This window comes from Momordica charantia (assembly GCF_013281855.1).
Source record: "Momordica charantia cultivar OHB3-1 chromosome 5 unlocalized genomic scaffold, Mcharantia_2.0 BLBB01000005.1, whole genome shotgun sequence".
Classification (NCBI taxonomy): Eukaryota; Viridiplantae; Streptophyta; class Magnoliopsida; order Cucurbitales; family Cucurbitaceae; genus Momordica; species Momordica charantia.
Window position 1 is genome coordinate 4,803,577 of NW_028275163.1, and position 52,447 is coordinate 4,856,023.

General features: G+C 34.3%; 8 protein-coding genes and 1 pseudogene across 10 annotated transcripts; 2 read left to right on the plus strand and 7 right to left on the minus strand.

Annotated features, from left to right (window-relative positions):
• Positions 1 to 4,435: 4,435 nt before the first annotated feature.
• On the minus strand, positions 4,436 to 6,175 carry LOC111009242 (ARM repeat superfamily protein). The gene is made up of 5 exons (XM_022282264.2): positions 5,824 to 6,175; positions 5,635 to 5,741; positions 5,402 to 5,549; positions 5,007 to 5,201; positions 4,436 to 4,897 (listed from the first exon to the last, which is right to left on the minus strand). The coding sequence occupies exons 1-5, from the start codon at positions 6,031 to 6,033 to the stop codon at positions 4,661 to 4,663; spliced, it is 897 nt and encodes a 298-aa protein (XP_022137956.1). The 5' UTR covers positions 6,034 to 6,175; the 3' UTR covers positions 4,436 to 4,660.
• A 1,383-nt stretch (positions 6,176 to 7,558) lies between these two features.
• Positions 7,559 to 12,352, minus strand: LOC148211182 (uncharacterized; annotated as a pseudogene). The gene is made up of 2 exons (XR_015790730.1): positions 12,026 to 12,352; positions 7,559 to 11,703 (listed from the first exon to the last, which is right to left on the minus strand). The product of XR_015790730.1 is annotated as an uncharacterized LOC148211182 (transcript).
• Positions 12,353 to 13,535: 1,183 nt separating this feature from the next.
• On the plus strand, positions 13,536 to 19,972 carry LOC111009280 (BTB/POZ domain-containing protein). Its single transcript, XM_022282322.2, has 12 exons — positions 13,536 to 13,927; positions 14,544 to 14,727; positions 14,854 to 14,922; positions 15,009 to 15,107; positions 15,591 to 15,670; positions 15,760 to 16,579; positions 16,978 to 17,669; positions 18,279 to 18,363; positions 18,467 to 18,518; positions 18,610 to 18,659; positions 18,840 to 18,887; positions 19,016 to 19,972. Exons 1-12 carry the CDS (start codon positions 13,671 to 13,673, stop codon positions 19,190 to 19,192), a joined length of 2,613 nt encoding a protein of 870 aa, XP_022138014.1. The 5' UTR covers positions 13,536 to 13,670; the 3' UTR covers positions 19,193 to 19,972.
• Positions 19,973 to 21,543: 1,571 nt separating this feature from the next.
• On the plus strand, positions 21,544 to 24,190 carry LOC111009340 (universal stress protein PHOS34). Its single transcript, XM_022282391.2, has 4 exons — positions 21,544 to 22,041; positions 22,411 to 22,505; positions 23,142 to 23,263; positions 23,719 to 24,190. Exons 1-4 carry the CDS (start codon positions 21,873 to 21,875, stop codon positions 23,837 to 23,839), a joined length of 507 nt encoding a protein of 168 aa, XP_022138083.1. The 5' UTR covers positions 21,544 to 21,872; the 3' UTR covers positions 23,840 to 24,190.
• Positions 24,191 to 25,213: 1,023 nt separating this feature from the next.
• LOC111009158 (translationally-controlled tumor protein homolog) lies at positions 25,214 to 27,391 on the minus strand. Its single transcript, XM_022282122.2, has 5 exons — positions 27,234 to 27,391; positions 26,477 to 26,550; positions 26,219 to 26,347; positions 25,968 to 26,125; positions 25,214 to 25,531 (listed from the first exon to the last, which is right to left on the minus strand). The coding sequence occupies exons 1-5, from the start codon at positions 27,259 to 27,261 to the stop codon at positions 25,414 to 25,416; spliced, it is 507 nt and encodes a 168-aa protein (XP_022137814.1). The 5' UTR covers positions 27,262 to 27,391; the 3' UTR covers positions 25,214 to 25,413.
• A 2,667-nt stretch (positions 27,392 to 30,058) lies between these two features.
• LOC111009160 (uncharacterized) lies at positions 30,059 to 30,771 on the minus strand. The gene has a single exon (XM_022282123.2). The coding sequence runs from the start codon at positions 30,664 to 30,666 to the stop codon at positions 30,307 to 30,309; it is 360 nt and encodes a 119-aa protein (XP_022137815.1). The 5' UTR covers positions 30,667 to 30,771; the 3' UTR covers positions 30,059 to 30,306.
• A 3,373-nt stretch (positions 30,772 to 34,144) lies between these two features.
• On the minus strand, positions 34,145 to 35,026 carry LOC111009161 (phylloplanin). Its single transcript, XM_022282124.2, has 2 exons — positions 34,777 to 35,026; positions 34,145 to 34,567 (listed from the first exon to the last, which is right to left on the minus strand). Exons 1-2 carry the CDS (start codon positions 34,958 to 34,960, stop codon positions 34,290 to 34,292), a joined length of 462 nt encoding a protein of 153 aa, XP_022137816.1. The 5' UTR covers positions 34,961 to 35,026; the 3' UTR covers positions 34,145 to 34,289.
• A 2,571-nt stretch (positions 35,027 to 37,597) lies between these two features.
• Positions 37,598 to 42,052, minus strand: LOC111009157 (eukaryotic translation initiation factor 2 subunit gamma). Its single transcript, XM_022282121.2, has 9 exons — positions 41,864 to 42,052; positions 41,184 to 41,370; positions 41,010 to 41,071; positions 40,640 to 40,752; positions 40,431 to 40,533; positions 39,992 to 40,219; positions 39,677 to 39,895; positions 38,914 to 39,174; positions 37,598 to 38,478 (listed from the first exon to the last, which is right to left on the minus strand). The coding sequence occupies exons 2-9, from the start codon at positions 41,287 to 41,289 to the stop codon at positions 38,176 to 38,178; spliced, it is 1,395 nt and encodes a 464-aa protein (XP_022137813.1). The 5' UTR covers positions 41,290 to 41,370; positions 41,864 to 42,052; the 3' UTR covers positions 37,598 to 38,175.
• Positions 42,053 to 43,887: 1,835 nt separating this feature from the next.
• LOC111009156 (Transducin/WD40 repeat-like superfamily protein) lies at positions 43,888 to 52,069 on the minus strand. Of its 2 annotated transcripts, XM_022282119.2 has the most exons (17): positions 50,856 to 52,015; positions 50,076 to 50,130; positions 49,625 to 49,885; positions 49,441 to 49,508; positions 48,210 to 49,349; positions 47,705 to 47,846; positions 46,900 to 47,142; positions 46,532 to 46,826; positions 46,248 to 46,369; positions 45,996 to 46,115; positions 45,637 to 45,768; positions 45,428 to 45,550; positions 45,207 to 45,317; positions 44,984 to 45,133; positions 44,792 to 44,917; positions 44,587 to 44,703; positions 43,888 to 44,234 (listed from the first exon to the last, which is right to left on the minus strand). In XM_022282119.2, exons 1-17 carry the CDS (start codon positions 51,605 to 51,607, stop codon positions 44,217 to 44,219), a joined length of 3,975 nt encoding a protein of 1,324 aa, XP_022137811.1. In that variant the 5' UTR covers positions 51,608 to 52,015; the 3' UTR covers positions 43,888 to 44,216. The 2 variants fall into 2 exon arrangements, 1 of the variants encoding a protein (XP_022137811.1); XR_015790897.1 differs by lacking the exons at positions 43,888 to 44,234; positions 44,587 to 44,703; positions 44,792 to 44,917; positions 44,984 to 45,133; positions 45,207 to 45,317 and having other exon boundaries at positions 45,532 to 45,550; positions 45,637 to 45,858; positions 50,856 to 52,069.
• Between the last annotated feature and the right edge of the window lie 378 nt (positions 52,070 to 52,447).

Consider the following 52,447-nt stretch of genomic DNA (forward strand, 5'->3'; position numbering starts at 1 on the left):
TAAGACAACGGTCGTGAATTAAATGACCATTATACCCCTCCATTCAAATTCTAACTATTGGTATCCTCCCATTCCAACTTCCTTTTTTTCTTCCATTTTCGTTTTCGTTTTTGTTTTCGCTCATCCGATTTACTCTGCCTCAATTTTCTCAATTTCACTATCTACTAGTTTCTTGCAATTTCATGCTTCGAATCGCTTCCTATATCTGAAACTTCGAGGTTAGTACATTTTATTTGGTATTTGTGTCCCTTTTATGGCAAGAAAATAAGTTTTTTTTTGTACTCATATTTGCGTTTTTTTTATTCGTCCTTTCATTCCTTCCATGGTCGCCTATTTAGTATTTTCGGTACTTCTAGGGCTCAAAATCGGCATTTTTTGTTTATGATTTAATGTATTTCCTTGCGGTTGTGGTTGAAATTTTGATTTAGGGCTTTAGAGTTTATGTTATGGGCAAATTAATGGGCTCGTAACGGCCGTGGTTCAACCAAAATTTTGAAAACGAAGAAGACCCTCCTTCAATTAGATGTACTTTACGTTCTGTCTAAATAATCAATATCCTCGTTCAATTTGTACGGGAATTGGATTCTACCATAATTTTCGGTCACTACCTAGGCATGGTAAGCCCGTGAATTTGGACAGAAAATGTGTTTCCTTCCTCTTCTTTTATTATTTTCATTTGTTCCTTTCTTTGTTTAGATTTTGGTTTGTTGAATAATAAGTTAATGTATATATCGTATTTGTATTTCAGGTTTATAAAATGGAGATGATACCTAATATATCGTATTTGTTATGAACATGCTACCACGACCATGAATCAAACAATAAAGGACCTTGGCCAAGGAACATGCTACCACAACCATTAATCAGACAATAAAGGACCACGGTCGTGGTTGTTTGATTCACAGCCGTGGTAACCTACAACCCCGGTCGCGAATCGAACAAAATGGACTATGACCATGAGACGATCAAGGATATCTGTATGCAACCACGGCCGAAACCACCTAAAACCACGGTTGTTAATCATATAACCATTGACCATGGCTGTTAAACGAAGAAACACGATCATGAATCATTGAATTACGAAACTTTTGACCCACAAAAATATACATAAAAGTTCAGAAATTCCATTCACTCAAACTACATACATCATATTCTGAACGAATCGAAAATAATATTATGAATCAATCAAAAACCAACCTCGTTCAAGATGTCAAAGATGAAAAATTGACTTCTTTTAAAGTATTCAAGATGTGAAAAATGTTGGAAAAGGTATGGAGGTTCTTGAAAAAATCGTGAAAGATGTGCATGAGGACAATAAGCAGTTAAACAATAAGCAGACCCACCCTTGGTTAGCTCAAAGTTTATTTTTAAACTCGCTTTTAGTAAAATGGCGATTTTAGTGTACGAAGTTAGAAAAGTAATTTTAAGGTAAAATATATTTTTCATCCACATAGTTTAGATTTGATTTTTACTTGGTCTCTTAGTCTAAAAAAAATATTACTTTTAGTTATTGATATTTAAATTTAATTTGTATTTGATTTTTAAGTTTCAAAAGTGATAGTTCACGAATTTTGAATTTAATTTTTAATTTGTTCATAGGATTTCAATCTGATTTCTAATTCGTTCTTAAGTTGAGTCGATTATTAATTGATCTAACGAAATGATAATGTAATAATTAACATATGGTAATTAGACATTACTACTTAGACAAAAGATAATGAATAATGATATAAGTTTAATTCATGGTGAACTTAATTCGAATTATAAATTATCTTTAAAAAAATTAGAAATTATGTTCAAACTTCAGGATGGATTATAAATTAAATTTCAAACTTAATATTTTCATTTCACTTTTCAAAACTTTGAATACCAAATAGAAACTAAATTTACCCTTCATTTTAGAACTCATAGGGATACCAAACTTTTACGATATGAAGTATTTTACAAAAACAATACAGATATCAATGTCAATGATACAAAAATGCTTATCATAAAATACAAAAAGTCAGTTGTTTAAAAAAAATGATACAAAAATAGTATGTAGACAACAAATGAGGAATTATAATTTCCGTCACCTGTAGTTTTTCGTTGTCGCAAAACCTGTTAAAGCGAACATAGCTTCGCAATAATTACCATATACCTCTAAGCATGAGGTTGTGAGTTTGATTCCCTTCCCTAACATGTTATAGTAAAAAAAATGACTGCAAAACTAACTCAGGAAAGTTATATTCTATACTTTATATGAGCTGTGATATATATATATTTTTTTCCAATGAGGTTAAAATATATAATTTATCTTTTATTTATTTAATTTTTTTTTTCTCAATCGAAGCTTTAATAATTTCAAATAAAATAAAAAGATTTTATTTTCACAAAACATTACAATCTATTAATAAAACGTGATCTAATTATCAAAATATATTTTATGAATAGAAGAAACATTTTTTGGAAAATATTGACCCTTATTTTTTTGTGATACCGAAATTATCATTCTCTTAAATTTATGTTTCTCTTTTATCCATCTCTCTTCTCTTTTAAGACTCTCCCATCTTTTCTCATTTATCTCTCCCTTATTTAATTGTAATTAAATTTTTAGGAAACAAAAAATAAATGCATCACAAATAGATTAAATGAATGAAACATTGGTAAAAGGTAAATATATTTTTTATGAAAATATAGGATAATCACCTTGATTTTGTTCTTAAATATTGTTATTTTTAAGTTCGGACTATTTTGTAGTTAATTTTAATATCATTATTTTTTTTAAATATTGAAAATTTTTAAACGTTGTATGTATAGGATAATGACCTTGATTTTGTTCTTAAATATTGCTATTTTTTAAGTTCGGACTATTTTGTAGTTAATTTTAATATCATTATTTTTTATTTTAAATATTGAATTTTTTTTGGAACAAAATTTAAATACGTCACAAAGTGGATTAAATGAATGAAACATGAAATGTTAAGAATATCAAAAGTTCTACCTTTATTTATATAAATTAATTTTAAAATTAAATATTTTTAAAAAAATTAAATTTAAATGATAGAATATAAAAAGTGTTGGAATCTCAAAGGTTTTTGTAACTTTTCTAACGGTAAAAATGGTTATCTTCCTCATTTTCACACTAATTTGTTCCATTTTTTTATACATATTTTTTTTCCTTTAGTTCATCGTGATTTGTAGATTTAGTGATAGGACACTAAACATTTTCAATATTCTTTTTTATGTTTGTTAGTTTGATCTCAAGCATCAGTAAGGAGTAAATATATTTTATGAAAATATAGGATAATCACCTAGATTTTGTTCTTCAATATTGCTATTCTTACATTCGGACTATTTTGTAGTTAATTTTAATATCATTATTTTTTATTTTAAATATTTTTACATATTTAAAATTTTTTAGGGTGTCTATTTTATTTAAATAAGACATGATTAATCTTTGATTTTCTCATATACATGAAGAAAAAATAATCATCCTATCATTTTATTTTTTGATATACTTTCAATGAACATTAAATGATATTTTTTACGAATGCAATGTAAGAAAATAATTTTACTAAAACAAATATACCATTATCTAAAGTTATTTTATTTAAAATAAAAAAGTTAAAAGTAACATGTATCCTCGTAATTAAAACTTTGTTTGAAAGTAAATTTTATTGTTAGACACACAATAACAACATTTTTTAGGCTAATCAAAGCATAGTTGATCAACACTTAATGCACGTTTATCCAACCATGAGGTTGTTGTAAATATATATAAATTAATTTATTCAATCAAAATAGTGAGCTATTTATTTTAATAAGTGTTACTAAATTTAAAAAATAATAAATAATTATCAAAATACATAGAAAAATCACTTACTATTAATATATAATTTATTTTGTTATGAATAAGAATGATGATAGTATTTGATAGATCCATAACTTTTTATAACTAAAATTAATGTTCATATACAATGCGATTAAATTACTAGTTAAGTTAAAAGTACCATATTTTAATTTGAGAAAATAGCAAGTTGGTTACTCACAAATTTCAATAACAGATTTATTTTTAAGCTGGTTCGGACAATTACGGTATAAAAAAAAATCATAGATATGTCACGGGTATTAAAAAAAACAAAAAATATATCTATTTCATATGACTTAACCGAGTAAATCGTAAATTTGAATCCGACTGTCGTGAAAAGAAAAAAAAAAGTAAAAGGTTGGAGATGTGCATTTGGAGACTAGGATAGCTTGTAAATCGTGTCAATGGTCATTTACCAAGCTCAAGTTGGCAATTCACATGTTGGGTTCAAGTATGTTCTCGATGGTTATTACAGTGGTAGGTAATGTATGTAGGTGTCGGAGATGATTCTTTAAGTTCTTGAAGAAAATTTCTTTGACAGCCAATTCAATCATCAAATTTCTCATTCAATCACGCTCTATCAGGTAATGAGCAACAAAATTTTTTATTGCCTTCTATCAATCTTCCACACCAAAAAAAGGTGAACAGAAAAGAGATTACCAGAAAAGCTGCCTACAGAACAACTCCTCATGTAAAAGTAGAAGCTTTTACAGAACACACAAATTTCCAAAACTAAAACACCTGAATCCTACAGCTATGCCAAGTCCAGCAGCAGCACTATTACCTCTAAATTCATACTCATCAACACCACTACTGAGAGGAGGTGGTAACTTTGAGCAGAGACTGAGCATGAATCGGCGACAGATTAGCTTGGCAAAAGCTTTGCCATGCCTCCTGTTTCTCCTCCTCATTCTCTGTGAATGCCTTGAACATTCCCATCACAATGCTCCGAGCGGCTTCCCTTGCCTCCGGTAGCCTATCGTTTAACAAATCTGCAGCCATCTGGAGCAATGGAACAATCCCATATTGGTTCATTTCTGCCAGACCCTGAAGAATTTGGCAGCAACCCATGTTAAAATATATCAGTCCAGTCCAGTTTTTGAACAAAATTGAGAATTCTTGAGAGGGGAAAATATGATTTGTTATGAATTTGTACCATCTTGGAGACACAATTGGAGATTGGAATGGCGGCTTTGGCTCTGACTCTAAGGTTGGAATGGGAAACATATGGCCGAAGCTTGTGCAGCAGAGACAGAGGAGTCATGGACCGAACCAGGGTGTTCAATGCCTTGTCTGCTTCTTCACACACAAACTTTTTGTCTTGAGAAGCTTTGAGTAATATTTGGAGCAGCTGAGGATCCAGAATCACATATAAAACAGTCTCTATCAGCGATTCTTACAATAAAAAAACTTGACTAACAATTGCCCTAATTTTCTATTGTTTTCCCCAGTGCTTAATTGATTGTTTTGGAACCGATTTCATGGAACTTCCTACCAATAATAATGATTGCAAAAGAAAATAACTGAAGGAATTCAATTGTATGCTCTCACCAATTGATCATACGCATCGCTTGTGGATGTGTCGAGTAATTGATCGCCAAATGCTTTGAAGATGTCGGATGAGGCCATGATCGAGGTCTTGATTAGGGCACTTCTAGGGTTTTTCATCGACTTCACCAGCACCGCCATAACTTTCTCTCTGAAATGAAACATGACAAAATTCATCGACGGAATTCCACAAACCCCAACCTCCGGCGGAGAAAAACAGAAAATATTCCACTTACAACGAGGGGATCAGAAGATCGGAGTGAAATAGCGCGAGACGCCTAGCATTATTGAGTGCCTCGCAGACCTTAACCCAATCCTTCGAATCTAATCCTTCAACAAAATTCTAACAAAACAAAGAAAGAAAAAAGGAAAATCAGATCTGAAGCAAGAAAGAAACAGCGAATAGAAGGGGAATCGAGCAGTACATTAGAATCAGGGTTTGTCAAGGGCTTCAGATCCTCAGAAGAAACGTAATCAACGGCGGCGTCGGCAGAAGGAGGAACCGGAGCCTTGTTCTCATCGTTTACGCCGGAATCATTCCGCTTCTGGACTGGAACGACAACTTTCGCTTGCTTCTTCGGCCTTTCTGGCGTAATCGGTAGAGCATTATCTATGGGTCTTAAAGCCATAGCCATGGCGAGAGCGAGAAGACTTGCAGAGAAGGGAAACGAAGAGGGTCGGCTTGAAATTGAAGGAGAGACGCTGATCTTAAGGGTTTACAAAAATGGAATTTTGTACGCTCGCTAATCGCTGGCCTTTAAGGTTTCAGAAATTTGAATTTTGAATGCGACCGATGGAAAGAGACGTTGAATATGTTCTTTCTATAACGGCTCGCTTGAATTTTGATTAGGTATTTAAAAACCTGCACGTCCGCTTCCAGGCGTGACGCCGTCGTTTTAGCTTTAACAGTCCACGCCACGTCATTTTGGCTCATTTAAGGAAAAAAAAATAAAAATCGAAAACGATTATTATTATTATTACTTTTTTTTAGGCTTTCAATTCAATAGCTGTATTCCAGTTCGTGTTCAGGTTGGTAATGTAAGGTGAAGAATGAACAATCAGCAAAATTGAATTTGAGGCAAGTGGCAACTATTAAGAAAAATAAATAAAACAAAAAAACCAAAATAATTGCTTTTATTTAATTGGGGAAAAAAATACCAAAGGAACAAAAATAACTGATTGGTTAATTTAATAATGCTAAAAAAAAAGTTAATTTAATAACAAATATGTTCGGTTAGATTAATTACTTATAAAATCATACAATTATTGGTTGTTTCAATTTGAATTTATTTTAGTTCATGCTCAAGGTTGGTAATGTAAGGTGAATAATGAACAATCAACAACAAAATTGAATTTGAGGCAAATGGCAACTATTAAAAAAATGTAAAACAAAAAAAAACCAAAAGAATTGACAAAAAAAAGACAATTGGAACAAAAAAAAAAACTGATTGGTTAATTTAATAATTCTTAATTGGTTAATTTAATAACAAATATTTTTCAGTTAGATTAATTACTTACAAATTCATAAAATTATTGGTTGTTTCAATTTGATTTTATTATATCCATTCAATTTTGATTAGTTGTGTTAGTTTTTAAAAGAAATATGTTAGGTCTCGCTTTCATTTCTCTCATTTCTCTAAATCAATCAATGGGTGGATCTTGATTTTGACACACAATGATTGAATTTGAACTGGTTAAAACTTGATAGACTAAATAAAATTTTATTGAGGCTCAAATTATAAAACTTTCCTTCACTAGTACATGCAATTTATTTTATATATATAATCAGAACAAGGGTGAATTGAAGGATTGGTTGATAACGTTATTGTATAGAAGTTTCTTGTCCTTTCTTGAAAATATGTTTGATAATTTTTTTCAGATTAAAAACAGTAAATGCTTTATGTGAAATTTAATTCTTCAAATTAAATATTAAAAGTTTTTATGTTATATTTAATTTTTTTATTTTATTACATATTTAAAAAAATAATGCATTTATCTATGTTTTAAAAATGAGAAACAAAAAACAATTACCAAATACTTATATTTTTCAAAAATTGAAAACGAAAAACAAGAAACGTAAACATCACAAAACGGACTCTAAGTTTTCATATCCATCCATTGATAAAAAAAATCAAAACATTATAAAATGAGACAAGGATATTAGCAAAATTTGAACATCTCATTCAATGGTTTATGTAACAAGTGAAAATGAGTCTGAATTACAGAAGCAAGATGATAGTGTTAATAAGATGGTAATGATTATTAGAATACATCCTAGAAGGGGAAAAAATCACAGCCACCATTAACTGTTTCTGAAAAAGTAAATAATAATAAGGATGAATTATCAAGGAAATTATAGCCAAGTTACCATTCAACTCAGTTTGACACAGGATAGCTTTAAGTCGAGATCATGAGTCTGGAGATAGTTTCACCATTGGTTGGATGGCGAGACCCGACCAATCGTTTTCGAGGCTGAAGTGAAACCACACACGACTGAGAGATATGTCATCATGGCACACCATGAAAGCCATGAACGAAGACTTGCAACTTGACATAAACCAAGGGATTACGTAAGAACATGCATCGCATAATCAAAACGAAGTATCGATCTTGCTGCTGCTCCACCTTGGTTTCGTATAGAAATCTGTCTGTCTTGGGCAATTTGGACAGGCTTAAAAAGGGTCACAAGTATGCATGACTGGACAAATTCGAAGCAATTTCGGAAACAACCTGCAAAAGGTAAGGGCTGAAATTGTTATAGATTTTCAGCTTCGAAGAGTTGGCGGTTTTCGTTCTCCTCAGTAAGGAAGTTATGTTACCTGTATCTGCATGACTTCACTCTGTATAAAACTTCAACAACATTACTCGACGCGATCCATCTCATATGTCAGTCTCATCAGTAGCATGAGGTAAAATCATGGGCGCATCACTGCTTTAGATTAGAAAAAACTCCCCCTAGTTGCTCATAAATATGTACTATAACCAGGATCTTGCAGCATGCTGAGCCTTTGCAGTTTCTCTTAATACAGAACTGACGATCCCAGCTTGCTCGAGGCATTCAGCCTTGTGCAGCGAATCTAATAGGACAACACAAGTTTTTGTGTGGATACTACAACCTTTTGATCGAGTTTCCTCGAAAAGTCTATAAGCATCCATTGCCCTGTTTGCATTACTCAACCCTTCTATTATGGCATTGTAAGTAGCAGAATCAGGCACCCCAGCCTTTGCCTTAAACTTCTCGTGTTCGTCTCCATGATGTTTCCAGCCTTCGCAAGTCCTGAGATCATGGTGGTGTAGGTGAATACGTTTGGCTTTAAGCCATGCTTCTGCATCTCTTGCCAGAACACGAATGCCTTGTTGAACTTCCTAATCTTACAAAGACCGTGAATTAGAATGCTATAAGTTATATAATTTGGAGTATATTTCAAGTCCTTCATCGACTGAAAGCAAACGGAGGGCTTCACTAATTTCCTCAGCTTTCACCCCAACGCATCAAGCAAGCAATTCCATGTATATATAATCTTATGAGTTGTTCAAACCTTTCTGCATCAACTCTTCCATGATCAGATACGCCTCATTGATTCTACTGACCTTCCTGAATCCATCAATAAGACTGCTATATATAACAACATTTAATTCTACTCCTTTCGACTTTGCTTCTTCAAAGAGCATATATGCTTCATCAAGTCCGTCGATCTTTGCTAGCCCATCAATAACAGAACCGTAAGTAACAACAGTGGGTTCATGACACTTTGTCTTCATCTCCTCTAGCAGTTGGTAAGCTTTATTTACCTTGCCAGACTTGCAGAATCCATCGATAACAGTGTTATATGCACGAGTATCCAGGACACAACCTTGCTCCTTCATTGTGTAGAACAACTCATAAGATTCATGCGCAAAACCCGCTTTCACCAGGCCATGAATTAGGATCAAATAGCTCCTCGCATCAGGAATAAATCCTTGGGCCTTGATCTCCTGAAACAAAGCCCTGCCCTTCTCAGTTTCTCCGGCTTTAAAAACACAATCCATATAGGTATTAAGAAGCATAAGATCGGGCGAACAACGGAGATGTATCATTTCGTTATATATCTTGTGGCCATCCTCCTTCCTTCCACACTTGAAGAAGTTCCTTATGAGAGATGTATACAAAACAGCATTTGGGATCTGGTCAGAATCCAACATCTTTTCATAAAGCTGGTAGGCTTCATCTACTCTACCACGCTTCCCCAACCCATCTATAAGAGAACAATATGTTACGGCATCAGGTGTTCAAGTTTTATGATCCAATCCTCAAAAATTTTATAAGCATCATCGAGTCTTTGAGCTTTACACAGCCTGTCAACCATTATGTTTACTGTCATAACATTAGGGAACAACCCGGCATCTTTCATAGCATCCCGGAATTTGAACTTTCTCATAGTTTGTATAAATGTAAAAGCTTCTCTGAGCTTCTGTGACTTGACAAGGGTTAGGACTATCTCAATACAAGTGTTATTTGATGGGCCAAAACCTGCAACACTCATTTCTTCCACTATTTGTTCCAAGCAATTAAACTTTCTACTTCTAGCCATAACCATAAGAAGTGAATTATATGCTTCGGGGCAATGTGCTTGATCTGTTACTCTCTCCGTCCATCGAAAGTAATTTACTGCAACATTTACGTCCTTCAGCCTCCTTAAGACTCCAATTACCAATTCTGGATTTGGTTTTATGTCAAGCTTTGCTAGAGCATTCTCAAGAGAAGATCCCCAAGGACCAGTCTCCAAAATTTGGCACACGCCATCTACTAGCTGTCTCTTGTACTCATTCTTTGCCGGAGACACCATATTACCGCTATCCAAAACAGGGCTTCCATTTCCATTTGTTTGAGATGAATCCTTGATGCCCGAGGATGGATATAGTTGAATGGTAAAATTTCTCCTTGCCAAGGAGAAGACGCGGGTTCGATTCCCACTATCCGCCCAGGATCAGGATAATGAGTTAATGTTTTTCATTTAATAGAGTTAATGTTTTTCATTTAATAGGATAAATGATTAAGTATAGTTGACTGTGATAGTATTGTGGTTCTATCCTCCCCCTTCTTTTCTTTTCCTCCCATCCGAAAAGAAAAAAAGCTAATATTAATAGTAATTAATTACTAAGTTACCAAGATCAAACCTAAATTTTTTAGACAAAAATTTTTTTTTGCATAAACTTGTAGGATATTAAATCCTAGGTAGGCCACTATGATTCGAACTCATTCCATCTAAGTTATTTGCTATTTACATTGGCCATCATTGACCTCTTGAGCCATCTCATGATGGTTCTCCAATTGCTAGGGATAAAAACAAGCAAGTGTTTCTTCTTCGAAAAAGAATTAGAATCTCATGTAGGTAATCACTAATACACGAACCTATGACCTTGAGACTTACAGTTTCTCCCTTTGACTATAGGCTAATCCATGGAAGTTAAACAAAATGATGGTTTAATGCTGCTCTTTGACCACTACAATGCGTTATATTCTTTCCCAAGTTCTTGATCAGTATGGTCACTGTGTTACTCATTCTTTGAGGAAGGTAAAGAACAATATTTTATTCCAACTGCAGAAAACATCACAATATTGTCTTTCAAAAATGAACCTATTTCATTCTAACCAAATATTCCAAACATGGCCATGAACCTGGCAATCCAAAAAGGCAAATGCTTTCCTTTCAACCAGCAACCACCATAAGGAGATCTGTCTCATGATTCTTTCAGCCAAAGAGCATAAGTTATCGATCAACAGCCGACGTTCACTCATTTGGCATCAAGAACCTAAATCCAGAGAACCTAAAGCTTCCTTTTGAACTCGCAACGACCAAAGGAAATATCGTTAAAGCTTTACAACTCATCACGTGAGCCCAAAGGTTTGACAAAACAAATCTTGTAGGCAAGGAGCACAAGTTTCCGATCAGTCAATCAACAGTCAACTACTGAAATGGTTATCTCACAAGTCACAAGTAATAAGACACCGGTTAATGGTTATCCCTGCTCTAGTTATAAAAGCACTTCTAAGACAGAGGTCAACATGATTCCCGAACTTTCAGAAGCAGTGAACAAAAACCTCTTTGGCCAAAACCTATCCGATACTGCTAGATGTAACTTGTAAGTACATGATTGGGTGCGGGAACAGAGTATGGTTCTCAAATAGTTTTTTACTGCGAAAGTTCTCAATTAGTTCTTTGAAATTGTATTCAAACAAAATCTAAAGATACTAATTTACCTCTGTTCCTTAGAAGCATCTTCATGTATGCATGTCAAGAGCTGTCTCTATGTCAGCTATCCACCTGAGATTACACAACAGGGTAAGAAACCCCTTACAAGATAATGGATGAATATTACAAACACGGATGAAACAAGTATACGATGACCATTTAATCCGAAGCAACTCCAAATTGTGATCGCATCGAACATAGGAATATAGAATGACTCAGGTATTGATGACAATAAAATAAAATTAAATATTACAGGGCACAGAAAAGACGATTTCATTAAAATAATTTAGAACCTCATTAAGCACTCGATTCCAGTCCTTTATTCATACAATATACTTCCATAACACGTGAACCCAGAACGGAATATGGAAAGAAGGTACAAAATTCGACATACCCATTAGAAAAAACATCGATGGGGTAACATTAAGAGCCTAATAGAGTTGTTTTTGACATGTTCCGAAACTTCAGACGCCGAATGGGATACTGAACAAGCGGCAAATACAGCGCTCAAGTTTGAATAGTCAGAGAAGCGGTAGAAGAGAGTGTGGCATTGACGGATTGATTTACAGTAACCAAATCAGCTCCAATACGAGAGGCTCAACCATGGAAGAGAAACGAAGTTGTGGAGGGAGAGCGGAAATCTCCTTCCATGTCGCGGCGGGCAGGTCACTTCCTAAACGCACCGTTTTAACTTCTCGGTTTATTGAAGTTGAGAAAAGTGAGGTTTTATTTATTTATTCATGGATAATTTGGGGATGAGAAGGAGAAAGGGCCCTAATCCGAATCTTGAGATTTCCAAGTTTTTAATTACTTGTAGATATTTTTCATCTTTAAAGGAGCAAAACGAATTTGTTTGCCTGATTAAATGAGTGGTTTGTTCAGGTAAGCAACTTTTAAACTATTCCCGTACTTGAAATATATATTTTAAATTAAAAGTTGGTGAGTTCGAGTAAACTTAAAAATTTGGTAATCTAATAGTTCAATTAGTTTAACATTCGAGATTTTGAATTTTCACCTTCATATATTGTTGAACTAAAAAATATACATAAGTCTTCTCCTTATATAAATTGATATAGAGTGTGAGACAAATTTTGAGTTTTTAGTCATTTAGAAAAAACAACTATGCTAAATGAAATTAGATGCTTGAAAATTAGTAACCAGGTTTAATTACCATCTAAATCTTAAAAATTATTCAATTACATCTCTAAAATTTGATTATGGTTGTAGTTGAATTCTTGGTGTTGATATGATTACTTAAATGTTGAAATGGTACATTTTGAACGATAACTTGAATATTTATAAATAGAAAAGAGGAAAAAAAATGAAAAGAAGATATATATTTATATATATAACATTATCTTTAAAATTTTAGAAAAATATCATAAATTGCATTCGAAGTGCAATATAGTGAAGCTAGCTAAAAGTCAAATTTTTTACTTAAAAAAAACATAAATATAGGAAGCATCCAAATAAAAGATATATGCAAAATGTTGACGTACCAATAATCTCAATTATTAGTTTTTTCTTTTATTTTATTTTATAAAATGACTTCTGTTATATATATATATATATATATATATATATATTTAGTATAACAAATTTGGAGAGAATGTTATTATGTTTTTCTAATTTAAACGAGTGGGTGATAGTGCAAATTCGTACTCCTTAAATTTGAAATGAGTAGTTTGCAATCTTATATTATAAAAATTGTAAATTTGGTATATAATATATATATGGTAGAACACAAAAGATGAGTTTGGTATATTCTTAACTTTTATTTTATTTTATTTTATTTTTGAAAGCATTTTTCAAATGTCCCGTTTCTCTCGCACGGCGGTCAAATAGTCATAAATAGCTAATAAATGTATTATTATTATTACTTTATTATAATTTGAAAGGGTTATTTTCATTTTTGCAAAAAAGAAATACAAATCTGGGGCAAGCGTATCAGGATTCGGCCCCCTTACATTCGTCCTTTGCTGTGAATCATGTCTATGATCAGCAACATTCCCTAAACTTCTTCTTCTTCTCGGAGATTCATGCGTATGGAAACCCAGTATTCTGTTTCACATTCTTACACTTCGGCGATGAAGATGACCATTCCGCCGTCCCAGCATGCCGACAATGACCGGAGCACCACCGAGCTTCGCGCCTTGGACTGCAACCTCACCTCCCTCTGCGACCACATCCAGATTGAGGGGTTCAATTCCGGCGCATTCTCTGACATCGTCGTCCACGCCATGGGTTCCACGTACCACCTCCATCGCCTAATTCTCTCGCGCAGCTCTTACTTCAGGTCTGGGTTGTTTTGAATTGAGAAAATATGAAGTTGTTTGTTTGTGAGTTTTCGCTAATTTTTTTATTTCGTTCGCACTTGGTTGTGACTTTCGGAAGATGGTGCTTCTGTAATACTTTTGGGATTGACCTATTCCATTGATTCGGTTGGTTTTGTGATGAAGTTAATGTTTTGATTAATTTGATCGTGGCGGAGTTTGCTGTGAGAAATGGGATTTTACCTGATGTGAAAGTTGGCTTTTCTTCATTCGTTTATTATATTACTTTCCTTAATTTGGTGTCATTGCTTAATTTTCTGATTATTTACTGGTTAGCTCGTTTTTTTTTTTTGTTATATCTCAACTCCTTTCTAATGCTAAGCTGATTAGAGGGGTCCATGATTACAATTAATGATTACTTGATTACTCAGTTAATATGATGTTATGGGTTCGCTTCTGCAACATATATATATTTGGTAAAAAACAAAAGAATATATTGAACTGTGAGAGGACATCCTAAGGACAAAGGGATGTGAAATCTCCTTTCCAAAAGAGATTCATAAGTACAGCTTTCCAATCTATGTTGATCATACATTAGTTTGCTTCTGCAACATCAGTAGCCTACAATATGATTTGCAGGAATATGCTCCATGGGCCGTGGAAAGAAGCCAGTGCTCCTGTTCTAACTTTGCATGTTGATGATAAAAATGTCAATGGGGAAGCAATTGCAATGGCTTTGGCGTATCTGTATGGACATCACCCTAAGTTGAATGATAATAATGCGTTTCGTGTCCTCGCTGCTGCTTCTTTTCTTGACCTTCAGGTATCATAATGTCATTGTCACCTACATCATTTTGTCGTATTTTTCTTTCTGTAATGACAATGTGGATTTTATTTTATATATATATATATATATATATATATATTTTTTTTTTTTTTTTCTGTTCAGGATTTGTGTTCGATATGCACTGATTTTATTATAGCTGAACTGTGGACTACAAATTTCTTGGCTTACCAGGTACTAAGCATGTAAAGGTGCTTTGTCTGATTCCTTTTGTTACTCCAAATTTCACATGTTTTGTACACGTATTTTACTTTGGTTAGGTATTTGCGGAGAGCCAAGATTATGGAATACATGGCGAACGTGTAAGAAATGCTTGCTGGGGTTACCTTTGTCAAAGTGGTGCCGTGGAATTGAAAGAGGTATTTTGAGTTATACTATCATAATTTTATGTCTCTATCCTTTGACATTAGGCTTAACCAAGTGCAAGGTTCGTAGTTGAAGCATATCATGTCGACATTGAATGCATTGAATTCGTGACACTTTTTATCGTTCTCATAAAAAAAGGTGTCCTATGTGTCAAGTCCTCTTACTGGTAATTTGATATAGTTTCTCTTTTATATTCACAAGAAATGTATGATGATTATAGTAGGTGCATTGTTTATAGCTCTAGTAGATTTTGCTGTGTTTTATAACTTTTGAATGTAGGTAGTACAAAGCTGGCACATATTCTTTTGGAAAAGAGTTGCATTTATAATATTGTGGTTTTTTAGATTCATTGAACCATTGTCTCTCTATTGCACAGCAATAAGTAATACCGTCATTTGGATTGTTTAAATATCTTAGGTGTTGGTATTAGAACGAGACACATCATTTACATTTTTTGTTATGTTTATTGTGAATAGGTGCTTCCAAAGCTTTCATCTCAGACCTTGTATGCCTTGCTGACCTCTGATGAATTATGGGTGCCTAGCGAAGAGAAACGGTGAGGGATTTAATAGCTTAGACTTCAATACTGAGCTCCTACCTAACTCCATATTTTCTTTTCTGATTCTTTTTGGGTCATATGAAAAGGTTTGAACTTGCATTGTATACATTCCTCACTAAAGGCGCCCATTGCAAGGAGGAAGCTTCTGAGCCAGTTTGTTCCAGCTCTGAGACTGAACCTGAGAATTCTAAGACACAAGAAAATTGTTCGAAAGATACCTCTAATGAAAGATTGGAATCTGAGCTTGGACATTTAAGTTTGAAGGATGGGCTAGACGTCCATGAAACTGCTCATAATCTTCTAGTGGAGCTTTCAGATTGTGTGGTTGACTTCCAAACAAGAGCCTCCAATTCTAAACAGAAGATGCAACAAGCTACATACTCTGAGTCAAATTTAGAACCACCATGTTTGTGCAATGTGGAAGGGTCGTCATCTTTAAATAATTCATTCTCTGATACGAATAGAATTCTAAGCTCATGTTCCTATATCAACTTACCAATTACGGTTGGAGTTAGTGGACTTGGTGCAAGTGGCGTTGCTATGGAAGGGCCATCAGAAGAAGGCTGCTATCAATTGGATAACAATACTTGGCTTGCCAGGGACCAAACAAGACATTGTTCTTCTGTGAACTCTTCTACCAATGGACTCCCTACAAATGATTGGGGAAGATGTGGCATGCCGGCTGTTTCATGGGGTGGCAGGGTTGTAGGTAGAAGGCAACTTAAAAGTTATGCTAAAGGCAACTTGGGTGCAAGAGGAGAGGATTATGATGTTTTTGATAGTTTATTTGAAGGGGGTTCACTTTTGTACTGCAACATGAATTTTGAAGCACTTCTTAATATGAGAAAACAACTCGAGGAGTTGGGTTTCCCTTGCAAGGCTATAAATGATGGTCTTTGGCTGCAGGTTTGATGATGACATACCTTTTCTTTTATGTATATTATTCTGCAAAAATTTCTTCGAGGAGAAGTGGAGTTTTAACCTCCTGAATCACTTCCCCGTTGCAAAAAGTTGTGGTGACAGCAAGTGATTAGGTTTAAAATTTTCCAGATTTTGAAGTCCTGCCATTTATATCTTCCAAGTCCTTTAGTTAGTTAACTGAAACTTCATATGTAGTGAGTCTCGAAATGTGTGCCCGGTGAGGAACTGAGTATCCTTGCTTGAATTGATCTTTCAGCTCAGCTCAACAAGTTCGGTTATATCTTTAAACATCTTAGTTTAATTAGAAGATTTTTGAAGCATGTTGTCTGTGATTCTGTCAGGATATGAGTTTAGCTTCTTTTCATTATATAATTATTTTGCAGATGCTTTTAAGGCAAAGGGTACAAGAGATTGTTGCTGACACATGCAAAAATTGCTGCCTTACAAGTTTAGCATGTGCATGCCGGCAGCCATTTGCATTTGCACGGGGAGTCAATGCCTCAGGATATTATATCAATGAGCATGATCAGAACAGTTCTCCTGGCAATGTGGGAAACATATATGTTGCAGAATCTTCTCAAGGTGAAGGAAATGGCCCTTTCAGACCTGTCCGAGTGCATGTTAGAGGACCAATTGAAGGGCTTGCTGGAATTGGACGTGGAGCCACTTTTGTGCCGGCGAGTGCCTGGCCTCCAACACGTTTTGTCTACTCCCGTGTGTCTATTGGCATGGGCAACAGAAATTGTCATCAATCCCTTGCTAATGATGATTCAGAAGCTAGAGCTGATCACAGTGGAGACTTGTCTGGAGATGGGTTGACGGCATTGGTTGGTTTGAGCCAAGGAGGCAGCGGCAGTATGAATGGGCAGGGAGAACCAACAGAGAGAGGATATGAGATGGAACTGCAGAGCAGAATGTCTGGAACCTCCATGGCAGGTCCAAGTGCCACTGGTATTCCTGTTCAGATGCTTCAAGCATCAGATCATGCCCTTGGAATTGAGTGGGAGAATGAAAACAGTTCAATTGCATTGGATATGAAAACACCTTTAAGTCACTTCCCCCCTTTTCGCTTTGGGTAGGTTATCAGCCTTTCTTGCTCTATAAAATAAAGGATTTCGTTTCAGTCTGATACTCAAAATTATCAGCATTGCAACTTACTGAACTTGTTGCTCAAGAAATTAGCTTTTCGTCTTAGTGGTTTTCCATCCTGGCCTTAACTTGTGTTTGCGTTAGTGGTTACGTACTTGGGCGCCATTCGTTGCCCCTGGTTCTGTGTTTAAGTTTTCCCAATTCCTTCAGATGCCTTAATCTATTCCTTAAGATTGTTTTAGATTTATGACTAATTGATTATTATATGCTTGTAAAGAATTTCTTGAGCATTAAATGTTCACCTCGTTCTATAGATTCTTGGAGAGGAAAGCCCATGCATTTTCTTAGGCTCTGAGGTTGCTGTTTTATTATCCCTGGTTTCCTCCTCTCATAGGCATAGCAAGTTTTTTTTATGAAATTCCTCTGGATATTAACATTGTGACCCACTCAGAAGTGGAGGCAAACATCGTGGTGAATTTCTTATCATATTTTGAAACTCTGTTTCTTTTGCTCACAAGTATATAATTAGTTTCTCTCTACTGCATCCTATTTTTGGTTGATAGTTGAAATTTATAATTAATCTTCGGTTTTCCAGCGTGCAATTTGAGGACGTGCATAGGCTTAATGATGGTCAAGTCAAGCACTCACCTGAGTTTTTCTATGCTGGTTCTCTATGGAAGGTGTCAATACAAGCAGTTACACTACTTAGTATAACTGAAATATTTGATTCTGGATTACATTTCTTTCTTAACATTTTATAGATTTTATTTATTTTCTTTATAGGTCAGTGCTCAGGCTTTTAACGATGAAGACCCACAAGGACGACGAACTCTAGGTAACTATTTGCTATAAGATGATCTGCCATCATCCACCTGCAAATGTATTTAATGCTCCCATTGGCTTAACTTCTTCCTGTATTATTTCAGGATTATTTCTTCACAGGCGGAAGGCAGAAATATCTGATTCTCTCAGAAAGGTCAGCCTCAATGTCAGTTATCTAAGCTGGAAATGGTGCAACTTGAGTTTTAAAGATCTTCAATTGTTTAAACATCTATAACATATACTATATAGTTAGACGATGGTTTGATTTCTGAATTACCATTGGGGAGTTGATCTTGTTTCATAGATGAAATTATCTGAAATTTCCACTTTTCAGGTACATATGTTTGTGGATTCTCGCGAAAAAGTTACCGCACGATATCAGGTACTACAGGCGATAAAAGACCTACTAAAAGATGTAGTTCTAGTTCTATCTGACAGTTCTAATTTTGCCCAACTTTATGCTGGAATATCTGGTTTTACACATTCTCATTGTTTGCCTCAATTATTCAGTTAATATGTCCATCAAAGAGGGAGGTGATGGTATTTGGAAGCTTCAAACAGACAGGTACTCTTCTACCGAAAGTTCCCAAGGGATGGGGTTGGCGAACGGCCCTCCTATTCGATGAGCTTGCGGATTTTCTTCAACACGGAGCCTTGAGGGTGGCTGCCGTTGTGCAGCTAGTTTGAGAAGTGGTATGTATCTTGTATTTAGTATTACTATGGTGCCCCCACAGTAGTTTTTTCTTCTTTCGAGAGTTGCCCCTAAAGTTGAGCGCGAGCCTGTCAATAATACATCTTTGGAAAGCAAAATGCATATGTGGTCTAAAAGTGTGTGAAATGAAAATGCTTTGCTTTGGTCTTTTAAGTTTCAAAATTAGACAGTTCAACATCTGGAGTTTGATCAATGGTTCAAATTGGTCTCTGGTATTAGTTTCTTTTTTTCGAGTGACACTAATGAAAAAGTGAGTAAACCATCTAGGTTTGGGTTGTCTAGTAGTTGCGTAGGGGGACAAGTAAAAAATAACAGGACTTAGGGAGGACGAGTTCAAATGTCATGGTAGTCACTTACCTTAAAACTTGTATATACAAAATGTCGTAGGATCAGATTAGTTGAAGATTGTGCGGTTGGCTTTTCTGAGATAGGGAGAGTTTTTAGGGGGACAGAACAAGGAAGGAAAAAAAGGCCACATAAGTAAATATATAAAACTTGTATATTATTTAAAGCCAATATATCATCATTTACTTTATTCAGCCATTTCTTCATTAGTGGCACTGACAGAAACAGTACTTTCAGAGACCATTATGAATCATTCTTTTAAATTCCAAGAGTTAAATGTCACATTTTTAAAACTTAGGTTGGGAAAATTTACTAGTACTGTAGCCTGTTCAGGACAAAGATTGTAATCGAAGATATATACTATATAGTATTGAATCTATTGATAATTCTTTTAGCTTTGTAAAACTGTATCCTGGTTTCTATTTCTTCTTTTCAAATCATCATATCGTAGTTTGGGTCCCATATTTATAAAGTAATTTATTTTTACATTAAACTTTGATGATGATTATTGCAGTAATAGTTTCCAATTTTTACATAGTAAAGTTTGTTTTCACCTTAACCCTTCACAAAGGGGTTAAGAGAGAGGATTTAAGGAGATATAGGAATTTCCTTTAATATGATGAATTATAATGAACTTTCAAAATTTTTTTTTTTAATACAACGAGTATTTGGGTCGGTTTATGCGTACTTTATGGCATAACTACTTTACCCAACAATATTTAACTCTTAGAAAATTATTAGAATTTTAGTATTTTGAATTGAAATCTATAATAGATAGTGAAACATGATTTTTAAAATTAAAAACGAAATTGTTATCAAATGAGACTTATATTTTGGCTCGAGAAAAATAAAATCTAAACAATCAAGAAATAATGAAGGTTGACGTTAGTAATCCAACGGTATCGAGTGGAAGAGATAGTAGATTGATCTTTAGCTTACATTTGGTAGAGTTATATGAGACTGTAGAGATGAGATGCCTATGAAATTCTTTATGGCCGTTTGATCACACAAGTTTGCTTTATCAAACTGTTCGAATGATAATTTTAGTCTACGAGTCATTATAGAGGATGATTCGAATAAAAGTTTGAATCCACTAATTGTGCCTTCGACCCAAACATGACTCAATTTCAAAGGTTAGGTTCAAAATTATTGTTCATTTCAAGACTATAAGCAAAAGTTCATAAGCCATAATGCTGATTCAAAGAGACGAAGTTAAAATTTGAAGACTCTACTTGAGTGTAAGAATTATAGAAGTTAAAATTTGAAAACTCTACTTGAACGTAAGAATTATAGAATTAGAATAAACTTCAGAGATCGTACTTGCTACATAAATTAAAGTTAAAATTTGAAGACTCTACTTAAGTGTAAAAATTATAGAATTAGAATAAACATCAGAAATTGTATTTGCTACATAAATTTAATACAAAATCAAGTTCAACCCCACGAACCAAATTTATTCGAAAATTTCTAGTGTGAAATCTCAAATAAAAGTATAGATACTTTTAGTAATTTTGAATAATCAAATATAATTTATGAAGTAATTAATGGTCACGAGGAGATTTTCAAACTTTTATCTTAGGTTAAGTTTCTTTAAAAAATAAAAAATAAAAAAAAATCCTTCAATCAGAACATAGCTCCAGAGATAAAATATATATTACCATTCAAAAGTCGATTTATTCTCTCGTCTTATTTTAGGCTAATGTTGTTTCATTAATTATATTTTTAATGAAAATTGTGTTTCTTTTAAGTTAACCTTACATTTTTTTTCAAGTAAAATAAAATAAAAAAAAATTAAAACATTAATAAAACTAAATAAGCAAATGTAATAAATCGAATAAATTAATTGAATAACTCAAATCTTTTTTTTTTTTTATTTTTTTAGTACGAACTCAAACCCAAATAAATGACTAATTATTACCATTTTCACCAATACTTTCCAAACGGTTTATAAAACAAATAATAATAATAATAATAATAAATAAATAACATTCTTTTAAAGAAATAAAAGTTCAAACTCTTTTTTTCATTTTTCTTCTTTTTTGTTGTTGCAAACGAGCTTGAAGCAGCCCCGGTGATCCACCGAGACTCCGATCAACATTCCGATTCCGCCGGGAGCAGAAACCTCTCTTGACAGTTGCGAAACGATACCGCCGTCATTGCAGCACAAACTCTTACGCTCTACAACCGATTTCTCCTCCACAATCGCTCTTCCTCCAACTCCATCTTCTTTCTCGGATTGCGTTTATAAGAACCTCGCCATTGCAGCGGTGCCGGACGGCAGTTTTCTCGCGTTTCGGTTTTTGTTCGACAATGGCGGAGCAGGTGATTGTGATTGGCGTGGATGAGAGCGATCACAGCTTCTACGCCTTGCAGTGGATGCTCCAACATTTCGTTGCTCCTATCTCCAATTCTCCTTACAAGCTTGTTATCGTCCACGCTAAACCGCCTCCCTCCAGCGTTATTGCAGTTACCGGCCCAGGTATAGATACTCCCGAACTCTGGTTTTGGATTTGTTTTGCCAATTCGATTGTTCCGTTTGGTTCCTCCGAATGCGAAGATTAATTTGAAACCAGGTTGATTCTTAAAGAAAGGTATCTACCACAGGGGAAATTGAATTTACTTTCTGTACTGCTTGTTTTTGGATATCGAATTGTGATGAAAGAGCATATATATATTTCGAAGCTACGATCTACTCGCTACGTATAATTGAAGCGAATCAAGAAATCTGTATACATTTTGAAGCCGTTTCTTATAATCAAGTTGCGATTTGTAACATTTTCCCCAATGAATATCAAATTTGTGGGCAGTGTCAGTGTGGTTTCTTCCTAACAAATGTTTTGAAATACAGGAGCCGCGAACGCCTTGTCCTTACTAGATGCAGATCTCAATAAAGTAGCTAACAGGACTGTCCAAAAAGCGAAGGATATATGCATCGAGCACAAGGTAAAGTCCATCTGTGATTTATCTGGTTTTTTCTAAACGTTTCTCCAGCTCTTATTTCTCTGATCACTTTCATTTAGAATTTTGATTGCTTAAAAGCTATTTCTCCAAATAGGACCTGAATTGCATTGCTCTTAATTGGCTTCCATTCTGATTAACGATTGAACTACTTGTTTATAAAATCTTATTTATACTTGAATAATGAAACTCATTTCTTTTTATCGTAATTTTACTAAGCCTCAAAATTAGGTCAAATTAATAGTTTGGATAATATTTCTAACTCTTACTCTTCCACATTTGCACAAATAAGCTCTCACAAATGTAATTTGCGGCACCCGAGAAAGTCGGGGTGATTGCTATTCACCATCTGAGTTCATACACAGTTATGCAAATCTCCTTGCCCGTCTATTGAAAACATGACCAATTTGTTTGTCTTTTTTTTTTTTCTTTTATATCTATATATAAACCATGGGGATGTATAGGAGTAAGAACTGCCCAGAATCCATAGAATAACTTGAACTACTGCCAATTGTACTGTTTTAGGACATGACTGAGTTGAAACTGGAGCCACCATCTGTTCTTCCAAAAATTTTACATAACCATTCAGCAGGCTTATTGAGACAATCTTCTGCCATGCAGATTGAAAACGTACAGGTCGAAATTGTGGAGGGCGATGCCAGAAATGTCATGTGCGATGCTGTAGAAAAATTCCATGCATCCATTTTGGTTGTTGGAAGTCACAACTATGGAGTAGTGAAAAGGTAAAGACTCCCTTACAATAAAAGAAACTGACTGATTTTATTGTGTAGTTCGTAGTTTTGCCTTTATGCTTTCCATAAAACACAACTCAACTGTTGAATGCATCAGTAGTAATAGTTTTGAATTTCCACCTTCTGATTGAATTGTGATACTCCAACAAAACCCTAACTCAAACTAGCATTCCCTAGCGAATCATAAATTAATAAAATATTAAGCTATTAGCTCTAGTGGCAATTTAATATGATACAGAGATCTTGTGTTTCAGTCTCTGTAATGTCATTTCCTACCCAATTAATACTAGTAACGACTTGTTCGGCTTTGTGCTAATTTCTAAGAAGTTACAAGTGAGAGAAAGTGCTAAGAATATGAGTAAAAGATTAAATTCACCGTAATCTAATATTGCTTAAACTTTTGGATTTAGCAGTGAAATACTAATAAATTTGTTTTTGTTAAACAGGATGGCTCTGGGAAGTGTAAGTAACTACTGTGCTAACCATGCCCATTGCTCTGTCATGATTGTGAAGAGGCCACCCAAGCCCATGAACGAACTGAACCCAATCCATTGTTGCAGAGAGTAAGGTTTCTGGTTCTGAACGTGGAGCAGGGTTTCACTTGTTTTGTTTTCTTGTTTTTAATACAACATGTGGGGTGAGATTCGAATTTATGACCTTTTAGTCGTAGATAGGTGCCTTAATCACTTAATCAATTGATCAGGACTTCACGTGTTAGTTTAGCTTCTGTAATCTGCAAATTATAATTTTTTATGTTCTACCTTAGTCGAAGGTGTAATCATCGTAACAAATTCTTTTTCTACGAGACATCCAGTGAGTGTTGTATTCTGTTTCTAATTTTAATACTAACTGAAGCTTTTGCTGACAATTTGCTCTACAATTGTCAATTTTGTTATTGTTCAAATGAATGTTTCTACAGTTCCTATTGTGTTTTCCCATGGTTTCCAAATCATAATAGATTTGAGATAAATTATATTTTGTTTGTTATAACTTTAATCAAAGTGGTATTTCAAAACTTATTTGTAAGAAAATGAGTTTTTAAGTTGCTAGATTTTGTGGGATTTCAATTCAGTAAAAAATCAGAGCTGGTGGCATGGCAAAGTATTCCAGTTGCATATCTAAACTTATAACCTAGCAAATCAGTCTAAAATAATCTGATATTTGTGGAAGAATTTCAGTTTAAAGAAAAAAAGTAATTACAAATCTAATATCAAATTCTGTAGCATTTTGAAATGTCTAATATATTCAAACACTTATTTCTGAACAAAAGATCGTGAATTCGAATCCAAAACGGCACACAGAATATTGTTGCTTTATTTTTCTATCCATTATTATATTGAGAACCAACTATTTGTGCAGAAAAGAAACAGAAATGATTGAGTATTAAACTTTTTATAAGCAGGAGGGATTTTGACTTCTATTTAATAAATTCCCTCTGTATTTAAAAACATTTCCTTAAACCAAAATCATATGTTATCCATAAACCCTAATACCTAAAACCCTAACATCGCGCCTCTAAATTGATGTTTAAAAAGATTCAACTAAACAGTAGAGATGTAATAAAATTTATACCACAGCCTAAAATGTCAATTTAACCTAAAACAAGACAAATAACTTAAATTGTAATACAATTCTTAAAATTTAAAGCCCATATTAACAATAAAACTAAATTTAACATTTAAAATTACGGATTATAGAATAGAATCAAAGAAATTACGCATACCACCTGACCCTATAACATTTGGTGTCGAGGAATTACTAATTCCCAAGGTAGGTTGCCATCATAGGATTTAAACTCATTCCCTCTTAGTTACTCTAATCCCTTTTGGACCAATGAACCTCTCATGATGGTTATGGGGAAGCAATTCTTCATCACACTAGAGAGCTATTTTCCACTTGAATAGCAGATTAAATGATAGAAATTAGAGACTCATTAAGCAATAAGCAAATAAATATAGTAACTTTTGCATTCATCAGAACATAAGCTTCCCAGTAAATAATGTCAAAACAAGGAAACCCAAATTAACCAAAACAAAAACAGCCCAAACCATCCAAATTCAAATGTCATGAGAAAAAAAAAGGCAAAAATAGTAGAAACTCATAATGCTACATGAAGCATTCTGCTTCAAACTTCTGTTCTTTCAACACTTGACTTCCTTCAAACCTGGGGCAAGGTATAAAAATGTTGGGTCAGCGCATCCATCCTTGTAGTATGCGAACACGATGGTGCCATCATCATGCATACTCTCTCCGACGAAGCTGCAAAAGGGCACAAAAGTATTATATTAGAAATTGTTCCAATGATATAGATAGTCCAAACAAGAAGAGCGGTATGAAAGTTAAGAACTTCTACAAAACAAATTAAGAATGAACATGCATGTGGATTAGTTTTATTAACTCTGCTGTGTTAGTTTTGTACTTGTGTTCGAGAACAATTTCTAAAAGTTCCAAATGGACAAAGAACCATACTTAAACCAAACTGATCAATTGGTTAGATCTGGTTTCATATGTGAGTTCCCCAGTTCAGTTCCTAGTTTTCAAAAGATAAAACCAATTGGTTTATCGAGCCAAACGAGCAAACAATCTTGACTAAAGATGTAGTGCCAATAACATAGAGCTTAAACCAAGGGTGCAACAAAAGTAAAATCTTCGGTTTAACAGAAAAAGAGAAAAATACAATGAGAGAAGTACTTACAATTGCAAGTCCTTGATCTTTGAAAGCAGAAACTTAGTTGCACCCTCAATGTTCTTCTTAAATGCATCCAGTTTCTCCCCTTCCAGCTTGCCAGACAGCAATTTGATATACCTCTTCATGTATGTGATGAACTGCTTCTTCTCAAATGGAGGTTGCTCCTGAAAACCAAGATTGAAAAATATATATATGCATATAAAATCAATTTCCACTAAAATAATTGAAATAATCCTTGAAGATTTAAGTTTGCCTACCTGAAGTCTGAAGGTGTCAACAATGTCAACCACCTTCAAAGCTTGATCATCAACACCTTCATCCTCGCCGCCACCTTCAGCTGATGGATTTGCACCAATGTTCACATCAATCGCTCCTTGAACAATCCACTGTTGCAAATTGTACATAAGCAAGCAGTTTAAGTATGATGCTTAATATCCCTTCAATTTACTAACTGGTTAAATATATAGTTGGCAGAGGTTAAAAATGAAATATTACAGTAAACTAAAATTTCAAACCTTTCCCTCGACTTCCCAGATCATTCCATTCTCAATTTCCTTGTATGGGAAGGAATCCGAGAGAAGCTCGTCACCTAACATGTCAAGATAGATCCATACATTACTTTGACATCAATTAAGAGAAAGAAGTCCACAACATAAATCAAACTTAGAAATATTTTTCACAATAATATCAAATCATCTGGATCTATAGTACAAAAACAGAAAACAAATAGCATCAATTTGCAGACTTTGAAACACACGCAATCATGAAAACAACTATCAATCTTCAATACTTCATTATTCATAACCCCCAAGAAACTCTAACAATAACTCTAAACCAAAAAAAAAAAAAAAACAAAATCACTCTAACAACCCACTTGATAAACTACGCTCATAAGGATTCATAGTACTACAAACATTCATTGAAATCTGAGCGTCAGAGATAACTAAAATCGGTCTCCCAGAAAAGCCAAACCAAAAACCATCGCTCGTTTTATCATTCCATACTCGCAAAATCCAATATGAATCAGATTTTTACCAATAAAAAGAACACCAATTGATCTAAAATATGTTCCAGATCCAAAAGCTAACCAAATAATCCATACCTATTCGTTAAAGAATTAACGAATAAATCAGAGATCCGAAAAAAGGCAAAACCAAAAAAACAACCGCAAACCCTACAAGGGGATAATCGAATCCCTAGAACAAAACCAAAAAAACCCCGAAAACACAATTATTTTAAATACAACAAAGAAAAAGGAATTAGAAAATTTACCAGAAAGGAGGTCAGTGTAAACCAACATGATTGGAAATTTCCACTCCCGGATCGCTCCTGCAAAGAAATTTTAGAGACAAAGCACCGCAACCAGGAGCGTGAGAGGGTTTGAGATGGGCGTGGCAATGGCTATTTATAGGCCAGGGTTTTGGTCAAGAACTGGTATATCTCAAGGAATATAATTTTCTATTCCTGTAAGGACTCCTATTTTCAAAATAATGTCTATTATATCCTTCGGATATATATATTTTTTCCTTATCGTATTGATATCTATCTTTATTGTTCCAACATTTCTATGAAAGTTTTATTTTAATGTTTTTTTTTAATTTCGTAAAATATTAATTTATTACATTCATCTTTCAAAATTTATTTGTTTGATTATAGGATTCGATTATCCGCTGCTAGGGTTCGCGGTTGTTTTTTTTGTTACAATCATCTTGGTTTAAACAAACCTTTATCTCTAGGTAAATTTTCAAGTTTTCTTGTATTTTTCAAACTTATAAAAATAATGTATTTGAAATAACATGTTGTTTTATTGTATCATTGAATAAGACCTAGTAAAAAATACGATGATTATTGATTACAATTACTCTAATTAATCCAACAATTAATTAAAATTAACTTGAGCTATTCAATATTTGTTATTATAAATTATTTATTTACTAAAGCTATTTTTTTATTATTATTAAAAACTTGAACTAAAATTATGTGTATCATCAAGAAATTTTAATTATCTAGTTCAACTTTAAGTTATCTTGATAGAGCTCAATTGAGGTAATTTATATTTATTATTTGTTATATAATTGATTTTGTTAAAATAATTTAATTTAATTTTTAATTTGTATCAATATAATATAAATTTGTTACATTTAAATTATATAACTATATTTTAAAATTTTATTAATTATATATATTACCAAGTTATAATATTTCATTATCTAATATTATAAAACATATCTCATAATTTAAAAATTACAATAGGTGACATACATATTTATTATTTATATCTAATTATGTATCATGTAAATAGAATATAGCCTATTTTAGGCAAAAACATCTACTAGGCCTTGGCATAGGCCCGGCCCAATACTGTGGCTATTTTAAATTGGGCTAGGTTCTTTTATTATGAGCTAGATAAGCCTGGAAAAAAGCTCAACTTCAATTTGTTCTAGGGCTATGATTTTATTTTATTTTATTATTATTAATAATACAAATAAATAAATAATTCATCCAAACACCAATAGATATCTGATATTTTTTAGGAATGGAGCCAAAAGTTTTTTTTAGGGAGGATGTTAACTTATATAAAATATTTTAATTTTGAAAAGGTAGGAGAGGCAAATTAGAGAAAAACTACTGAAAGGCGGACTTATTCTATTGTAGCGTTTATCATCATTGTTGAGACTCATTTGATTCGAACTCATAACCTTTTGATCAAAGACATGTGCGAATTACCCTTGAACTAATCGTCATGGAATATTGTACGACCAAATTAATGTTAACGATTCAAGTGAAAAAACCATAACTTTTTTATATAAATATTATCACTATTCCTCACCCCTCTCTCCAGCATCATCATTGCGAGGACTGTTAAGTTTGTCAGACCACTCTCAACCATTCTCTTTAGTGTGAGGCATGACTAGATCATATATATTCCAACTTTAAAATTTTAAATCTACATAGAAAATAAAATCAAATATTATAGAGAAAATTGAGACTTTGATCAAAATAAGATCTAGATCTTATACATACATCAATAAAACAAAAAAAATACATATATACATATTTTGCTTCAACATTGAAACGAGAATTTGAATTGTTAAGAACATATGACTTAAATAGTCAAATCTTATATATATTTTATTCAATTAGCAATCAAATTTCATAAAACAAATTGAACCAACATTCAACATTTAAGTTTGTTTTATTAGACTCATTAACTTTTAAAATATCTATTTTAACCTTTAAACTTTAATAAATAACCATTTGAATCCTCCTATTAACCCATTATTAAATATTTAGACAAAGTACTAACATGGAGATACAATTGGAGTCAGCATAAAATTGACTAAGGTAGATGCTGAAGTAACATGCATTAAGTGATAAAATAATAAAGTCTGAACTGTTCTATATTTTAAAGTATAAATTGAACCTACCAAAATGAGATCTAAGCAACTTTTTAATAAAAATCATTTTTCTCCATCTCAATTGTTAAAACAGTAACACTCTGTGGAAAATGGGGATCACTCTGCAGTACATTATGTCTCGCAAACAGACAAATCTAGCGGTAAGCATTTTAACGACGGAGATTGGACGGCAGAGAAAGATCAGCATGCCCAACCCCACTGTTTCTCCCTCTGATTTTCCCTATAGAGAGAGATTCTACCGTCACATGCTTGTCTGACAGACGCCGGCGGTACACATCATCGGCGAGTAAGCCGGAGCTTCTGATCTAACTAACTTGAAATAACAGCAAAAATTTCACTAACTTAAAATAGACCCAGATCTCATCTTACCTCACTAGATTCCCATCCACTTATCCTTTTTTAATTCACAGAGTTCTCCATTTTGGGGAAAAGAAATAATTAAGGCATGCAGTTGACTGCCTGCAATTATTAAACAAAGTAGAAAAAACAGAGTAATTGGAAAGCAGAAGAAGAATTATTGGCCACCGCAGCGCTGCCGCCGACGGTGGCTCAGTATCGTCAAACAAAAAAAAACCCCATTGTGTAACTTTTTTCGTGAGGTGAGAAATGACGAGAATGCCCCCATTGACAACGACTCAGAAACGGAAACCAAATAAAGCATGAGGACAACAAGGGCAATTTCGGAACTTCCATATTTTCCCACCAATCACAGAGCCCTGCCTCGGAGGACTTCAGCAGGGGCATACATGTAAATTACAGTCTACTCAAAGTCTCAAATTCCCCTGTTCTTCCGCAAGAAGAAAAAGCTTTACATAATACATAAAAAAGGTCAAGAAATCGCAGGCAAAAAAAAAAAAAAAATGGAAGCTAAAACGAAAAGCGATGAAGCGGCAGAAGAGACAGATCTATTTTACACATTGTGGATTTCAGTCGCCGGAGTCATCGTCGCCGCCGAAGATCGAAATGCGATTGTAGAGGAGGAAGAGAATGAGGAGGAGGAAGAGAGCGACGCCGACGGGCGATCCAGTGACGCGGTGGATGGAATCGGGCTCGCCGGTGGAGAAGATGGCGGAGACGAAGGAGCCGCGGTCGGAGGAGAGGAACTGGATGGCGAGGAGGAGGATGACGGGAAGGAGGAGGAGGCCGAAGGGGCTGAGGAGGTCGGAGATGGCTTCGGTGACGGCCTCGCCTTGGTCGCCGAAGACGAACGGAACGACGATCACGACGGCGACGACGACTGCCAGCAGAATGCCGTGGGGAGCGCCGCCTTGCCGTTCTTCTATCATTTTTCGGCCTCTGCACTGCACGTTTTTCAACCTCCTCCGACGCTCTTTTTGAAAGCAGAGGAGAGAGAAAGAGAGAGAGAGGTTAAAAAAATGTGAGTTTAATTTTAGTTTAATCCCCACTGACATACAGAGGAGGGCTTTTATCCGGTGTGTCGAAGACTACGATATGACTACTCCCTTAATTACCGTCCCACGTGGTCAAGAAATTACAGTAATTAAATATATATTTGATTAAAAGACCGTTAGTTCAATTTCAACCTCACTTCTTATACTTTAGAAAAACAAATAATAATTACATCTGAACTCAATCGAGGGGTTGGTTACAAATTTTTTTTCTTATTTTTTTATATTACAAAGTTTTAATAGGTTATATAAGTTACCTCCCCTCCAAATGATTTGAATTTATTGTGTCAACAAAAATATTAAATACAAAATTAAAAAGTGGAAAACTTATTAGAAACTTTATATAATACAATTCTAAATAGACATATTTTAGAAAATTCTAAGATTTAAAAATCTTTTTAAAGATTCAACGTTCATTAATTTATTATAAAATATTTGAAGTACAGAGATTAAATAAGCATGAAAGTCTAATAACCAAACCTATTTTTACCATGTTATTATTATATTAGCTATCCTAAGAGGAAAAAAAAAAAGAAAAAATTGTTTTAGCGGTTACATTTTGTCAAAAAAAAAAAAGAAAAGAAAAATTTAGTTTTTTCCCTTTGTTTTCTTTCAACAAATTCATATAGAAGAGTAAGTTTGGCGCGACCTTTTAAACATAAAAATAGTTTTTACACCTTAGATTTTTTTTTAAATTATAAAAACACTAAAAGCATCACAATTCAAAAAAAAAAAAGAAAAAACACTTATGAGATAAATAATCAACATAGTGCTTATACCAATGTGGTTTCAAGTTAAAACGAGCATAACTCAATGGTAATTGACATATATCTCCAACCAAGACTGTGACTTTGATCTCCACCCCCACATGTTACACTAAAAAAACAGATGTGGTTTCAAGCTCAATATTTATTTAAAATTAATTAACCAAAGATAACATAAAAGAAAATTTAAAATATATATACATTGTTTTAACCAAAAATTCATCAAAACGTTAAAATCTCCAAGAACATTAAGCTCTGAAGCTCTTGTCAATACATGATTCTATAGAGTAAAAATTTTAACTCAAAATGTTTGCCTATTGTCTTCATGTAATTTATGGGTGTTTACGTGAAAGTAAAGATACTGTTGGAGTTGTGGGCTCAACCCTACCATTATCTTTGAGATTCTAGGTGTGAGATGCGCTGTGAGGTGATGATGTAGTTTAAGCGGTTACCATCCAAACGTTTAAAATCATTCGATAACCTTGTTGTAGAATTGTCGATAGTTTAATACTCATCATTTCCGAACTTACTTCGTGGGAATCACACGTGAGGTTAAATCATAGTGATGACATGTTTGGGTGAAATCCTATATATATATATATATATATGAAACTTTACCAATTAATGTTTAAGCTATAAAGGAAACCGAAAAAGAAAAAGTATTTAAAAAGGAAACATGTAGGGTTTTGTGTGGGTGCATGTTTTTTTGAAAAATATAAAAAAAAGTATTATGTAGTTTATGTCTTTGAAATAATGAAAATTTTGGTTCTTGGTAAGTGAGAAAGAAAAATGAAATATAAAATGGTCAAAAAGAAAAAAGTAAAAATAGAAAACGAAATACAACTAATTTTAATTATATACACTTTTGAATAATAATTGTCCACGAATAGCTCTAGTTAGTCAACCAAATCGTGATGATTTTAACTTAATATTTGATTTATTATTATTATATGGGCTTTAAATATATAATTTAAAATTTTTCTTAGGTGATTTCAAATGACTTTTTTTTTTATATATATAAAGGAAAATGCACTTTGTCTTATTATTTATTTATTTCATTAGTTGAGTAGTCACATCAGCAAAAAATACCAGTAGAAATATCAAGGCGAGTGAGTCCTCTATTTTGAAAATATTATAAAATATACAATAATTTTATATATAAAGAAACAAAAATAAAGTATGTATTTATGTGGGGTTGAGATTTTTCAACTTTTTGAAACTACTTTCCATAAAAATAAGAAAAAGAACGATAATGCAATTTATTTATTACACGTAGCCCAATATCTGAATATTGTGAGTGTATATATATAGTTAAAGGAATATCTGGCTTGTTGGTTATTATGACTTTTTAAAAAAAAAAATCTCACAAAAATATATAATAAAAAAACGTAACATGGACCGGTGAGGTTGGGCTTCCTCGTTTGCATCAGTAATGGGCATTTGGGCCTGACAGTACCCTGATGCTCGGACCATAACAATGTCATTTTCATAGTATCAAAAAAAAAAAAAAAAAAAAGTGAAATACTGTTTTGTCATTTTGCTACTTAGTTTAGTTCATTTTAGTAATTTTACTCATTCATGTTTGGGTTCATTCAATTCAATTTTGATTCATCTTAGTTATTCAACTTTCTAAACGTCCATTTGTTACCCAATATTTTTAAAAGTTATCAAATGAGTATTTATTTAAAAAAAGTTTAATACAAATTTTATACAAAATAAAAATAATTTAATACAAATTTATGGCTACATTTCAAGCAATTTAGTGGTTGAAGTGTTACGCTAATATTATGGTTAAAAAAATGAGATAAAAATGAAAATAAATGGACCAAAATGGTTAATTTTTAAATGTACATCAACCAAAATGGACGTTTTGGAAGTACATTAACTAAAATAAACAAAAGTTAAATGTACTTAGACCAAAATGAACCAAAGTCGTGGATCAAATTTCAAAATAGCATTTAGACCTAAAAAGTATCCAAAGAAATTACTAACATGGATCCTATATCAATATTAATAAATTGTAAGTGAAATGCTTATTTATTATGATTTTTTTACTTAAATAAATTTTTAGAAATATTCATTAACACCAATATTTTATCAATAGTCTCGACATCGACATCTATTTAAAGTTGTTTTGAAATTTAGCTAATAAGTTAAAAACATTTTCAAACCTTCATAATTATTTAACACTAAAATCATTTTAACTTATCTGATTCCATAATGATTTTAGTGTTAAATAATCACGAAGGTTTCTTATTAGAGCAGTAATGACCCTCTTACAAGACTGAATACTCTTTGGTAATCGATAGTAAAGTAATACCATGAAGAAATGGCGAATTCCATATCACACTACTCCGATTCTTAGTTCCTCCCTCATCTTTTTGCAATTTCTCTATGATTCCTTTTCATTATCCTTTATTACTTTTATTTTTTTGAATGGCCATTATCCTTTATTTTGAGTTGTGCTTACTGACTACTTAACCTAATATTAAAAATTTGACAAATAAAAAAGATGCATGCATAAAAAGGAGAGAATAGCTATCAACTATAGTTACCATTAACACTTAAATAATTCAACTTTAAAACATCTATAAAGAACAACAAACACACAAACTTTTATTTTTGACAATTACAACAACAACAACAACAGAACTACAACTGACAGAAACTTCCAAAGTAAATACTTATTCCATATCACACTTGCAAATACAGCCTATGATCGGCAGTTTAAAGAGATTAGAGGAGCTGGAATCCGCTGGGGACGAGGTTGACGATGCTGAGGAGGCCCTGCAGCTTTTTACTGACGAACTGCAACCGCGAGAGCAGACTCCCAGTAGACGGAAGCGACGCGTTGCAGTTCGACAGTGGCGTCTTCACAACGACATTGCAGTTGTTTAGGACTGAAGAGAGAATGAACTGCAGAGGATCCAACAAGATCGAAAATATCCCCATGTTGTTTGTTGTTACACTCGACACCACGTTCCCGTCTCCACACTCCATTTGCACTGCTGCATCTGCCAAATGGCAGCCGTACTATTAGCTATTTTGTTTTTGGTTTTCTGTCTCTTAAAATTAAACTTATAAACACTACTTCCAAGGGTTTGTTTCTGTGTCCCGAGGACAAAAACAACTTTTTTTTACTGAAAAGTTGAAGAATCAAAACGAAAAAAGATTTTAAAGATAGAAACATGAAACTGTATTATACAGAGAATTAAAGGCATACTTGGGAAAACAGGAGTAGCAGTGCCATTGATGCCAATGTTGCCATTGGCAGTGCAAAAAACAGTTCCTTGGATTCTGATAAGCCCAAGGAGAGAGCCAATAATCCCAAGCTGAGCTTCCACCATTAATGGAGCTCCCACAGCAGCAGCCATAACCAAAACCAAAAGAACTGATCTCAAACCCATTCTGTTCTCTTCTCTGCTTACAAACTCCACTCCCACACCCTGCAAATAAATAGGCAACAACAAGCTGATTTTTCTGACTTCTCTAACAAAAAGACACACAACAAATTGGAGAACTCCCTTTCTACTCCCTTTTATTTTTTTGGCCAATGAGATTAGGGGCTGCAAAATAGCAGGTTTAGCCTAAATAATTGTAAATTTGTCCTATTGCAAAGATGGCACGTAAAAAATATATATCAGTGATGTACTTCATATTTAAGTATATCGGTGATATTCTTTACCAATTATATAAAAATGATATATTAGTGATATACTTTGTATTAGATATGTTTCATAAAAAAAATGGCACCACTCATCGAATTTATTAATGATATAAGAATGGTACACCAACAATATACTTTATATTACTAGGTTTGTATTATACAAAAATAGAATATCAATGATATACATAATATGTTAGGTTTGCCAGGAAAATGTAAACAAAGTCTCACATTGGTTAGGGAAGGGAATGATCATAGTATATAATATAGGACAATTATCTCAATTGGTATGAGACATTTCAGGTAAAATCAAAAGCAAAGCCGTGAGAGTTATAGTCGGACAATATCATACCATTACGAAGATATGAAAAATATTTGGAGTATCGTTGTCCGTAAATTTACAAATACGACAACTAGTTTTGCCGTTGATTATAATTCCCTTTTAAGTTTGTACTTTTTTGTGTTTGAGATCTTAGTGGGGTTGCTCTAGAAGAAAAAGTTATGGTCTGCTCCATGAAGCTGAAATTCGCATGCGCAGCCGCTGTCCCAAATTCCAGAAATTGAAGATTTTGGTTCTTGTTTTGTTATGGAAAGGCCACACCCTAGGAGGAAACTTGACCTTTCTTCCAATCCATGGATGAAAAATGGTGATTTTTTATTCCTTTTGATTCTGAAAAGGCTATGTAGCTATGGGTCCATGGCTGAGCAAATTGGCAACCTGTTATCATTTTTCTTATCATTTCTCCACCGCCTTCTCGACACGTGGTACAAGGTGAGCTCGAGTCAGCGGTTATGGAAATTATTCCACGAGATTCGCATAATGAAACTCGTAACTTGCTTGCACGATACATGTTGTAGATTTAAGTGTTTGTCCCATTACACCGATTCAATCGAATTTATCTAATATGCATGTTAGGTTGAGCTTGCAACAAGAATCATAACAGGAATGTTAGTACAAAACGTAAAATCGTCCCTCCTAGAAAGATTATTACATAATAAATGAGCGTCTCATCCACCTATTGTCTTATTCTTTTAGTTTGTTTTAACACGTTGTAACCACTTCGACTAGATTTTTCACACATGGCTACCAACAATTCCGCCTTAAATTCTTAAAGAAGGAAAGGGAAGAGAAGGAATTGTATTGTGGTCGGCTTAAAAAGTCGTATTCCTACCATAATATCGATTATCTAGTGCTAGAAGCTTCATGAGTGTAATTGAAACTCTTAAAGCTAATAGTCTAAACAAACAGATAAAATTTATAATTTTTTTTAGTTTGTGGTTAGCTAGTCCTTTCGGAAAGTTTCCATTTTCAAATTGAAACATCATAGAAAAAGCAACGAGGATAGATTAAATTTATAATTTAATTTTTTTAAAAAAAAATTGTCATTAGTCCTTCAATCTATCATTAAAGTATTTGAGAGAAAAGTTTCTACATCCGAACTAAGATGTAATAAGAAAAAAGGTGGAGAAAGTTAGCCATCAAACTTCCTATTGCAATAGAGAAAAAAAGATAATAAATTCATTTATTACGGATTAGACTCAATTAATTTTGCTTTTCAGGCCACATTTGAGTAATTTTATCTCTTCCTTCTCCGAGCTCGAGTTATGGGAGAAGGAACCATGGAACGACAATGGTTTTAATCTGTATGTTAAAGGAAAAGCTTCCCCTCATACCATATAATCATCTCTTTGTTTCTTTTCACGAAACCATGTGTCGATCTTTTAAGCGTCATAGGATAGCCATTTTTGCTCATTACATGTGGAGTCAAAAGCAAGCAAAAGCTTAAATCAAAGAACATTCTTATAGCATGGAGGGCTTCGCTAATTTGTTCAAAACTATTTACCACAAGGAAAGGCGTATTCATAACAAACTCCAATCATGCTTTTGACCACTTATGTATCCATACCAAGGGGAGAGTTCGAATTCAAGACATCGAAACAAACCTACGGTTGGAAAGAAAGATAACGACACCTAAAGACAGACTCTACAAAAATTAAAATGCACACTCTTCAATATGTGATGAACTCAGATACATAGAAGCAACGGAAAGAATGGGGGAAGGGAGAGGGGAGAGAATATCAGCTCGATTTTGGACGCGTTGAGATGAAATAGTGCAACACGGAGACATATAATCAAACTTAGAAGATGAGCTTGGAGAAGATAACCCATGGAGGGACATAAACATATGGATTAAATTGAGAAATCTAGAACTCAAAAGGTTAGGAAGTTCATAGCTTAGTTTTTGCTAAAATCCTATATGGTCGGGAGCGCTTTAGCATCAAGAAAGTGAACGGTCAGCACAGAAGTTCAAGACTTAGCTGAGCGTTAGTGAGGCAAAAATTCTTAGTTGATGAGTTATGACCCAAAAATGCCAAAATAAAAAAAAAATGTCTGTGTGTATTCGTAGTACAACAGAATCTCAATCTATGGTTGCAAGGTCCTACAACCCATTCGAGTCAAAGAAAGATTACCATCCTAAGCCAAGGAGTCCATAGCCACCTCCCAAATGCTGCCTCGCTCAAAGGTCGAAACCTTTTCGATTGCTTTTTCCCAATCAGATTCTCTCAGATAGCCACAAAATGAGTATTTTCTACATAATATGGCTTGCATTGAGCTTGAATTCAACCTTAATGGGTTATTTAATTCAAAGTCTCAACCAAACTTATTGAATGTGAAAACAATACCTCATCGTGTGGATGTCATTGAAGAAACTATCCCATGTTCACTGACTCCAATTGCTCGCATCCATGAAGTAAAAATATTAAAAATCAGAAAGACTTCGGGGGGTAAAAAGGGAAAAGGCAAACGTAATAAACAATGAGAAACCAGATGGCGTTTTCTCCTCCACCTAACAAAAATGGTTCCAAGAAACTGTCTACCTTCCCACATTTTCCTCAGTTCTGCCATTCTACTCTTTCGACTCGCTTCTCGACTCTTTACCTTTTTTCGGCGACAACTCAAATGGGGCAGGGGGGGACGTCAAGAGTAGTTCCGGCTTGAATTTGACCCCAGCCAATAAGACGCCAATGCTTCTCGACTCGGCGACTTAGAGCAATCTTCTCCCCTTTGCTGGTGCAAACAGGAGAAGTAAGCTGCAACTTTGCCAAATCATTCTTTACTGCAAGTACTCTAGCTCCTGTAGACATGGATCCTATGTTCAACATTAGAATCTCTCCCTTGGCCAGTTTTGATACTTTTCCCTGCCTTTCTGATCCTTTCGTCCTCACACCTAGAAGCCGCCGCAAAAGGAAGAAGTTTACCTGCAAACAAGAAGAGGAAAAATCTCATCATGGACAATTTTTATCGACAGTAGCCTTTCCCCTCTTCACCATTTCCAGGAGAAGATCATTCACAAATGCGAAAGTGCTCATGAAGGACTAAAAATATTTGTTTAAATTTGGTAGTATTTGGTTATAATTTTAAAGAGGGAACAAACATTTATAACCAATTAAAACCATAGTTTGAAAATTTCTTAAAAATAGATCTAAAAAACCACTTTAGGTGCTTTAGATGTAGCATTTAATTAGGTTTTCCAAAAGTGCTTTAAAAAAATGCTTCACTTGAGCATTTGTTTTTTCAGAAGACATCCCAAACTCGCCCTAACTGGCCTACTACTGTTAGCAGATAATCTCAGATTGCAACCTGAAGGTGTTGAGCCATTATGTATTAGAACATTCAAATGCTAAGAGCTTTACCTCTAGCTCAACAAAAACATCAGGAAGTGACCCAACTTCACCAAGAACCTGACCAACCAATCTGTCAGCACGGGTCAAAGTGGGATCCATGGTTGTGCCAACCCCAATTAGACCTCCAGGGACTGCAAATTGCAGCTCATTTTGCTCCGCATACAAAGAAACAATCCTGGAATATATCGGGGTGCACTTGATGTTACCACTTTCATCTTTAACAACAATCCCTGGACGAACTTCAATAAATTGATTCACCTTTAAAACACCCTGGAAAAAACAAAATTTCAAATTTGTTAGCCATGCATAATGAACCAACAAAACTGTGGACAATCTCCAAAGGTAAAATGGATTTAAAAAATGTAAAATGGTGACATGGACTCCTTAAAAGAATTATCCCAAACAGGTTCAACTGCAAAATTCAGGGTTGTCATAACCATCCCAACCAACAAACCAGATCTTTTTATTGTTTCCATGTTTGCTAAAACTAATATCATAATAACTCAAGCCGAACCAAACACTTGTCAAAGTTCAAAACTTCACCTAATTCGACCTATTGAATACCTATATGCAAAGTCAAAGACCTCTCTTTTGAGGACAAATCGCATTTGTAAATCCTGGCCAAATTCCAATGAGATTCTTTCTAATACACAAGCATAAGAATACTATTACAGCCTATCAACCATCTGGAAGTGGCTTTACGTACTTCATAGTATCAGAAATTCAACATGAACTGATAATTTTTCTTTTTAAGAAAAAGTATTAAGCATACCCGTAATATGCTACCACCAGCCACGCCACCTTTGATCTCATCAACTTCAAATCCAGGTTTGTTAACATCAAAAGAACGAATGACAATCATATTAGGAGGTGAGACAAAATTCCTTTCAGGGATTGGAATCTTTTTCACTATATACTCGCAAACAACATCAATATTATATTTCAGCTGAGCAGAAATTGGTACTACTGGCGCACCATCAGCAACAGTTCCCTGCCAAAGATATTACAATGGACAAGTTGAATACAGTAAATATCATTTATATGAAAATTTCAATACCTTGACACAATAAAGTAAAGAAAAACTAACCTGAATAAACTTTTGAATCGCTTCATGTTGATTGATTGCTACATTTTCCTGAATAAGATCAACTTTATTCTGGAGGATTATAATATGTTGAAGGCGCATAATTTCAACAGCAGCAAGGTGCTCAGAAGTTTGAGGTTGAGGGCAGCTTTCATTGGCTGCAATCAGAAGCAACGCTCCATCCATAATGGCTGCTCCATTGAGCATGGTAGCCATAAGAATGTCATGACCCTGAAAAAATATGAACTCAATTACAGTAGCAGTGCAAAAATAACCTCCATATATGCATGCTAACTAATACACCATACAACAAAATCAAAGTGTAAAAATCTGTGAAGCTTGTAAGAAGATATAGTTATCTCATTGCCATTCATAAAATTTGTGAGGATTAGTACGTCATTTTTTGTCTTATCTACTCAGATGCAACAACTCAAAGCCTTACCGGGCAGTCTACAAAAGAAACGTGTCGCAACAGTTTCATCCTACAATTTTCAAACCCAGGTACGTCACATAAGGGACTGTCTTCCTTTCCACTTCCATAAGCCCTACAAAATCATGCTGAGTACGTTAATTAAATATTAGAAGTCATACCTTTCAAGTAAGTACATGTTGCATAAGTGCGCACTACATAAAAATAGAAGAAACACCCACTTGTAGCACATAGGTCGAGGGCACTTGTCATCTTCACATTTGTATATCTTTGCATTAGCATATCCCAGCTTAATGGTAATGTTACGCTCCAGCTCATTCTTAAAACGTACAGTCTGCAGATTGTTTACATTCCACGAATACATCATCAAAATGAAAATTTATAATGATTTCTTTGGGAAAGTGTACTCATATGAACTATAATTTCAGCTGGAACATCACTTAAAATCTATGTTTCCTTGCTGTAAGCTAAAACCATGGTAGAATAAAGCATCTATCCAAATACTATATGTTAATTAAAGCCATTGTGAATAAATAAAACAACTGTTATAGAATACCAACCAAGAGTAACAGGTACAAAATAAATAATCACCTGGACTCCTGAAATTGCTTTTACAACTGTAGACTTTCCATGTGCCACATGACCAATAGTACCTGGGAAAGATGAATTTAGCGATAGATAATTAGCTTCAATAGTAAGATAAGATCCCTAAGACTGTAATGTTCAAGTGTACAGTGAAAGAATCATAAACAAAAGCAAAGTTACCAATATTAATGGTAGCTTGACGAGATATAACTTCTGGAGAAAGCGGATGGAGCTTTGTCACGTCCAATTTCTTTAAATCTTGTTCCATCAAACCTTTCCGCGACATCTTGGCTGATTGTTCTCGTGCAAACAAGTTATGGATGTCTTAGTTGGCTCCTTGTGAAGTCAAGAACAGAGAGCAACTAGTCTGCCACCAATCCAAACAAGAAACGAAAGTATTAGAAGCAGTAGCCCCACACATAAAGCACACTCATCAAACACCAAGAAAGGACCCTCCCACGAGCACACACTAAGCTCATAAGCAATTACAAAACACAATCAAGCACCACGCTCGCATCACTAACTCATAAACTCCTTCATAACAAAGCATCAAAGGAACATTCCACTCGAAAACAAAGATAAAAATCTACAGGTACAAAGTACAACCACACCGCGACATACCAATACGCAATCACAAAAAAGGCTCGCTACTTACATCATCGTCTGATATAGAAACTAACATTAAGCTAAAACCCTACATGAAAAAAAGGCCCCAAAGATCGAAAATGATTCTGAATCGATAATTGTAAATAAAATCTCAGACAAGTACGAAGCATTAAGAAATGATGCTGAATCAGAATCCAGATAGCATCAAACAACTCGTACGAAAGAAGAAATCAAAAGGATCTAAGGAAGAATACCGAAAATGAGCGTTCGTAGGTGGGAAGAAGTTGCGGCGAACAGAGAATGGAAGAAAGAAAATTGAGAGAAGTGAGTGATTCTGGGGATTGACGCGAAGAGAGCGCGAGCGACGGTCCGACGGAGCGCTTGGAACAAAATGTGAAGGTCCTCTCACAGACTACGCGAGAAGAATTCGCTGTTAGGTTAGGGATATTATTTTGTTTTTTCTTTTTATTTAATATTCGCATTCGAAATTCCGGTTCGTTTCTGATGTATATCCGAATCCGATCCACAAATCGAACCGATGCGGTTCGATTTTATTCGTCTGGCTCATCGGTGGGTCATATTTACAAAATTTGCTGTCATTATAATTCTAGGGGAAAAAATTAAATTTTACAGAAGATAGATTAAACTAGGTTCAAATTTAATTTTAAATTTTAGGCAAATAACGAGTATTACTATTTTTACCATTAAATTTTTTTTTTAATTCACTCACTTATTTTAATAGAAGAAAAAAGGGTAAAAATCACCTCAACCTCTTTATTTTAATAAAAATCAAACTTCGAAAAAAAATATGTTTAATACATAAAATTAAACATTCAATAATTTTTTCAGAACTCATAAATCCAACACCAAAAAAAAAACCAACTTAATGTTATTTTTCTTTGAAATTTTAGTCACTCCAACGTGTATGTATAATTTTGTTTAAAAATAGGCATAATAAGAAATTCTAAAAACAACCAACTTAATCATAGCTAAGCCTGCCTTATTTTATAAATTGATTGTTTTTAAAGAAAATTTAAAATTTACCCGTAAGTTTAGTAATGTTATCAATTTTTTATCCTAAATTTTTACTTTAAATTTGAATGAGTCTTGCAATATTATCTTAAAGTTGAAAAAAGTACTTTCACTTCAAAACTTGTTTTTCTTGTCCTCATATCTTGTATTTAGTTATAATTTATTAAAAGAAATGTGGACTATTCATGTATGTTATAGTATTTAATTGATACATGTTTTAGATACTATAATTTTTTTACTATGTCGATGCCCGTAGAATAGTAGTTGAATGAAACTAGCATGACTTGATTTAATGCATTGCAACTAGCATGACTTGATTTAATGCATTGTGTTACATGTATGATGTATTGGTTATCTAACGATCTATTCATATTTAATTTTTCACCCAGCTAAAATCAACATTTTGAAAGTTCAATGACCAAAATAAAACAAATTTAAAAGTTCAAAGACCAAAATGAGATTTAAATACTTACATCAAACCTAGCTCAAATTGTCAATGTGAACCTAGTGCAGTGGTAATTAGTATATATCTCTGACCAATAAATCGTGAGTTTAAATCCTGTCGCTCTATTTGTTGTATTAAAAAAAAACATAGCTCAAACCCACGTATTTGTGACTTAGTATTATCCATCAAGGAAAGTTTGAGATGTATAGTTAAAGCATACTATGATTTTAGTATTAAAACTAATTGTAGACTTTTTTGTTGTAGTTAATAAAAAAAAATATTAGGGACTATTTAAAATTATTTCTAAAATTCAGAGATAACTATTAAAATTTGAAAACTCAAAAGAGTTCAACAAATACAAAGTAAAAATTGCAATATAACCTGCCTTGAGACACTATAATTTGTCTCGAGTTTGTATTGACCTCAACCAACAAATAAAACCACAATAAAATTTGATATAGTTACGACAACTTATTCTAAAGATTTGAAATCTCCACCGCACCTCTCGTTGAACTAAAAACAATATTTGATATGTTGTACTCAAAACAATATTAAATATATTTTTTTTCTAATAGATAATTTGATATAATTACAATACCTGTTGTGTAAAGTATGTGTTAAGTTACCAAGTCCATTTCCTCTCCATTATCATGTTTGGCCAATTAAAGGAATTATTTTAAGAAAGATTAAAATCAATTTAAATTGATTTTTAAGGCATCAATTATATTTAAATCTATTTTTTTCAAAATCATTTATTTACAAAATTTTGCTACCAACAAGAAATTATGGCTCTGTGGAATCTACATTAATAATAAATTTACATATAATAACTATAATTAAAACAGTAATTTACAATTTAGAACAAAAATTTGAAATTCCAAGAACATTAATATGACAAATATACAACTTTCATAGCACAAATCATGTAAACAGGAAGAAGATTGAATTGAACTTGTTTGCATGGTCTGAAGCTGAAGTTTTTGCAGCAAACAAGGATCAGACTTCCTTCTTCCTCTCCTTTAAATATATCAAACTTTTTGATTATGTGTTTGTATCAATCAAACAAATTATATCACTGCTTGTTGATGCAGTGCAGTAGAGAAGTCCACAAAATTACTCATATCTTCTTGCTACAGGGGGATCCAGCCCTGCCATTTCAGCCATTACAGAGTAAGGATGGAAACCAGAAGATTGCATCTTGGATAGAAATAAGTGAAGTTGTGAGAAGCGGTGAAAAGTGGAGAAAGTGAGGAAGAAAACCGTGATCAAAATAGAAATAAATTCTGTGATGAAATGGACTAAACAGAAACAAGGGGATCATCTATTGAAGAAGGTACTTCTCCTTTTGAGATCCGGAGAAAATCGATAAAACAAAAGAGATCCAAGTGAATGGAAAGAAAACAACTATCAAAATGTAGAAAGACCTATTTATGAAACTTCGTACGCTCTATTTTCAAAGTTTGAAACTGATAAGAAAGAAGCATATCAAAGGTGAATTACCTTAGTTTTGCCAGTCTCTGTGCCACAGAGAACCATGTCATTGGCTGTAAGCAAACATGTAATCCTACTACCAGCTGAAATTCTCCCCACTTTGTGCTGTGTCTTTCTCAACCATATCTACTTATTCAAGAATGAATTGGTGATAACCATGATCCTAACATAGAAATTACACATTATTCTTTAAGAAAATGCACTGTCCAAGTACCTGAATGCTGTTTGCTGAAGATTTAGAGATTAGGTATACGAAGTCTTCGACAGCACTCATTGCATGTACGATATCTCCTTTACCAGTTACAATTGTCATTTCGGGCTTGTCATGTCTTCTCCAGTTCTGCATTATTCCTACAGTTAGTGGAAGCTTATCGAAAAATTATTCGGGCTATGTTAATGGTTATACCTGAAATAACGAGCCTTGAACCATTGAACTAGCACTAAAAAGCCAGTCCTTATACACAGCAAGTGAGTTGATAGCTTTGTGGTGCATCATCATCCAACTTTTAGAAGGTGGTTTGATCTCTTGTTCCCATTTGTTTGTCACAGAGAACTCCTAATATCAACAGTTTTTGTTTAGTGGTCTGTTATTATTTGTGGAGTTGTTGGGGAAAAAAAAAGGAACTAACTTGTATGCTGGAATCTGTGCAGCCTGCATAAACCCTTGCTTGAACCACCTTGATGCACTTCAAATTCTTACTCTTGAAAAGAACTTTTGTTGTTCTTGTTGCATCGATCACCTAGAGCAGAATAATATGTACAATTAAAAAGAAAAGTTCCGACACCAGCATAAGTTTCTCCAGTTTTTAATGTAACTATACTGCAATTCAAGTGTTAATGTTATCATCACCTTCAACCCATGGCCATGAGTAATCGCAAAGATTATCTGTCCATATGCTCCTAAATGTTGGATTTGTTCCTTGGACTCTATCACTTCGGTACATTCCAATTTTCCCTGTATCATTTTCCAAACCTGTAGAAACAAGAAACGGATCATTTCAACCTTCTACTGCCATCCACATTAAGGTAAAAGTTATCATGGCAGCATTGGTTGCATACTCTAATGGTTTTATCTGTGGATCCGCTTAGAAGACTCTCCCCAGATTCAAAGTGTGAAAAACATGTCACTGCTTTTCTGTGTTTCTTTATGTCCCATAGAAGTGATGCCGATTGTCCCTTGATGTTCCACACCTATCGATATGCACACATGTCATGTTTCAACTTTATGCCAGAAAAGTATTTCTTTTCCCATTGCAGATGTCTGTCGACAGCAGTTTATAGCTGAAGGAAGTTCACATTACAACATTTAGCTTTGAACTTAGCCACTGCAGCTTCTTTCAACAAAGAAGACTAAATCTTTATTGAAATTAAAACTAGTTTTTAACATCTCAAACGTGTTTATTGATATTAACTCTCACCTTTATTGAACCATCTGAGTATCCGCCGAAAAGAAGTCCTTTGTAGAAGATGAGGGCACATACAGCTCCACTGCTGTTGAAACCCAGCTCTAGAACTTGGGTGTGCACGCACGAAATCCGCTGTTCTTACAATTTGAAAGATGTTAGAAGGACAACAAATGAGAATCTGTCAATATTGGTTTATATATACAAAAATACATGTTTCCAGTTATTTATTGAATAGTTTTTCCAAGATGAAGATGATTTACTTACTGAATTATTGGGCATAAGATAATCTGCTACTCGATGCAACTCTTCTGCCATCCAAGTAATATGTGAAAGCCGTCTTAGTGACTCACGAACCCCTTCCGAGAAATTAGCGAGCTTTTGCATCCCTTCACAAAACGTTCATCAAGATTCAGTTCAACTCGCGCAATGATCCGTAAAATCAATTGGGTGACTTTTCATTGAGCATGTTTAAAAACTGTGTAATACTGCAAGTACTGTGCCGTATATGTGATGTAACCATCAGACGTACAGACTAGGAAGTGGAATACCTTTCCCAGAGGCATAGTTGAAGATGCAGAGGCATGCCAGAAGTCTTTCTTCAAGTTCAATTCCTGGATGCAAGAATAGCTCAATTCCACCAAGTAAGATCTCACAAGCAGAAAATCTAGTGCTACTTGGGCTCTTTGCAATCTCACATCCAAGCCATGCAATTGTCGTCAAACAGTCCCTAGAAACCTTCTTTATCTTGCTCTTTAATCCCCTGTCTAGAGCATGAAAGACAGGCTCCCCTATACAGATGATGTTTCTGGCTATCAGACTGCACCATGAGTCCACGCCAGCATCCTACAAGTTAATTTTTTAATGTTATAAGGTCAAACAGTATAATGCTACCATTTAGACTATCCTTGAGATTCACCTGCAAGCTTTGGTCAAACCAATTAAATGATTTGATCATGTTCTGATGATCAGAACTCAAACCAACTTTTCTAAGCAACCATGCAACTGTGTACGGCTCTCCTGTCCAAGAAAACGTTCCACCAAGATTTGACAAAATGGATGCAGACAAGGACTGCATAGCAGATTTCTCTTCGCATGCCACTGACCTGAGAAGGACCTGTACAGCCTCTTCTTTTAACAAGCTTGTAGTGGAGCAATTTTCCTGTAGATATTCATTCTAGGGTTGTCAATTAAACTATGTTGGACAAACCATGCAATCAGATCTATCCTGTCAACACTGCACAATTGTGTTTTGGCAATGATGCTTCTTCACGTATTCATCTTATAGGATCCCAATTATAAGAAAACAACACTAAAATTATATTGCAATATATAGAGAAATTACAATAGTAATAGCCTCTCGAGAGGACTATCTCTCTTCCAATAGATAACTAATCCCCAAATTCTAACTATCCCCCAAAACCCATAACTCCCTCTATTTATAACCATCTACTCTGACCAAGTTCCCAAATAAATACTTACAGTTATTCTACTACCAATATACTAATAACATTCCCAATATTTCCCCACCTAACTGTGTTTTTGCAATGATGTTTCTTCATATATTCATCATATCCTATTTTAAGAAAAACAATCTGGAAAGAAATCATTTTAAAAGACCTAGGAAAAGTGGAACTTCAGTAGACGACGATCAATAACATTCATGAGCCTATGAATAAGATATTCAAACTTACACGTGTACAACTTCCAAATTGAATACTTACCAGTACAAGTAATTGTATCAAAACATTTGCTGCCAAGAGTTGATATTCAGTTTGCAAGTGATTGACACAAAGCATTAGTATGTGAATAATGTCATTTTTCCCTTCATTGTTTATCCGTTGTAATAAGCTAATGGCAGATGACCTAAACAAAATAAATGAGAATTGTGTTAAAGGAACTGCTTTCAGTAAACAATTCAAATTCAATAGTATGTTTCTTAAAAAATAAAAGGAACTCATACCAGTCTTTTTACTGGTCACTATGAGATTTACCCTTGTCCACTTCATATGAAGGGGTTTCCTTGAAAGTGCTTAATTTAATAGGTCCAATGACCCATATCATGGAACAACCAATAACAAAATTGCAGTCTAAAAGATTTGAATCACACAAAGGATTCTTTCCTTGCTTAAATAAAAACAGATGTATATTTTCTTAATTTAGGTAGTTCTAAAAGAGTATCGGATGTGATGGGATGTGAAAGAATGCAATTGCTGCATTTGTTAATACCTAGGAACACGAAGGATTTCATTGAATACTTGAAGTGCAATATGCACTGCTTCCTTCTTATCACTTTGTAAGAGACAGAGAAATTGAGCCACTGGGATGAATTTTGATATATAGCCTCTGCACTCTCCATCAAGTTGCATGCATTTTACAAGAATACTGCCTAGAGAGACCAAACCTTCAACATTGTTGGTTCTTGCAACTTCTAGAAGCCCACAAAGTACACTTGGCGAGCTGATTTCCACCAAATGCATTTTATTTGTGTCATCATCAAATGCAGTTACCATTACTTCAATGATCATCATCGATGCTGCAGGAGGAGTCAGCATAAGTGATGGTGACCAAGCATTATAACATTTTGAGGTGCATATGATCTCCACCAACACAGGTAGAAGCTGTAAGGACTTGATTTCCCTTGGAGATGGACTGATGAGGTAGATAAGAATTGCAGCCTCATGAACATTCTGTCTTAGTGCAGTAGCCAAATCACATAACTTTAAACCCTTCTTCTTGAGATCTTCTATGACTGAATTGTTTTCAGAAATTATAGTTGTAAGCAGAGAAACTGATGCCCTTATAACCTTTTCTTCTTTAGAAGTTGAAATGCTTGTCAACAATTGGTCCATTATTAAATCCTTTAACATGGTATACTGTACTCCCGTTTTACTATTCAACATTTTGTAAATTGTCGAAACTTCCACCGCATACTCTTCATCATAGTTTCCTAATCCTTCTGAGAAACATAATCTTGAAATTGCTTTCTCAATAAGTCCCAATATTTCACTCTTTGAATCTCTTCCGCTAATTGAGTGATATAATTGCGCTTTAGCAATATTCTGGTTACTAACTTGACTGGCTGAACCTTGACCAAGAAATGAAGGTATCGCACTACCAAATGTCTGGAATTTGCTTAGCTTTAGCGACAATTCCATCGGTTCGCTTTCTTCAAGGCAATTTTGGAGGATCTGTGGTTCTAAGTTTTTTTGTTCTATGCTACGTAACTTGAAATCACTGGATTTCTTTGAGAAGGATTTCGTCATGCTTACTTTAATGTATTGTTCCTGCACAGTACTTAAAGAAGCACTAGACAAAGATATCAAGCTCTGCTCTGGATCCGACTTAGTGCAAGCATACCGCAACTTCCTGTATCCAGTGCAAAACGATTTAGAAATATGATTGAAATTTCATATACAAGGACCTTAAGTACAATAAGCATAAGCATTTTCTACTGAACTGAGAAAATTTTTCTGGCAGGTCTGCTCTTGTGCTTCGCTTAGAGTGATTAGTATAGTTCATACCTTCCTGGTAAATAGGAAAATTAGTGATCATAGAAGACACTTTATTAAAAAAAAAAAATCAAAAGTAAAAAATCAAAATGCACTATGGGGTGGAACTGGGGGTCGGGAGTTTGGACAAACCTCAATGTCACTATCACTTTCAGAACCATTCATTGATGAGAATAATGAAGTAGGTGAACCGGGTTGGGAATCCTTCAATAGGTCTCGGATGTATTTGGTACTAGAATCTCTCCACGATCCCCTATCATTAAATTGAAGTTCTGGGATGAGACCCAATTTCTTTTGGGAATTCCCTTTATCTTCACACCAGGGAAAATCTTGTGATGCCTTTGTTTTATCTTGAATCACATCAGTACGATCAAGTGGATGTATATTGTCATACTGGATTCAGTTTTATACCATAAAAGGAAAAAAAAAGTGTTAATATCTGACTCTGAGAAACAGCAAGGTTTGGGGTAACAAAGGCGTTCTTGAAACTATACTTACAATAGGGGGCTAGAATCATAAAAGGTAAAAACTGATAGAATGAAACTAGATGGACAAGTATTTCAGAGCAACCTCCAGAACTTACATGGAAAAGAGTTGGCAGAGGAAAGCCACAATCAGTTGCCTTTGAAGCTTCACTCCTGGAAAGTGATCCATACCAATTTAATGCCAAGAACGTATATTAGACCGAAAGGCTTTACGATTTGTACAGTTGGTAATACAACTTTTAATAGTAATGATGCAAGCAATTTTAGACAACAATATGAAGCGACCTTCAAAGCAGCCTAAATGAGAAAATATTGCATCAGGAAGTTCTTATCATTTAAATGAACAAGCGAGATAGACTACTTTTTTCAAAAAGAAAAACTGTGAAATTACATTTTCTTAACCCTTGAAATTTTCTTGCAGCCACTCCTAAAATGGAACTGAGACCTCTCCTGTACCAATCTTTGGTATGGTAAATTTTCTCTCTTGTATATTAATTTTCCCATTAAGGATTTTCTACATAAACCCAATACCATGTGTGTTCTTGTTCTTACTCTAGTCTTCTTATCTCATTATTTTTCTACTTCAGGAGATGACACATTTATCGTTATATTCAATCGGGCACATGTAAATTATAGTTTATACTGATCATATAGAAAATCCCCATGGTATACCAGTGCCCAAAAACTTAAAATCAATAACACTTTCTGACTATGAGCATTCTGTATGTGATGCACCCTGTAATCATTTCATAAAACGATTCTGTAGTTGGTATTGAATGAGCAGGTAAGATGTGGCATAAAAGATGCTACTACTTTTGGGGCCAGATATTTATTGAGTCAGGATAGATTAATTCATCAGAAATTTACCCGATACTTACATGGAGTGTGATCCATTTTCAGGAGGCAACATTGAATTGCTTCCATCTTGCTTCCACTGCTGAGTCTCTCCGTACAACATGACCTGATAATACATCAGCCAGTCTTTGTATTTTCTAGCTACCTGCCTTATAGTTGATTCACCATAATCACCCTCTCCAAATTCTACAGAAGAATCGGACCTCATGGTTTCACCATTTTCTTGCCTCGAACTTGTTGCAAAAGAAAGAAGAAGACTGTAGCAAAATCCTTGAGCGAATTCCGTGAGAACCAATCTTGGAGAGACCAGCAGGGACTGAAGGAAATGTAGAGCAACCTGCCACTCATCCCCTTGAAGCTTCTTGACCACTGAGAGGTAGAAGTAAGAGCAGCAAACTAAATAACGATTTTCCGTTCCTGATGTCTCGCCATGCTCGTCAAGCAAAGCCGGAACCTGAAGCATTTGTTCAGCAGTCTGAAGCCTAGTGGCTCTCTCTTCTGAAATGCTAGTTTGAACTGCATCTTCAACGTTCTCAATACCCCAGTAAAGGTTTGAGATTATAGACTGTTCCAAGAATTCAAAAAAGCCATGTCTCTGGTTTCTTAGCTTGGAGGTGCATCTCAGTGTGAGAGCAATTCTAGCTTCAGCATTGCTCAAGAATTCGTGAATATACTGATTGATGGAAACAACAAGAGCCCTTATGGAGTTCAGGTCCAGCCGCTCATTTTCACAAACAGATGGTGGGAATTGAGTGCGAGAAGAAGCAGGAGCCATGCAGATTTTGGAAATAGCGGTCTCATGAAGAGCAAAATGCAGCGGAACGAGGAACAGAAGAGATGGAAATTTATCTCTGTCGCAGAGAATTGGAGGTTCGGAACGATTTCCCGTGACAACTCCAGCCAAAATCCAAAAGTTCTGAGTTGGGCCCTCCAAAACTTCCTTCCCACTACAGACAAACTATTGACCTTTGCTTCCATCATGGGTAGGGAATAAGAAAAACAGGCAACATTTCCTGGCTCTCTCTTGGATTCATTGGATGAGAAAATTTTACCATTTGGCACCATACGCAAAAATCAATGGAAAACGTGAGATTATGAATCATAAACACTGTTCCAATACATTTATCAGAAGTGCAGAACAGAACACGAACCATTCGGCCTGCCCAGTTTCCAAAAGAATCCAACAAGCTTCTTGAGATTTGGGGTTTGTCTGGAATCAGCCATGGCACTGTTAATTTTAGATTCTGAAACAGTCCATGATTAAAGGTGACAGTAAGAAGGATTGGAAAATGGCAAGGAGTGGAGTTGGGTTTTTTGTTTTGAGGAAAAAGGACAAAGGGACTGAGCTCTAATGGCTCTAATGGCCAATCTCTGTGCCATTTTTTTTTTTGTTTGTTTGGATGTGGTAATGGAAAATGGCATCTCCCCTTATTTGGCTGTCATGAAAGGGAAATACATGAAAGCAGCCACACTACTCTATGCTGTTGCAATGACTTATCTCCATGTCTTTTAAATTCTTATAAACCCAATGTTAGATATTATTTTGATTATTACAATTATAACACGCTTTTCTTGTTTATTTACTTCGAGTTGTTCATATCAGTTAGTGTTTAAG

Coding starts and splice junctions, on each gene's coding strand:
- LOC111009242 (XM_022282264.2), bottom strand. CDS start 6,033: ATGGCTATGGCTTTAAGACCCATAGATAATGCTCTACCGATTACGCCA. Junction 5,550..5,634: donor GATCTTCTGATCCCCTCGTT/GTAAGTGGAATA, acceptor GTTTCATTTCAG/AGAGAAAGTTATGGCGGTGC. Junction 4,898..5,006: donor CCAATTGTGTCTCCAAGATG/GTACAAATTCAT, acceptor CAAATTCTTCAG/GGTCTGGCAGAAATGAACCA.
- LOC111009280 (XM_022282322.2), top strand. CDS start 13,671: ATGCGTATGGAAACCCAGTATTCTGTTTCACATTCTTACACTTCGGCG. Junction 18,519..18,609: donor ACAAGGACGACGAACTCTAG/GTAACTATTTGC, acceptor GTATTATTTCAG/GATTATTTCTTCACAGGCGG. Junction 18,888..19,015: donor AAGTTACCGCACGATATCAG/GTACTACAGGCG, acceptor TCAATTATTCAG/TTAATATGTCCATCAAAGAG.
- LOC111009340 (XM_022282391.2), top strand. CDS start 21,873: ATGGCGGAGCAGGTGATTGTGATTGGCGTGGATGAGAGCGATCACAGC. Junction 22,042..22,410: donor TATTGCAGTTACCGGCCCAG/GTATAGATACTC, acceptor TTTGAAATACAG/GAGCCGCGAACGCCTTGTCC. Junction 22,506..23,141: donor ATATATGCATCGAGCACAAG/GTAAAGTCCATC, acceptor TCTGCCATGCAG/ATTGAAAACGTACAGGTCGA.
- LOC111009158 (XM_022282122.2), bottom strand. CDS start 27,261: ATGTTGGTTTACACTGACCTCCTTTCTG. Junction 26,126..26,218: donor TTGACACCTTCAGACTTCAG/GTAGGCAAACTT, acceptor CTTGGTTTTCAG/GAGCAACCTCCATTTGAGAA. Junction 25,532..25,967: donor AAGATCAAGGACTTGCAATT/GTAAGTACTTCT, acceptor GCCCTTTTGCAG/CTTCGTCGGAGAGAGTATGC.
- LOC111009160 (XM_022282123.2), bottom strand. CDS start 30,666: ATGATAGAAGAACGGCAAGGCGGCGCTCCCCACGGCATTCTGCTGGCA.
- LOC111009161 (XM_022282124.2), bottom strand. CDS start 34,960: ATGGGTTTGAGATCAGTTCTTTTGGTTTTGGTTATGGCTGCTGCTGTG. Junction 34,568..34,776: donor TGCTACTCCTGTTTTCCCAA/GTATGCCTTTAA, acceptor GCCATTTGGCAG/ATGCAGCAGTGCAAATGGAG.
- LOC111009157 (XM_022282121.2), bottom strand. CDS start 41,289: ATGTCGCGGAAAGGTTTGATGGAACAAGATTTAAAGAAATTGGACGTG. Junction 40,753..41,009: donor AAGCAATTTCAGGAGTCCAG/GTGATTATTTAT, acceptor AACAATCTGCAG/ACTGTACGTTTTAAGAATGA. Junction 39,175..39,676: donor CTGGTGGTAGCATATTACGG/GTATGCTTAATA, acceptor TGTTTTTTCCAG/GGTGTTTTAAAGGTGAATCA.
- LOC111009156 (XM_022282119.2), bottom strand. CDS start 51,607: ATGGCTCCTGCTTCTTCTCGCACTCAATTCCCACCATCTGTTTGTGAA. Junction 46,370..46,531: donor CAACTATGCCTCTGGGAAAG/GTATTCCACTTC, acceptor CGTTTTGTGAAG/GGATGCAAAAGCTCGCTAAT. Junction 45,769..45,995: donor ACTCAGATGGTTCAATAAAG/GTGAGAGTTAAT, acceptor GCATATCGATAG/GTGTGGAACATCAAGGGACA.